This window comes from Heteronotia binoei, chromosome 17 (genome assembly GCF_032191835.1).
Source record: "Heteronotia binoei isolate CCM8104 ecotype False Entrance Well chromosome 17, APGP_CSIRO_Hbin_v1, whole genome shotgun sequence".
In the NCBI taxonomy this organism is placed as follows: Eukaryota; Metazoa; Chordata; class Lepidosauria; order Squamata; family Gekkonidae; genus Heteronotia; species Heteronotia binoei.
The window spans coordinates 52,323,814-52,394,150 of record NC_083239.1 but is presented as its reverse complement, the minus strand read 5'-3'; the positions used below and the strand labels follow the sequence as shown (position 1 = coordinate 52,394,150).

At 50.7% G+C, this 70,337-nt stretch overlaps 1 protein-coding gene across 1 annotated transcript; it reads left to right on the top strand.

The window, feature by feature from the left end:
• Positions 1 to 21,819: 21,819 nt before the first annotated feature.
• SLC1A5 (solute carrier family 1 member 5) lies at positions 21,820 to 53,327 on the top strand. The gene is made up of 7 exons (XM_060258405.1): positions 21,820 to 21,858; positions 27,645 to 27,731; positions 29,807 to 29,973; positions 30,201 to 30,434; positions 34,299 to 34,493; positions 49,922 to 50,056; positions 52,495 to 53,327. Exons 2-7 carry the CDS (start codon positions 27,672 to 27,674, stop codon positions 52,751 to 52,753), a joined length of 1,050 nt encoding a protein of 349 aa, XP_060114388.1. The 5' UTR covers positions 21,820 to 21,858; positions 27,645 to 27,671; the 3' UTR covers positions 52,754 to 53,327.
• Positions 53,328 to 70,337: the final 17,010 nt, after the last annotated feature.

The following is a 70,337-nucleotide window of genomic DNA, read 5'->3' as shown; positions in this document are numbered from 1 at the left end:
TTTGAGTCCAGTGGCACCTTGAAGACCAACAGTTTTATTCAAGGTATAAGCTTTCATGTGTATGCACACTTAAGGGGAAGGACGGTGGCTCGGTGGTAGAGCATCTGCTTGGTAAGCAGAAGGTCCCAGGTTCAGTCCCCGGCATCTCCAACTCAAAAGGGTCCAGGCAAGTAGGCGTGAAAAACCTCAGTGGGAGACCCTGGAGAGCCGCTGCCAGTCTGAGTAGACAAGACTGACTTTGATGGACCGAGGGTCTGATTCTGTAGAAGATAGCTTCATATGTTCCTTCCTTCCTTCCTGATGGTGTCTCAGTGGTAGAGCATCTACTTAGTAAGCAGAAGGTCCCAGTTTCAATCCCCGGCATCTCCAACTAAAAAGGGTCCAGGCAAGTAGGTATGAAAAACCTCAGCTTTAGACCCTGGAGAGCTGCTGCCAGTCAGGGGAGGGATGGTGGCTCAGTGGTAGAGCATCTGCTTGGGAAGCAGAAGGTCCCAGGTTCAATCTCCAGCATCTCCAACTAAAAAGGGTCCAGGCAAATAGGTGTGAAAAACCTCAGCTTGAGACCCTGGAGAGCCGCTGCCAGTCTGAGTAGACAAAACTGCCTTTGATGGTCTGAGGGTCTGATTCAGTAGAAGGCAGCTTCATATGTTCATATATGTTCAATTGAGTCCAGTGGCACCTTGAACACCAACAGAGTTTTATTCAAGGTATAAACTTTCATGTGTATGCATGCTTCTTTAGATACAGTCGGAAGAAGATATTGGATTTATATCTTGCCCTATACTCTGAATCTCAAGAGTTTCAGAGTGGCTCACAATCTCCTTTCCCTTCCTACCCCACAACAGACACCCTGTGAGGTGGGTGGGGCTGAGAGAGCTCTGACAGAAGCTACCCTTTCAAAGACAAGAGCTATGGCTGACCCAAGGCCATTCCAACAGCTGCAAGTGGAGGAGTGGGGATTCAAACCCAGTTCTCCCAGATAAGAGTCTGCGCACTTCACCATGACACCAAACTGGCTCTCGAAGAAGAAGATATTGGATTTATATCCTGCCCTGTACTCTGAATCTCAGAGCGGCTCACAATCTCCTTTCCCTTCCTCTCCCACAACAGACACCCTGTGAGGTGGATGGGACTGAGAGAGCTCTCGCAGAAGCTGCCCTTTCAAGGACAACCTCTGCCAGAGCTATGGCTGACCCGAGGCCATTCCAGCAGCTGCAAGTGGAGGAGTGGGGAATCAAACCGGTTCTCCCAGAAAAGAGTCCGCGCATGTAACCACGACACCAAACGGGCTCTCCAGTTATATACTTATACTTTGAATAAAGCTTTTTTGGTCTTAAAGGTGCCACTGGACTCAAACATTGTTCAGCTTTCATTGGGGGTTAGATAGATTCAAGGAGGATGTCTGCCAGCGGCTACTAGCCACGGTGACCGAGGGGAACCTCCACATACAGAGGCAGGAAGCCTCTGAACCCCGGAGCCAGGAGGCCACGTCAAGGGAGGTGTCACTCTCCGCCTGTCCCTCCCTCCCTTCCCCTTTGTCCGCCTTCCTGTGCTGAGTCAGAGGTGTTCAGCATCTGTCTTGGCTCTTTCCCAGCTGGATTTTTTCCAAGGGGGAAGGGAAGGTACCAAGATGCTATCGATGCATATCCCCTTCAGCTAGAGAGGGTGGGTTCTCCGGCTTCAGTTACAATGATGAACACACACATAAAGCTGCCTTATACTGAATCAGACCCTTGGTCCATCAAAGTCAGTATTGTCTTCTCAGACTGGCAGCAGCTCTCCAGGGTCTCAAGCTGAGGTTTTTCACACCTATTTGCCTGGACCCTTTTTTGGAGATGCCAGGGATTGAACCTGGGACCTTCTGCTTCCCAAGCAGATGCTCTACCACTGAGCCACCGTCCCTCCCCTTTCCCTTCCTACCTGGTCCTGATTCGAATTGTTTACTTGCCAACCAAAGATTCAAATTGTTTACTTGCTGCCTCCCTCATCTTCCCCGCGGTCCCTCTTCTCTTCCAGTAAAGAGAACAGATGTTTTCTGGGTTTTGCCAAACTTCTGTACTGGGAGTCACCTCTAGGTTGGAGCTGGGGAGGGGCCAGAGCTCAGGGGCAGCATCTCTGCTTGGGGCATGCAGAAGGTCCCGATGGCTCCCTCCAACTAAGGATCAAGTAGTAGTAGAAGAAGATATTGGATTTATATCCCGCCCTTCACTCTGAGTCTCAGAGCGGCTCAGAATCTCCTTTACTTTCCTCCCCCACAGCAAAAAACACCCTGTGAGGTAGGTGGGACTGAGAGAGCTCTCACAGCAGCTGCCTTTTCAAGGACAGCTCCTGCGAGAGCTATGGCTGACCCAAGGCCATTCCAGCAGCTGCAAGTGGAGGAGTGGGGGAATCAAACCTGGTTCTCCCAGATCAGAGTCCACGCACTTAACCACTACACCAGCCATTACATGTAGCCATTGGCCATGCTGGCTGGGGCTGATGGGAGTTGTAGGCAAAAAACATCTGGAGAGCTACCGTTGGCCACCCCACCACCCTGCCCACTTTCTAAAATAAAGGTAAAAGTAGTCCCCTGTGCAAGCACCAGTCGTTTTCGACTCTGGGGTGACGTTGCTTTCACAACGTTTTCGCAGCAGACTTTTTGCCCTTGCCTTCCCCAGTCAACTACGTTTCCCCCCCAGCAAGCTGGGGACTCATTTGACCGACCTCAGAAGGATGGAAGGCTGAGTCAACCTGGAGCTGGCTACCTGAACCAGATTCCGCTGGGATCGAACTCAGGTCGTGAGCAGAGGGCTCCGACTGCAGTACTGCAGCTTTGCCACTCTGCGCCACGGGGCTCATAGTGGGTGCCAAAAATGGAGCCAGGGGCAGCAGGGTGCCTCTGGTGGTGGCCCCAGCTGTAAGCTATACCGCTAGTGTCACTTGTGCTTTTAATGTGCTGTCACTCCAGGAGAGCTGAGCTCTGTTCTGGATGGAGCTCAAAGACCTCCAGCTAGGATGGGTCTCACTCCACACACAGAGGCAGGAAGCCTCTGAATCCTGGAGCTAGGAGGTGTCGCTCTCTGCCCGTCTCTCCCTCCCTTCCCCTTTGTCCGCCTTCCTGCTTTTCTGCAGTGGAGAAGGTACTTTTCAGGTCGACCTCAATTTGCTTGGGCTTGGTTAGCAGCTAGAGGGAAAGATACTGAGAGAGCAACCCAGGTCTTTGTCGTGAACGGCCAAAATCCTAATCCATGCTCTTTGTGTGGATGGAGTGGAAGCAAAGTCTCCTTGCCGGACGGCAGGCCTCCGGGTGTAAAGAGATCCTCAACAGATGGCCAGACCTGTTTTCTGGTCCTCCTGCTTTGCTTCTGGGAAACATTAGAACTTGGGAATGGTCATTTTTACATGTCGAATTGCCCAAACTCCTGACTTGCGTGAGGTCAGAAACGCTGGCAATCTGGTGGCTGATGTAAGTCATAATTTCCCTTGTAAGAAGGAAACGCCTCCTCCACCTTAAGACTTTTTTGTTTTTAAAATGTGTTTAAAAATAACCACAACAGTTAGATCAGGCGATAGATGGACGTGTAGCTTCTGGAGAACCTGCCGCTTAAGAAATCTAGAGCCGCGCTGCCCAAACTGTGGGTTGGGAGCCACATGTGGCTCTTTCCCACATATTGTGTGGCACCTAGGAAGGTGGCATGAAGGCCCCTGAAACCCCCCCGTAAGTCTGCTATCTGAATCTTTCCCCTGGGTCTCACCAAGCTAAAAGAGGTAAGGGGACTGTGGCTCAGTGGTAGTGAGTCTGCCCAGCATGAAGAAGTTCCCAGGTTCCACCCCCGGCATTTCCAGTGGAAATCATCTATTAGGAGCAATGCAAAAGACCCTTTCCCAAGACCCCAGAGAACCGCTACTGATCTGAGTAGGTAGTCCTGACCATGGCTTTTTTGGGGGGGGGGGGGTAGCAGGAGCTCCTTTGCATATTTAGGCCACACCACTCTGATGTAGCCAATCCTCCAAGAGGCTCTTTGTACAGGGCCTCCTGTAAGCTCCAGGATTGGCTGCATCAAGGGTGTGTGGCCTAATATGCAAAGGAGTTCCTGCTACCAAAAAAACTCCCTGGCTCCTGACTTTGATGAACAAATGGTCTGATTCATGTACGCTTTAAGGGAAGGGGTTGTGGCTCAGGGGTAGAGCATCTGCTTGGCACGCAGAAGGTTCCAGGTTCAATCCCCGGCATCTCCAGTTAAAAGGACCGGGCAGGAGGTGATGGGAAAGACCTTAGCTTGAGACCCTGGAGAGCCATGAAGTGGGGCTGTAGCTCAGTGGCAGAGCCTCTGTTTGACATGCAGAAGGTCCCAGGTTCATTCCCCAGCATCTCCAGTTAAAAAGGACCAGGCAGTAGGTGATGGGAAAGACCTCCATCTGAGACCCTGGAGAGCAATGAAGTGGGGCTGTAGCTCAGTGGTAGAGCCTCTGCTGGGCGTGCAGAAGGTCCCAGGTTCAATCCCCGGCATATCCTATTAAAAGGAGCAGGTGGGAGGTGATGGGAAAGGCCTTGGTGTGAGACCCTGGAAAGCCATAAAGTGGGGCTATAGCTCAGTGGTAGAGCATCTGCTTGGCACGCAGAAGGTCCCAGGTTCAATCCCCGGCATCTGCAGCTAAAAGGACTAGGTAGGAAGTGATGAGAAAATCCTCTGTCTGTCCAAGACCCTAGAGAGCGGCGGCCAGTGAGTAGACAGTACTGCCCTCGACGGACTAAAAAGTCTGATTCAGTACCAGCCGGCTTCATGCGTTCGTCTCATGTTTGTGGAAGGGTTGTAACTCAGTGGCAGAGCCTCTGCTTTGCACCCAGAAAGTCCCAGGTTCAATCCCCGACATCTCCAGTTAAAGGACTAGGCGGGAGGTGATGGGAAAGACCTCAACCTGAGACCCTGGAAAGCCATGAAGTGGGGCTCTGGCTCAGTGGCAGAACCTCTGCTTGGCAGGCAGAAGGTCCCCGGTTCAATCCCTGGCATCTCCAGTTCAAAGGACCAGGCAGGAGATGATGGGAAAGACCTCCGCCTGAGGCCCTGGAGAGACATGAAGTGGGGCTGTAGCTCAGTGGTAGAGCATTTGCCTGGCATGCAGAAGGTCCCTGGTTCAATCCCCAGCATCTTCAGTTCAAAGGACCAGGAAGGAGGGGATGGGAAAGACCTCAGCCTGAGACCCTGGAAAACCATGAAGTGGGGCTGTAGCTCAGTGGTAGAGCATTTGCCTGGCATGCAGAAGGTCCCAGGTTCAATCCCCGGCATCTCCAGTTGGAAGGACCAGGCAGGAGGTGATGGGAAAGACCTCAGCCTGAGACCCTGAAGAGCCAGGAAGTGGGGCTGTGGCTCAGAGCCTCTGCTGGGCATGCAGAAGGTCCTAGGTTCAATCCCCAGCAACTCCAGTTGAAGGACTAGGCAGGAGGTAATGGGAAAGACCTCAGCCTGAGACCCTGGAGAGTGTCTGCCAGTCTGAGTAGACAAGACTGACCTTGAGGGACCAAAGGTCTGATTTAATATAAGGCAGCTTCATGTGTCTCTGTCCAAAGGCGATTATAGTTTGAATCCTGACCAAGGGGGAGTCAGCTAGGGTTGCCAATCCCCAGGTGGGGGCAGGGGATCCTCGGTTTGGAGCCCCCCCCCCCCCGCTTCAGGGTCATCAGAAAACAGGGGGAGAGGAGGGAAATGTCTGCTGGGCATTCCATTATTCCCTAGAGAGATTTATTCCCATAGAAAATAATGGAGAATTGATCTGCGGGTATCTGTTTTTTGAGGTAGAGGCACCCTATTTCCAGTTTAGCATCCATGACCTTTCCCCAAAATACCCCCCAAGTTTCAAAAAGATTGGACCAGGGGGTCCAATTCTATAAACCCCCCAAAGAAGGTGCCCTGTCCTCCATTATTTCCTATGGAAGGAAGGCATTGAAAAGGTGTGCGGTCCCTTTCAATGTGATGGCCAGCACTCCCTGTGGAGTTCAGTGATGCTTGTCACATCCTTGTTCGTGGCCCCGCCCCCAATGTCTCCAGGCTCCACCCTCAAAGTCTCCTGGCTCCACCCCCAAAGTCCCCAGATATTTCTTGAATTGGACATGGCAACCCTAGAGTCAGGGGGAAGGAGGGGAGTAGGATGTGACGGAGCTGTGGGGCTCTTTGGAGTGAATTCCATCTTTGCAGACCAGTCGGCTGTAACGTCCTTCCGAATTTCTTTCCCCTGTACCCAGAGAGTCAGATTTTCCTCTTCTATGACTCATATGGCAAATACTGGGTGGAGGGGTGGACTCTGACTTTTAAATGTTCCTTTAAAACACCCCCAGCATATGAAAACTGTTTGACTGCTTGCCGACTGATCAAAGCGTGGGGGGCAACAGTGGGACCTGTGTTTTGTCTTGCTGTAAGGGGAGTTCCCGGACTGCGGTAGAAAGGGAACCGGCACTGACGCTTTTTGAGTTGGCACTGCTATTTCTATACCGTCTGGCTGTTTCCGCCTGGCTCTGTCTCGCAAGGGGGTGGAGCGGAGCTGGTGGCGTTTGTGGAGTCTGATGCAACGTCCTCGAAGTATTGAGTTTCCTTAGCCCGTGTGGCAAGGATCTCTTTTCTTGGAAGGTTTTTTGAGAACAGTATTGGCCGTCTGGAGTCTACAGAAGAGTTTCATCGGCGTTTATCTGCTGGTTAAGAAATAATAATGATTTGGCTGCCTAGACTTCAGCAATCAATTATTTAATTCCTTGTCTAAGAATTCATAGAATCATAAAAGTTGGAAGGGACCTCTAGGGTCATCTAGTCCTACCCCCCCCCCCGCACAATGCAGGAAACTCACAAACTCCTCCCCCTAAATTCACAGGATCCTCATTGCTGTCAGATGGCCATCTAGCCTCTGTTTAGAAACCTCCAAGGAAGGAGAGCCCACCACCTCCCAAGGAGGAAGCCTGTTAGAATCACAGAAGAGTTGGAAGGGACCTCCAGGGTCATCTAGTCCTACCCCCCCGGCACAATGCAGGAAACTCACAAATGCCTCCCCCTAAATTCACAGCATCCGTATTGCTGTCAGATGGCCATCTAGCCTCTGCTTAAAAACCTCCAAGGAAGGAGAGCCCACCACCTCCTGAAGAATCATAGAATCCTAGAGTTGGAAGGGACCTCCAGGGTCATCTAGTCCAACCCCCTGCACAATGCAGGAAACTCACAAACACCTCCCCCTAAATTCACAGGATCCTCATTGCTGTCAGATGGCCATCTAGCCTCTGTTGAAAAACCTCCAAGGAAGGAGAGCCCACCATCTCCCGAGGAGGAAGCCTGTTCCACTGAGGAATCGCTCTAACGGTCAGAAAGTTCATAGTTCAAACCACCCCGTAAAAGGCTGCTGTGAAAACATTGTGAAAGCAACGTCACCCCAGAGACGGAAGCAACTGGTGCTTGCACAGGGGACTTACCTTTACCTTTTAAATCTGGCTCATGGGGTTGGTTTGGCCTATATGTTTTTTGGGGGTTTTTTTTGGCAGACTATCAGATCTGCAGAATTCCGAAGGTTCCCAAAAATTTGGGTGTTGAAGCTCTGCCCCAAATGGGTGCAGCTGAAACCAACAGCTCGGAGAGAAAGGGACATGAGGTTGCTTTGGGGGCTTCCTTAGCGGTCACCTTTATTTATTTATTTAGGGAATTTGGAAGGCAACTCCCAAGTATGAAAAGCATACCATAAAACCATTTTAAAATATAGACCCTCAGCATTTTGCATGGGGCATAAAGACGAACTGCAGGAGTCAGGCTGCTTTTCCATGTAGGATTTTGAATACTGAGTGAGAGCCAGTGTTCGGGATGCCAACCTCCAGCCGGGTGACAAGAGTAAACCATAAGGTTTCTGTGATAACCAGCCTCTATATCACTTTACGCAGTTTTTTTCATTCTTATAAACCTCTTGATATTCTTTGAAACCTTTTACAAAATATAATTTCAGACTGTACACCGATGAACACAACACTCTAGTGCAGGGGTGGCCAACGGTAGCTCTCCAGATGTTTTTTGCCTACAACTCCCATCAGCCCCAGCCATTGGCCATGCTGGCTGGGGCTGATGGGAGTTGTAGGCAGAAAAAACATCTGGAGAGCTACCGTTGACCACCCCTGCCCTAGTGAACAAAAAGGAAGAACACAGTCTTTGAAAGTTCAGAATTAAAGTTCAGAATAAACTGTCTTGTAAATATCAGGTCCCATCCTTCCAAGTAATAGAGGGAATCCACGGTCCACTCGCTCCTGAGGAGACCCCACGATGTGTTTTTTTGAAGATTCAGCTTGAGATGTACACGGCCCAACACAGCTACAAGGCTGTACTTTATTTTCCCCGTTTCACCAAAAGCTTTGACCAGCTTTTTACAATTTCATCAGAGCACGTGCAAGATTCCAGCTCTTCTTCTTCAGAACATTCGCAGTTTTCAAAATGGGTCTTAAAAGAATTAAAAAACTGTGTAAAGTGATATAGAGGCTGGCTGTCCCAGAAACCTTATGGTTTGCTCTTGTCACCTTTTGCTGTGATTCTCTGTATGTTGCTCAGCCTCCAGGTGAGACCTGGGGATCCCCCAGAATTACAGCTCATCTCCAGGCTAAAGAGATCAGTTCAGTGGAGAAAATGGATGCGTTGTCAAAGTTTGTGTGTGTGTGTGTGCACCTGGAAGTCTCGGAGACTTCTGTTGATTGACCCCTACTGGAGGTTATTCAGGGAGATGACTGAATAAAGCCTGCCCCTGCCTTCCGGCTCTGGTATTCCAAGGAGATCTCCCATCCAAATGCTTGCCTGAGTCGACCCTGCTTAGCTTCTGAGCTCTAACAAGATCAGGCTTGCCTGGGCTACCCGGGTTAGGGCAAGAAAATGGATGCCCATTGAGGTCCCTGTGCTCCTCAAGTTCCATCCCCAAATCTCCAGGAATTTCTCAGTCTGGAGCTGGCAACCCTGTACTATCTAGCCTGTGGCCAGGGGTTCTTGGCAAACCTTGCTAGGGTGGTGCAGTGGTTAAAGTGTTGGACTGCGGTTTTGGAGGCCTAGGTTTGAATCCTTGCTCTGCCACGAAAGCTTGCTTGGGTGACCCTGGGCCAGTCACATGTGCTCAGTCTAGCCTACCTCACAGGGTTGTTGTGAAGACAGAATGGTCTCTGGGCCACACCTCAAGAGCAGCTCATGGTTGTGGCCCAGATGCCAGTTGGCTTCTCCTCCGCCATCTCCTTGTTCTCCTGCTTCTCCTTCTCCTCCTCCATCTCTTCCTCCTCCTCCATCTTGTTCTCCTGCTTCTCCTCCTCCTCCTTCTCCTCCTGCTTCTCTTCCTCCTCCTCCATCTCCTTGTTCTCCTGCTTCTCCTCCTCCTCCATCTCCTCCTTCTCCTCCTCCTCCTTCTCCTTCTCCTACTTCTCCTTCTTCTCCTGAGCCTGCTTCGGCAGGGAGGGCGGGGTGTAAATAAAAATATATTACTATTTATTATTATTATTCTTGCAAAAACCAATTTTCAGGCTCCTGTGAGCAGAGACAGCAGGTGTTTCAGCCACCTGGCAAAAGTGATCTTCAAACTGATGATTAATTCAAACGCTGACTATAGTTCTTGGCGCGTATCTGTGTTATCGTGCAACATCCACTGTGTGTTTCTTGCTGCAACAGGTATGTTGTTGGACTCTTCAGGGAGGGAGAGAACAGAAGCAGGGATTAACCGAGCACCTTCCCTAGGAGGAAAGACCGAAGAGTCTGGGACTTTTCAGTTTAGAAATGAGATGATTTAAGAGGGGACAATAAAGTTATGCACGGGGTGGAGAGAGTTGACAAAGAGAAATTTTCTTGCCTTAATCCTGGCGAAGATCCCATGCCACACCATCAGACTGTGATTTGGGTTGCTAAATTAAGTCTTGCTCCAGAAAGCGTGCACAGACCAGAGGTCCCCAACCTTTTTCAAGCGTGTGAGCTTCTTTGGAATTCTGACACAGGGCTGCCCCTGGAGGTGGAGCCAACCACAAAAAGGCTGCCCCTGGAGGTGGAGCCAACCACAAAATGGCTGCCCCTGGAGGTGGAGCCAACCATAAAATGTCCAGGAGCAAGGTTACGCTAGAGTTCAGAAGGTCAAATCCCTTCAGGAAGATTTTGTTGTCGTTCAGTTGCACAGTCGAGTCCGACTCTTTGCGAGCCCATGGACCAAGTCACGCCAGGCCCTCCTGACTTCCACAATCCTCCGAAGTCTACTCAAATTCGTGTTAGTTGCATCAGTAACGCTGTCCAGCCATCTCGTCTTTTGCCGTCCCCTTCTTCTTTTGCCTTCTGTCTTTCCCAGCATCAGGGTCTTCTCCAGGGAGTGCTCTCTTCTCATTTGGTGGCCAAAGTATTGGAGCTTCAGCTTCAGCATCTGACCTTCCAGGGAACAGTCTGGGTTGATTTCCCTTAGGACTCTGATTGGATCTTCTTGCAGTCCAAGGGACTCTCAAGAGTCTTCTCCAGCACCACAGCTCAAAAGCATCTATTCTTCTGCACTCGGCCTTCCTTATGGTCCAACTCTCATAGCCATACATTACTACTGGGAATACCATCGCTTTGACTATATGGACTTTTGTTGGCAGGGTGATGTCTCTACTTTTTATTATATTGCCCAGGTTTCCCATAGCTGTCCTCCCAAGGAGCAAACGTCTTTTAATTTCATGGCTACAGTCACCATCTGCAGTGATCTTGGATCCCAGAAATGTGAAGTCTGTCACTTCTTCCACGTCTCCCCCTTCTATTTGCCAAGGAGTGATGGGGCCGGATGCCATGATCTTAGTTTTTTTGATGTTGGGTTTCAAGCCTACTTTTGAGCTCTCCTCTTTCACCCTCAACAAGAGGTTCTTTAGGTCCTCCTAACTTTCTGCCATTAGAGTGGTGTCATCTGCATATCTGAGGTATGGAAGTCTGTCTACTTCCATGTCTTCCCCTTCTATTTGTCAAGGTGTGATGGGGCTGGATGCCATGATCTTAGGTTTTTTTAAATGATAATGGCTTATTTTTAAAACACCTAACTTACGGGTGTCGAACGTGCAGCCCAAGGGCCGGATCAGGCCTCCAGGGGGCTCCTGTACAGCCTGCAAGCAACTCACTGTTGCCTGCTTCCTTCTCCCACTCTCTTGCTTCCTTCTGCATCACAGTTTGCTTTGCCAGGCTTGCTCAATCGCACAGGAGCTGCAGAGCAAAACCTCTATTTTCTCCTTTGGCTGATCAGCACATGAAGCTCACAATGCCTAGCCATTTCATGGTTTTCCCTGAGTCTGAAGCTGAAAGCATTTATCAGGAGATTTCTGCAATGAATGTCAGTAAAGCCATTTTGGTGCAGTGGTTGAGCCAGTTTGGTGTAGTGGTTAAGTGTGCGGATTCTTATCTGGAAGAACCGGGTTTGATTCCCCACTTCTCCACTTGCAGCTGCTGGAATGGCCTTGGGTCAGCCATAGCTCTGGCAGAGGTTGTCCTTGAAAGGGCAGCTGTTGTGAGAGCCCTCTCAGCCCCACCCACCTCACAGGGTGTCTGTTGTGGGGGGAGAAGATAAAGGAGATTGGAAGCTGTTCTGAGTCTCTGATTCAGAGAGAAGGGCGGGGTATAAATATGCAGTTTTCTTCTTAAATCAAAAGTAGGTTGCAACTTACACACACCTGAACAGCATACTCAAGATTGCTACATCGCAGACATTGTCTCCATTTTTGATGCAATCATTCAGAGCAAGAGGAGTCAGTTATTTAAAAAGGTAAAGGTAGTCCCCTGGGCAAGCACCAGTTGTTTTTGACTCTGGGGTGACGTTGCTTTCACAGCGTTTTTACAGCAGACTTTTTATGGGGTGGTTTGCCCTTGCCTTCTCCAGACATGTACACTTTCTCCCCAGCAAGCTGGGGACTCGTTTTACCCACCTCGGAAGGATGGAAGGCTGGTCAACCTAGAGCCGGCTACCTGAACCCAGCTTCCACCAGGATCAAACTCAGGTCATGAGCAGAGCTGAGGACTGCAGTACTGCAGCTTTACCACTCTGCGCCACGCGGCTCCTAGATGTCAGTTATTAGAGACTGTTAAATAAACAAAATATTGTGAGAGTGCTAATCTTTTAAGCATCTTTTAAGTTTTTTTTTTTTAAAAAATCCTTAATTGTGTTTATCTGTGTCCTTTATAAAGTTTGTATCTCCATTATCTGGTATTATATTATACCAGATCCTATTACATCAGATCCAGCCCCCATAATAAATAGAATTAGACAAGATATTGGGTTTATATCCCGCCCTCCACTCCAAAGAGTCTCAGAGTGGCTCACAATCTCCTTTATCTTCCTCCCCCACAACAGACACCCTGTGAGGTGGGTGGGGCTGAGAGGGCTCTCACAGCAGCTGCCCTTTCAAGGACAACCTCTGCCAGAGCTCTGGCTGACCCAAGGCCATTCCAGCAGGTACAAGTGGAGGAGTGGGGAATCAAACCCGGTTCTCCCCGATAAGAGTCTGCCCTTTCAAGGACAACCTCTGCCAGAGCTATGGCTGACCCAAGGCCATTCCAGCAGCTGCAAGTGGAGGAGTGGGGAATCAAACCTGGTTCTCCCAGATAAGAGCCCGCACACTTAACCACTACACCAAACTGGCTACACCAAACCAAGGGGAAGACATAGGTTCAACACCTCTGTTAACTTATATATCTCAGGCATTAGAGCCACTTCGGTGGGAAGGGCGGGATATAAATCGAAATATAAATAAATAAATAAATTAGAAAGGTTCCAGATAAGCCAAGGGGGATGCCAGCGTGGTTAAACTGCAAGGTCGTTTTCCTTCAAAGGTAGGCCTGTGGCCCAAAGCGGAGCCAGTGAGGGTTTTTTTTTGGTTTGTTTTAACAAATTCTAGCAAAACTAAATGCGGGTCAACGATAAGGGAACAAAAGGAGGCATACAAAGAACAGGCTTTGTGTGCTTTCAATGCCAAAGAGGGTTAACTTTCCGCAGCCAAACCAGTTTGTGGAACATATGTGGCTGAAGGAGCTGCGTCACTGGGGGTTTTGCCAGCTGTTCCTTGCTTTGGTCCATGCCAAACAGCTGGTGTGGCTGAAATCTTGTTTATAGTTTCCAGTGGGGCGGGGTGCATCTTTCCATGCCCTCCCCCAGGGTCTTGTGCTCTTAAAATGTAAGAACCTTCCATGACTTTTCCCTCCCTTCTCGCTCGTCGTGTGCTTATTCTGAGCTTTGCAAGCGGATGATTCGTTGTTTCTGTGACTCCCTGTGAATTTACGCAGATCGCGAGAGGGCAGGCAACAAGGGCGGTGGCCCCTTCTTTTCCTCCAGGCCAAGTTTGGCCCACGGATCCTGGAGGTTTTTTGCCATCCTCCGGGCATACAGCAGGGGTCACTGGGGGAGTGGGGGGAGGTAACCGGATTTCCTGCATTGTGCAAGGGGTTGGAGTAGGTCGGGGTGGCCAAATTTGCTTTCATGTATGAGCCACACAGAATGAATGTCAAATGTTTGTGAGCCGCAAGTCATGAACATCCGATGAAAGAAGGAAGGAAGGAAGGTGGGGAGGGGGAGGTGGCAAGCAGGCAACTTTAAATGCATTCTCCAAGCATTCTCCCGAGCTGCGGTTTGGCCACTTCAGGACTAGGTGGTCCTTGGGGGTGGGTCCCTTCCGACTCTTATGTTTCTGTGAAAAGTGAGAGCTATGGTGAAGCAGGACCCACTGAGAAAGAGGGAGAGAAAACAGAGTTTCCTCTCTATGGCACCGCAGCACGCTCTGTGTCCCAAGAAAAGGCCTTGGGGGCATGTTGTTCACCTCTGAATCCAACTCAGACTAGGCGTGACTCAAGGATTGGAGCGGGGCTTCTTTTACAAGCCTGGAAAACTCTTACTTCCACCGTTGTTGTTGCTGTTGTTCAGTCGCACCGTCAAGTCTGACTCTTTGCGACCCCATGGACAAAGTCAAGCCAGGCCCTCCTGTCTTCCACCATCCTCCAAAGTCTGCTGAAATTCATGTTTGTTGCATCAGTAACATTGTCCAGCAATCTCATCTTTTGCCGCCCCCTTCTTCTTTTGCCTTCTTTCTTTCCCAGCATCAGGATCTTCTCCAGGGAGTGCTCCCTTCTCATTGGGTGGCCAAAGGATTTGAGCTTCAGCTTCAGCATCTAACCTTCCAGGGAACAGTCAAGGTTGATTTCCCTTAGGACTGACTGGTTGGATCTTCTTGCAGTCCAAGGGACTCTCAGGAGTCTTCTCCAGCAACACAGCTCAAAAGCATCTATTCTTCTGCGCTTGGCCTTTCCATATGGTCCAGCTCTCACAGCCATACATTACTACTGGGAATACCGTCGCTTTGACTATACAGACTTTTGTTGGCAGGGTGATGTCTCTACTTATTATTATACCGCCCAGGGTCGCCATAGCTGTCCTCCCAAGGAGCAAACGTCTTTTAATTTCATGGCTGCAGTCACCATTGGCAGTGATCTTGGATCCCAGAAATGTGAAGTCGTTCATTACTGCCACGTCTTCCCCTTCTATTTGCCAAAGTGTGATGGGGCCGGATGCCATGATCTTAGTTTTTCTGATGTTGGGTTTCAAGCCTACTTTTGCGCTCTCCTCTTTCACCCTCAACAAGAGGTTCTTTAGCTCCTCCTCACTTTCTGCCATTAGAGTAGAACTTCCACCTTAGAACTGAGCTTTTCTTAGCCTCTCCCTCCCACAGCAAGTTATGGGGAAATAGCATCTCTAGATTAGGGGTCCCCAACCCTCGGGCCGTGGACCAGTACTGGTCTGTGGCCTGTTAGCAACCGGGGAGTGAGTTGTATAATTATTTCATTATATATTACAATGTAGTAATGAAAAAGAAGACGATAACATTGGATTGATATCCTTCCCTCCACCCCGAATTTCAGAGTCTCAGAGTGGCTCACGATCTCCTTTCCCTTCCACCCCCACGACAGTCACCCTGTGAGGTGGTTGGGGCTGAAAGAGCTCTCCCAGAAGCTGCCCTTTCAAGGACAGAGTCTGAGTGGCTCACAATCTCCTTTATCTTCCTCCCCCACGACAGATACCCTGTGAGGTGGGTGGGGCTGAGAGAGCTCTCCCCAGAAGCTGCCCTTTCAAGGACAGAGTCTGAGTGGCTCACAATCTCCTTTCCCTTCCTCCCCCACGACAGATACCCTGTGAGGTGGGTGGGGCTGAGAGAGCTCTCCCCAGAAGCTGCCCTTTCAAGGCCAACTGCCAGAGCTATGGCTGACCCAAGGCCATGCTAGCAGGTGCAAGTGGAGGAGCGGGGAATCACACCCGGTTCTCCCAGATAAGAGACCGCACGCTTTACCATCACACCAAACACTTTAGAAATAAAGCGCACAATTGTATCATTCCCTCCTCCAATCTGTGGAAAACCAGTCCCTGGTGCCAAAAAAGGTTGGGAACTGCTGCTCTAGATAACTTGGCGCTTGCAATTGGGTTCACCCGGGTCACTTTTCTGCCTCTTGAACTCAGCTTCTTCCTGAGGAATGTCCAGCTTCAGGACACAGCTTTGCTGATGGTTTCTTGGGCACCGGTTCCCAAGAACTACTATCGGGCCCACCCTGGTTGAGTGTGTGCCTTGAGAAATAAAAGTATTCAGAGTTCCTGAACATGCAGAGTCACAAAAGAGAATACTGTTGGCTGCAGATAGATCAGGCGGGGGGGGGGGGGGGGGGAAATAGACGCTCAGGATTTTTGCATTAATCAAGTTGGTTGGATCTTGGGGGGAGGAATTAGCCCAGCAAGAAGAGACAGAGGCCTCCGTTTCGCTGCTAGGCTGGTTCTTTCCCAATGTGGAAGCAGTTCTTTCCTGTTCAATGCAGGAGAGCAATTTTTAAAACAGTAACCTGCAGTCTGAAGCATCGTCGGTCATCTAGTTGACCTCTTCCTGATCCTGCTGCTTGGTTTGTCCTTGAGTGACGCCTCTGGAGCTGTGCTTTTCTCCCTGTGCCAATGAGTGGACTGCGGATATGCCCCGAAAGAGGGCTTTCCCCATGTATTTTGGGGCTTGTGACATTGCAGTATGGGAGGGTAGGCACAAGATGCTTCTCTTAAGATGTAGGGCTGCCCCAAGGCACTCTGGAATCTCCACAGAAGGTGAGAAATTCTGATAGAAATCCAGTCATTTATTGGGGGGGAGTTTGTTGTTGTTCAGTCACACAGTCGAGCCCGACTCTTTGCAACCCCCTGGACCAAGTCATGCCAGGCCCTCCTGTCTTCCACCATCCTCCGAAGTCTGCTCAAATTTGTGTTTGTTACATCAGTAGCGCTGTCCAGCCATCTCCTCTTTTGCCGCCCCCTTCTTCTTTTGCCTTCTGTCTTTCCCAGCATCAGGGTCTTCTCCAGGGAGTGCTCCCTTCTCATTGGGTGGCCAAAGTATTTGAGCTTCAGCTTCAGCATCTGACCTTCCAGGGAACAGTCTGGGTTGATTTCCCTTAGGACTGATGGATTGGATCTTCTTGCAGTCCAAGGGACTCTCAAGAGTCTTCTCCAGTGAGTGCTCCCTTTTCATTGGGTGGCCAAAGTATTTGAGCTCCAGCTTCAGCATCTGACCTTCCAGGGAACAGTCTGGGTTGATTTCCCTTAGGACTGACTGACTGGATCTTCTTGCAGTCCAAGGGACTCTCAAGAGTCTTCTTCAGTGAGTGGTCCCTTCTCATTGGGTGGCCAAAGTATTGGAGCTTCAGCTTCAGCATCTGACTTTCCAGGGAACAGTCTGGGTTGATTTCCCTTAGGACTGACTGATTGGATCTTCTTGCAGTCCAAGCGACTCTCAAAAGCATCTATTGTGTGCTCGGCCTGTCTTATGGTCCAGCTCTCACAGCCATACATGACTACTGGGAATATCATCGTTTTGACTATACGGACTTTTTTTGGCAGGGTGATGTCTCTACTTTTTATTATACTGCCCAGGTTTTCCATAGCTGTCCTCCCAAGGAGCAAACGTCTTTTAATTTCCTGGCTAGAGTCACCATCTGCAGTGATCTTGGATCCCAGAAATGTGACGTCTGTCACTACTTCCATGTCTTCCCCTTCTATTTGCCAAGGAGTGATGGGGCCGGATGCCATGATCTTCGTTTTTTTGATGTCGAGTTTCAAGCCTTCTTTTGCGCTCTCCTCTTTCACCCTCAACAAGAGATTCTTTAGGTCCTCCTCACTTTCTGGGGAGAGAGTTGCACCTGTGGAATTGCCACCTGTTAGGCCCCTTCTTTTAAACCCCCCCCCCCCCAGCACACTTGCTGGTGCAGCCAGACGCTGATACTTGGTGTGGCATTTCCTCTCTGCTTTGTGGGAGGTGGGAGTTTGTCCTGAATTGGCAGCCTGAGCACGTGTCTGTAGCGCGACCAGGATCACACATAGAAAGAGGGTGGGTCCCTTCACACACAGCCCGCAAAGCTAGATTATGTGCAACGGATAGTGCTAAATGTTGAAGTTCAGTTTATGTAAGAGTCGCCAAAGCACTGAAGGACTGTGAATGTCTTCTTCCTCAGCCCCGCAGCCACCCATGGGAAACGGATTCAGGCTGGCTGCCAAGTTCCAATCTGCCAAGTCACTGTTTTGCTCTTATATAATAGATTACCGCAGGTGCTCCTGTTGCCGTCTGGCCCCTCCCTGCCCTGTGTGGCTAATTAACTCATGTTTTTCCACGGAGGCTGAAGGGGAGGAAGGCACTAAAGTCACAGTGGGGAGGAACAGTGGCTCAGTGGTAGAGCATCTGCTTGGTAAGCAGAAGGTCCTGGGTTCAATCCCTGGCATCTCCCACTACAAAGGGTCCAGGCAAGTAGGCGTGAAAGTAGGCTGGAGGCCCTGGAGAGTCACTGCCAATCTGAGTAGGCAAGACTGACTTTGATGGACCGAGGTCTGATTCCGTAGAAGACAGCTTCATATGTTCCTTCCTTTTTTCCTTCCTTCCTTCCTGATGGTGGCACAGTGGTAGAGCATCTGCTTGGTAAGCAGAAGGTTCCAGGTTCAATCCTCGGCATCTCCAACTAAAAGAGGGTCCAGGCAAATAGGTGTGAAAAACCTCGGCTGGAGACCCTGGAGAGCCATTGGCAGTCTGAGTAGACAAGACTGACTTTGATGGACCGAGGGTCTGATTCAGTAGAAGGCAGCTTCATATGTATGTTCCTTCCTTCCTTCCTGATGGTGGCTCAGTGGTAGAGTATCTGCTTGGTAAGCAGAAGGTCCCAGGTTCAATCCCCAGCATCTCCAGCTTAAAACCTCAACTTGTGACCTTGGAGAGCCCCTGGCAGGCTGAGTAGACAGTCCTGACTTTGATGGACCGAGGGTCTGATTCAGTAGAAGGCAGCTTCATATGTTCAAATGCTTCCAGGTCTTTCTTGCCCATCCAATGTGCTTGCCACTTGTAGAAATTTTGCTGTGAGCATTTGCCCTATAGCATAACAGGGTGCTTGAGGCTGGGCTTGTCAGCAGAGAAAACCATATTTGGGGGGCAAGGAGAAAGAGCAGAGAATTGAGGAATGGCTGAGGTTTGTGAGACACCTGTTAGAGGGCGATGAAGATGGTGAGGGGTCTGAAGACCAAGTCCTATGAGGAAAGGTTGAAGGAGCTGGGCCTGTTTAGCCTGGAGAGGAGGACCATACGCTGAACACGAGTCAACAGTATGATGCAGTGGCTAAAAAGGCAAAAGCAAAAGTTTTGGGCTGTATCAACAGAAGTATAGTGTCCAGATCACATGAAGTGATGGTATCGCTTTACTCTGCTCTGGTAAGACCTCACCTGGAGTCTTGTGTTCAGTTTTGGGCACCACATTTTAAGAAGGATATAGACAAGCTGGAATGGGTCCAAAGGAGGGCAATGAAGATGGTGAGGGGTCTGGAGACCAAGTCATGTGAAGAAAGGTTGAAAGAGCTGGGCCTGTTTATCCTGGAGAGGAGGCGGCTGAGAGGTGATAGGATCACCATCTTCAAGTACTTGAAAGGCTGTCATATAGAGGATGGCGTGGAATTGTTTTCTGTGGGCCCGGAAGGTAGGACCAGAACCAGGGGGTTGAAATTAAATCAAAAGATCTTCCGGCTCAACATTAGGAAGAACTTCCTGACCGTTAGAGCGGTTCCTCAGTGGAACAGGCTTCCTCAGAAGGTGGTGGGCTCTCCTTCCTGGGAGGTTTTTTAACAGAGGCTAGATGGCCATCTGACAGCAATGAAGATCCTGTGAATTTAGGGGGAGGTGTTTGTGAGTTTCCTGCATTGTGCAGGGGGTCGGGCCAGATTACCCTAGAGGTCCCTTCCAACTCTATGATTCTATGATTAGGAAGAACTTCCTGACCGTTAGAGTGATTCCTCAGTGGAACAGGCTTCCTCGGGAGGTGGTGGGCTCTCCTTCCTTGGAGGTTTTGAAACAGAGGCTAGATGGCCATCTGACAGCCATGCTGATCCTGTGAACCTAGGGGGGGGAGGTATTTGTGAATTTCCTGCACTGTGCAGGGGGTTGAACTAGATGACCCTGGAGGTCCCTTCCAACTCTATGATTCTATGAAAGCAAATGGGTTATTCTTTTTGCCTTATCCTTTTATTTTTTAGCAAACCAATGCTGCGAGAGCCACTATTTTGGTGCCTTATTTATTTCTGGTACAGAATCGTGCCAAGAGAGAACGAGCCCCACCAACATCCTTATAGTAACTATGGTTCATTGGAGTCCAACCCAGTGCCAAGGGTGTGCCATCCCTGGGCCCTCTCCCCCCTGCTGTTCACCTGACAGGCCTCTTAAGTGAAGACAGAACCTTTAATGCCGGCCACAAACCAGTCTGGCTGACTACAGGGCGGGGGCGGCTCCCTCCTTGACGTGGGATCATCCTGGGATTGGCAGGGATCTGGTTTGGCTGCCAGTGGCTCCTTTGGCAAGTGCCCTGTCCTGAACTGAGTGCAGGGGTGGGGGTGGGGTGGGGGTTCACGGCATGACCAAAGGGGATTAGGCCAGAGAGAACACCGAGCACCAGCAAGTGAGGCTTAAGACCAAGGGTGGCCAAACTGCAGCTCGGGAGCCACATGGGGCTCTTTCGCACATCTTGTGTGGCTCTTGAAGCCCCCACGGCCCCGTCAGCTGCCTTAGAGGAGGCGTTTCTCTCTTTAAATCACTTCTCTGAGCCAAGACAGCTGGTGGCTTGGAGAATGCATTTCAAGTTGCCTTTTTCCACCTCTCCCTCTTTCCCTCCCCTCAGCCATTTTCCTTCCTTCCCTTCCAATTCTCCCTCTAAGCTGTGGAGTCCTGTGAGCAAAAATTCTACTTTGTGAGCTCCTGGCATTGGAGCTGCTGCATCAATTAGTGTGCTCTGGGGCCCTCTTTCCTGAGCTAAGACAAAAATGTGCGAGCTGGAGGCTAAAAAACTGAGACAGCTCATACTAACTCAGTTTAGAGGGAACACTCCTTCCTCCCTCATTTCCTTCCTCCTTTCCTTCCTTCCTTCCTTCCTTCCTTCCTTCCTTCCTTCCTTCCTTCCTTCCTTCCTTCCTTCCTTCCTTCCTTCCTTCCTTCCTTCCTTCCTTCCTTCCTCCCTCCCTCCCTCCCTCCCTTCCTCCCTTCCTTCCTCCCTCTCTCCCTTCCTTCCTCCCTCTCTCCCTTCCTTCCTCCATTCCTCCCTCCCTTCCTCCCTCCTTTCCTCCCTCCCTCCCTCCCTCACTTCCTTCCTCCCTCTCTCCCTTCCTTCCTCCATTCCTCCCTCCCTTCCTCCCTCCCTTCCTCCCTCCCTTCCTCCCTCCCTCCCTTCCTCCCTCCTTTCCTCCCTCCCTCCCTCCCTCCCTCCCTCCCTCCCTCCCTCCCTCCCTCCCTTCCTTCCTTCCTTCCTTCCTTCCTTCCTTCCTTCCTTCCTTCCTTCCTTCCTTCCTTCCTCCCTCCCTCCCTCCCTCCCTCTTGCAGCTCTCAAACATCTGATGTTCATGTCATGCAGCTCTCAAATATCTGACGCTTATTCTAGGGGTCCCCAACCCCCGGTCTGTGGACCAGTACCGGCCCATTGCCTGTTAGCAACCGGGCTGTGAGCTGTATAATTATTTCATTATATAGTACAGTGTAGTAATAATAGTAAGACGACCACATTGGATTTATATCCTGCCCTCCACTCCGAATCTCAGAGTCTCAGAGTGGCTCACAATCTCCTTTACCTTCCTCCCCCTGTGAGGTGGGTGGGGCTGAGAGAGCTCTCACAGAAGCTGCCCTTTCAAGGACAACCTCTGCCAGAGCCATGGCTGACCCAAGGCCATTCCAGCAGCTGTTGTTGGCCCTCGAGAGGAACTGGTTGGGCCCTGTGTGAGACAGGAGGCTGGACCAGATGGACCGTTATTGATCTAATCCAGCAGGGCTTCTCTTATGTTGTTATAAATGCCTTGGCCTCTCTGCCCTGCTGTTGGCCATCCAGAGGAACTGGTTGACCACTGTGTGAGGCAGGAGGCTGAACTAGATGGAAGAACTCAGCTTCTCTGCCCTGTTGTTGGCCATCCAGAGGAACTGGTTGGTCACTGTGTGAGAAAGGAGGCTGGACTATATGGACCCTCACTCCTCTTATGTTGTTAAAAAGGCCTTAGCCTTTCTGCCCTGTTGTTTGCTTTCCAGAGGAATTGGTTGGCTACTGTGTGAGACAGGATGCTGAACCAGATGGACCACTGGTTTGATCCAGCAGGGCTCTTCTGATGTTCTCATGAAGGCCTCATCCTCAGCCTCTCTGCCCTGTTGTTGGGCCTCCAGAGGAACTGGCTGGCCACTGTGTAAAACAGAAGGCTGAACCAGATGGACTCTCACTAGTCTGATCCAGCAGGGCTCTTCTGATGTTCTTATGATATCTCTCCTGACTCATTTTCTTGTTCTCCCTACAGGAACATCTTCCCTTCCAACCTGGTATCTGCTGCTTTCCGATCGGTGAGTGACTTCAACTTGTCTCCTCCCCCCCTTTCAGAAACCATCCATTGTTTGAAGAGGGCGAAGGAATCACTCCCAGCTGAATCCCAAGAGCTGAATTGGCTTCCATCACATCTTTACGTGTGCCCGTCCCACACCCTCGGCCTTCCAAAACTATTAACAAATCATAACCTTATTAAGTTAATCTTCCCCTTCTAGCTGTTTATTAGCTGCCGTTTGTCCTCTTTTGAGGCACAGCCAGGTTCGGGTAAAGAACCAGTTTGACTTAATTTTTAAAACCCTCATTAATTTAAACAAAGCTGGACCTGCCCGAAGAGAAGAGGGAGGAGACAAAGGGAGGAAGCCGGCAGATTTTCAGGGGATGCGGCTTCTGTCTTTGTGTTCGAGGCAGGAAAGTTCCCCTCCATTTCAGTATGTACCTCCCATGTGTACCAGGATCAGACGCCTGCAGAATCTCGTTTCATTCCTTGTTAGAGAAAATAACCTAATCCCAACTAGCCTCAAAGTATAGACCTGTCCCAGCTGGGAGGTTGGCCAGCACCCCTTATCAGGAATGATTCTGCCCATGTAATGGAAGGCACCTCAAAACGGTCTCCCATGTTTTACTTCCGTGCGATTTTTACAGAGAAGTGCAGGACTGTATAACCAAGAAGAAGACTGCAGATTTATACCCCGCCCTTCTCTCTGAATCAGAGACTCAGAGCGGCTTACAATCTCCTATATCTTCTCCCCCCACAACAGACACTCTGTGAGGTGGGTGGGGCTGTGAGGGCGGGGTATAAATCAAGGGTCTTCTTCTTCTGGGCACTCAATGAAATTGCTGAGCAGTTCGGTTAGAACAGATAAAAGGAAGTCCTTCTTCACCCAAAGGGTGATTCACACATGGAATTCACTGCCACAGGAGGTGGTGGTGGCTACAAGCATAGCCAGCTTCAAGAGGGGATAGGATAAGCATATGGAGCAGAGGTCCATCAGTGGCTATTAGCCACAGCTTATCGTTGGAACTCTGGAGAGCCAGTTTGGTGTAGTGGTTAAGTGTGCGGACTCTTATCTGGGAGAACCGGGTTTGATTCCCCGCTCCTCCACTTGCAGCTGCTGAAATGGCCTTGGGGCAGCCATAGCCCTGGCAGGGGTTGTCCTTGAAAGAGCAGCTGCTATGAGAGCCCTCTCCAGCCCTACCCACCTCACAGGGTGTCTGTTGTGGAGAAGGAAGGGAAAGGAGATTGTGAGCCACTCTGAGACTCTTCGGAGTGGAGGGCGGGATATAAATCCAATATCATCTTCATTTTCTTCTGTCTGGGGCAAGTGATGCTGTGTATTCCGGATGCTTGTGGGGGCACAGTGAAAGGGCTTCTAGCCCCACTGGTGAACCTCTTGATGTAACTTGGTTTTTTTGGCCACTGTGTGACACAGAGTGTTGGACTGGATGGGCCATTGGCCTGATCCAACATGGCTTCTCTTATGTTTTTCTGTCTGGGGCAGTGATGCTCTGTATTCTTGGTGCTTGGGGAGGCACAGTGGGAGGACTTCTAACCCCACTGATGGACCTCCTGATGGCACTTGGGTTTTTTTTGGCCACTGTGTGACACAGAGTGTTGGACTGGAGGGGCCACTGGCCTGATCCAGCAGGGCTTCTCTTATGTTCTTATGTGACACAGAGTGTTGGACTGGATGGGCTATTGGCCTGATCCAACATGGCTTCTCTTATGTTCTTATGTGACACAGAGTGTTGGACTGGAGGGGCCATTGGCCTGATCCAACATGGCTTCTCTTATGTTCTTGTGTGACACAGAGTGTTGGACTGGAGGGGCCACTGGCCTGATCCAACAGGGCTTCTCTTATGTTCTTATGTGACACAGATTGTTGGACTGGAGGGGCCACTGGCCTGATCCAACATGGCTTCTCTTATGTGACACAGAGTGTTGGACTGGAGGGGCCATTGGCCTGATCCAACATGGCTTCTCTTATGTTCTTCTGTGACACAGAGTGTTGGACTGGAGGGGTCATTGGCCTGATCCAGCAGGGCTTCTCTTATGTTCTTATGTGACACAGAGTGTTGGACTGGAGGGGCCACTGGCCTGATCCAACATGGCTTCTCTTATGTGACACAGAGTGTTGGACTGGAGGGGCCATTGGCCTGATCCAGCAGGGCTTCTCTTATGTTCTTATGTGACACAGAGTGTTGGACTGGATGGGCTATTGGCCTGATCCAACATGGCTTCTCTTATGTTTTTATGTGACACAGAGTGTTGGACTGGAGGGGCCATTGGCCTGATCCAACATGGCTTCTCTTATGTTCTTCTGTGACACAGAGTGTTGGACTGGAGGGGCCATTGGCCTGATCCAACAGGGCTTCTCTTATGTTCTTATGTGACACAGAGTGTTGGACTGGAGGGGTCATTGGCCTGATCCAACATGGCTTCTCTTATGTGACACAGAGTGTTGGACTGGAGGGGCCATTGGCCTGATCCAACATGGCTTCTCTTATGTTCTTCTGTGACCCAGAGTGTTGGAGTGGATGGGCCATTGGCCTGATCCAACATGGCTTCTCTTATGTTCCTCTGTGATACAGAGTGTTGGACTGGAGGGGCCATTGGCCTGATCCAACATGGCTTCTCTTATGTTCTTCTGTGACACAGAGTGTTGGACTGGAGGGGCCTTTGGCCTGATCCAACATGGCTTCTCTTATGTTCTTCTGTGACACAGAGTGTTGGACTGGATGGGCCACTGGCCTGATCCAACATGGCTTCTGTTATGTTCTTCTGTGACCCAGAGTGTTGGACTGGATGGGCCACTGGCCTGATCCAACATGGCTTCTCTTATGTTCTTCTGTGACACAGAGTGTTGGACTGGATGGGCCATTGGCCTGATCCAACAGAGCTTCTCTTATGTTCTTCTGTGACACAGAGTGTTGGACTGGAGGAGCCATTGGCCTGATCCAACAGGGCTTCTCTTATGTTCTTCTGTGACACAGAGTGTTGGACTGGATGGGCCATTGGCCTGATCCAGCATGGCTTCTCTTATGTTCTTCTGTGACACAGAATGTTGGACTGGATGGGCCATTGGCCTGATCCAACATGGCTTCTCTTATGTTCTTCTGTGACACAGAGTGTTGGACTGGAGGGGCCACTGGCCTGATCCAACATGGCTTCTCTTATGTTCTTCTGTGACACAGAGTGTTGGACTGGAGGGGCCATTGGCCTGATCCAACATGGCTTCTCTTACGTTCTTCTGTGACCCAGAGTGTTGGACTGGAGGGGCCACTGGCCTGATCCAACATGGCTTCTCTTATGTTCTTCTGTGGCACAGAGTGTTGGACTGGAGGGGCCATTGGCCTGATCCAACATGGCTTCTCTTACGTTCTTCTGTGACCCAGAGTGTTGGACTGGAGGGGCCACTGGCCTGATCCAACATGGCTTCTCTTATGTTCTTCTGTGACCCAGAGTGTTGGACTGGAGGGGCCACTGGCCTGATCCAACATGGCTTTTCTTACGTTCTTATGTGACACAGAGTGTTGGACTGGAGGGGGGGGCCACTGGCCTGATCCAACATGGCTTCTCTTATGTTCTTCTGTGACACAGAGTGTTGGACTGGAGGGGCCACTGGCCTGATCCAACATGGCTTCTCTTATGTTCTTCTGTGACACAGAGTGTTGGACTGGAGGGGCCACTGGCCTGATCCAACATGGCTTCTCTTATGTTCTTCTGTGACACAGAGTGTTGGACTGGAGGGGCCACTGGCCTGATCCAACATGGCTTCTCTTATGTTCTTCTGTGACACAGAGTGTTGGACTGGAGGGGCCACTGGCCTGATCCAACATGGCTTCTCTTATGTTCTTCTGTGACACAGAAGTGTTGGACTGGAGGGGCCACTGGCCTGATCCAACATGGCTTCTCTTATGTTCTTCTGTGACACAGAGTGTTGGACTGGAGGGGCCACTGGCCTGATCCAACATGGCTTCTCTTATGTTCTTCTGTGACACAGAGTGTTGGACTGGAGGGGCCACTGGCCTGATCCAACATGGCTTCTCTTATGTTCTTCTGTGACACAGAGTGTTGGACTGGAGGGGCCACTGGCCTGATCCAACATGGCTTCTCTTATGTTCTTCTGTGACACAGAGTGTTGGACTGGAGGGGCCACTGGCCTGATCCAACATGGCTTCTCTTATGTTCTTCTGTGACACAGAGTGTTGGACTGGAGGGGCCACTGGCCTGATCCAACATGGCTTCTCTTATGTTCTTCTGTGACACAGAGTGTTGGACTGGAGGGGCCACTGGCCTGATCCAACATGGCTTCTCTTATGTTTTTCTGTGACACAGAGTGTTGGACTGGAGGGGCCACTGGCCTGATCCAACATGGCTTCTCTTGTGTTCTTATGTGACACAGAGTGTTGGACTGGAGGGGCCACTGGCCTGATCCAACATGGTTTCTCTTATGTTCTTCTGTGACACAGAGTGTTGGACTGGAGGGGCTACTGGCCTGATCCAACAGGGCTTCTCTTATGTTCTTCTGTGACACAGAGTTTTGGACTGGAGGGGCCACTGGCCTGATCCAACAGGGCTCCTCTTATGTTCTTATGTAGCCTGAGACATCCAGGTAAAGGGAAGAGACGACCAGAGGTGGTTTGCCATTGCCTCCCTCTGCGTGACGACCCTGGACTTCCTTGTTGGTTTCCCCTGCAAGAACTAACCAGAGCCAGTTTTGCTTAGCTTCCAAGCTACAGCGAGCTCAGGGTAGTCTGGCTTATTCAGGCCGCTGCCCTACTAATGAATAAATCCACTTGTCAACTTTGGCCTCCTCTGCGTGGGGGGGAGGGGAGCCAGCCGAATTGCAGGTGGAGGGATGAGATTTTCCTGAGCTGTCCTTCCAGTTCAAGTTTCCAAACAGCAAGAAGGCTGAGAAGCTAATCAGGTTGATTAGGGTGCCTGGTTGCTTCTGGCTGCGATAGACAGGGAAGTTGTGAAGCAGGTAGTTTGAGGGAGGGACGGTGGCTCAGTGGTAGAGCACTTGCTTGGTAAGCAGAAGGTCCCAGGTTCAATCCCCGCATCTACAACTAAAAAGGGTCCAGGCAAGTAGGTGTGAAAAACCTCAGCTTGAGACCCTGGAGAGCCACTGCCGGTCAAGGGAAGGATGGTAGAGCATCTGCTTCGTAAGCGGAAGGTCCCAGGTTCAATCCCTGGCATCTTCAACTAAAAAGGGTCCAGGCAAGTAGGCATGAAAAACCTCAGCTTGAGACCCTGGAGAACCTCTGCTGGTCAAGGGAGGGACAGTGGCTCAGTGGTAGAGCATGTGCTTGGTAAGCAGAAGGTCCCAGGTTGAATCCCCGGCATCTCCAACGAAAAGGGTCCAGGCAAATAGGCGTGAAAAACCTCAGCTGGAGACCCTGGAGAGCAGGGGAGGACGGTGGCTCAGTGGTAGAGCATCTGCTTGGCAAGCAGAAGGTCCCAGGTTCAATCGCTGGCATCTCCAACTAAAAGGGTCCAGGCAAATAGGCATGAAAAACCTCTGCTGGAGACCCTGGAGAGCAGGGGAGGGAAGGTGGCTCAGTGGTAGAGCATCTGCTTGGTAAGCAGAAGGTCCAGGTTCAATCGCTGGCATCTCCAACTAAAAAGGGTCCAGGCAAGTAGGCGTGAAAAACCTCAGCTGTAGACCCTGGAGAGCCGCTGCCAGTCTGAGTAGACAGTACTGACTTTGATGGACCCAGGATCTGGTTCAGGATAAGGCAGCTTCATAGGTTCATATATGTAACTGACACCCAGTTCCCATGTTCTGCTTTCTTCCCCCAGTATACGTCTTCTTATGCACTGGTGCCAATGAAAAGGAACATAACGGATGCGCAGGGAGACTTCATAGAAAATGTCACCATGATCAGGGTAAGACTGAAGAGGGACCATGTTTCCATGAAGAAAAAGTATATCGGGGTGTGCCTTAGTTGCCCATCAGTGTTCCGTCTTAGCTGAAGAACAAAGCAGGAGTCAAGTCACCTTTAAGACCAAGAAAGTTTTGTTCAGAACGTAAGCTTTTGTATGCTCCAAACTCACTTCATCAGACGACGAATCGGGTACAGTGAGCAGGGCTATATATAGCTGGTAGGCAGTGGTTTGGAATGCAAAATGGTACAGCTTTAAGATCCAAGGACAGAATAGTCAAATTCACAAATTGAGCAAACCTTTGATCTGGGTAGCATGAGCTTGAGAAAGCAATAAAACAGTAATATGTCAAAATGTGAGAATGTCTCTCAGTCACTCTATTATATAAGCCTGGGGGTCAAAAAGAAGGCATTGCTTTCTCAGAACTTTTTCCCATTTACCTTTTAACAGGTTACATACATATAGTTTTTCATTAGAAGAAAAATACATTGAAATATAGTGGAAGATGGGCTTAGGATACGTAATGAGATAAACAGCCAGTATCCCTTATTTGAGTATGTCAATATAACTAAAAGAGAATACATTGGATAGTGATGCCTTGTCCACCTGATTTTCTATTTAACGTGTAAACATCATTCTAGTTTGCCATTAGAAAAAAAGACAAAAAGAATACAATAAGGTATAGTGAAAATGGGTTCAGTATATTTCATGAGATAAACAGCCAATATCCCTATTTCTGAGTATGTCAGTTCCAAAAATGGTTCTGATACACTATTCTAAAAGAGAAATACACTGGAAATACACTCACTATACTTAGTGAGAGTGGATTTAGCATCTGTAATGAGAGAAAAAAACCAATATCCCTATTCAGTCCTTCTAAGCTGAGTTAGCCTGAGCTAGCTCACAGTTTTTTAGCCTCCGGCTCACACATTTTTGTCTTAGGTCAGGGAAAAAATGGCTCCAGAGCAAACTAATTCATGCAGTAGCTCACAAAGTAGAATTTTTGCTCACAAGACACTGGAATACTTGAAGAATTGACTTAAGGAAGAGGTAGCATAGCATAGTATATTGATGAGTTTTATGTATTTTTATGTATTTTATTGTATAATCATTAATGTATTTTAAACTGATTTACTGTTAGCATTCTGTATTGTAAGCCGCCCTGAGCCCGCTTTGGTGGGGTAGGACGGGATATAAATCAAACAAATAAATAAATAAGACTCCACAGCTGAGGGAGCATTGGTTGCAAAGAGAAGAATACTGGCTTTTCAGTTATTTTAGACAGTTTGGAGGTGTGGGCTGAATATTAGATGCAGGACAGATCAAAGCAAAGTTTTAGGGGAGTGGCAAAAGTAAAACTTTCCAGGATCGTCTCTTTCTGGCCTCTAAGAACCATCTTGTGGTCCCTGTTGATTTAGAGCGCCAGCGTGATTTTTTTGGTTAAGGTTACTGGGTTTGGATCTTGGAAACCCGAGTTCAAATCCTCTGCTGTGCCCGGGAAGCTCACTGGGAGACCTTGGCCAGTCACACACTCTCAGCCTAACGTATAGGTAGAGAGAGGGGAGTTAATTGTCAAGAAGGGCTAGATAGTGTCAAGATGCATAAGTAACTGGGTGATGAGTATAACTGAGACTGGGTTAAAGCAGTTGGGAAGACCTGCGAATAGCAGCAAATTAGCATACAGATAATAAAAGTCAACAACAGATGTGAAAACTTAAGTTTGAATCCAGTGGCACCTTTAAGGACCAGCAAAGTTCAGTTCTGGGTATAAGAGAACTGAGTGACTTATCATGTGTAGTGAGATAAGAACCCGATATCTCTGTTAAGCCTGGGGGTTCCATTGTCTTGAGCGTTGCAGTTACTTGTAATGCAGCACTCTCTTTCAGTGTATCTGAAGAAATGTGCCTCTATGCAAGCTGAGTCTCCCAGTTCTTGCTTATACCCAAAATTAAACTTTGTTGGTCTTGGAGGTTCCCCTGGACTCGAACTTTGTCCCTGTCCTTCTGGTGAGGTTCCCCACTGCCTGCCCCGAGTTGGAAGCTCACACAGTGCTGACCTCTCCCTCTCTGCTTCCTCAGGTGATCAGAGGTGGCGAGGTCGAAGGGATGAACATCCTGGGGCTGGTGGTCTTTGCCATCGTCTTTGGCATCGCCTTGCGGAAGCTCGGGGCCGAGGGGGAAATCCTGGTCAAGTTCTTCAATTCCTTCAATGAAGCCACCATGGTGTTGGTCTCCTGGATCATGTGGTAAGAGGGCGCTGCCATCTGGGGGGGGGGGGGTCACGGAGATTCAAAGGAGAGGCAGCTGTGGCGAAGAGGGAAGGAGGCTCAGAAGAACCCGATATCTCTGTTAAGCCCTGGGGGTTCCATTTGTCCTGAGGGTTGTAATAACTTGTAATTCAGTGTATCAGCTCACCTCTTAATGAGACAGTATGAGAGGCTTGCACTCCACCTGTCTGGTTCTCCCCTTCTAGGTACGCCCCTCTGGGTATCATGTTCTTGGTTGCTGGCAAGATCGTGGAAATGGAGGATGTGGTGGCCCTTTTCACCAGCCTGGGCAAGTACATCTTCTGCTGCTTCCTGGGCCACGCCATCCACGGGCTCCTCGTCCTGCCGGCCATCTACTTCCTCTTCACCCGCAAGAACCCCTACCGGTTCCTCTGGGGCATCTTCACCGCCCTGGCCACTGCCTTTGGCACTTCTTCCAGGTATCGAAAGATGGGGACTGCTTGTGGGTGTTGGGGGGGCCGGCTTCCAGGTGGGGTTGCCAGGACCCCCGTGGTGGGAAATGGGGGGCAGAGTTGCCAGATCCAAGGTGGGAAACTCCTGGAGATTTGGGGATGGAGCCTGGGGAGGAAAAAGACCTCAGTGGGGTACAGTGCCCTAGGGCCCACCTTCCAAAGCATCTTGGTCCCAGGTTCAATCCCCGGCATCTCCAGTTGGTTAAGTGTGTGGACTGTTGTCTGAGAGAACGGGGTTTGATTCCCCGCTCCTCCACTTGCAGCTGCTGGAATGGCCTTGGGTCAGCCAGAGCTCTCTTATGTGGGAGAACCGGGTTTGATTCCCCGCTCCTCCACTTGCAGCTGCTGGAATGGCCTTGGGTCAGCCAGAGCTCTCTTATCTGGGAGAACCGGGTTTGATTCCCCACTCCTCCACTTGCAGTTGCTGGAATGGCCTTGGGTCAGCCACAGCTCTCTTATCTGGGAGAACCGGGTTTGATTCCCCACTCCTCCACTTGCAGCTGCTGGAATGGCCTTAGGTCAGCCATAGCTCTGGCAGTGGTTGTCCTTGAAATGGCAGACTCTTATCTGGGAGAACCGGGTTTGATTCCCCACTCCTCCACTTGCAGCTGCTGGAATGGCCTTGGGTCAGCATAGCTATTGCAGGAGTTGTCCTTGAAAAGGCAGCTTCTGTCAGCTCTCTCAGCCCTACCCAGTTTATTGTAGTGGTTAAGTATGCGGACTCTTATCTGGGAGAACTGGGGTTGATTCCCCACTCCTCCGCTTGCAGCTGCTGAATAGCCCTTGGGTCAGCCATAGCTCTCGCAGGAGTTCTCCTTGAAAAGGCAGCTGCTGTAAGAGCTCTCTTGGCCCCACCCACCTCACAGGGTGTCTGTTGTGGGGGAGGAAGATAAAGGAGATTGTAAGCCACTCTGATTCTCTGATTCAGGGAGAAGGGAGGGGTATAAATCAGCAATTCTTCTTCATCTTCTCTTTTCTTGGGTGGGGGGGACTGATATCTGTAGTTATGAACTGTAATTCCTGGGGATCCCCAAGTCCCATTTGGAGGTTGCCATCCCTGGAGGAGGGGCTGTAGCTCAGTAGCAGAGCCTCTGCTTGGCGGGCAGAAGGTCCCAGGTTCAATCCCCAGCATCTCCAGTTAAAAGGAGAGGGCAGGAGGTGATGGGAAAGACCTTGGGTGAGACACTGGAAAGCCATGAAGTGGAGCTGTAGCTCAGTGGCAGAGCCTCTGCTTGGCATGTAGAAGGTCCCAGGTTCAATCCCCAGCATCTTCTGTTCAAAGGATCAGGAAGGAGGGGATGGAAAGACCTCAGCCTGAGACCCTAGAGAGCCATGAATTGGGGCTGTAGCTCAGTGGCAGAGCCTCTGCTTGGCATGCAGAAGGTCCCTGGTTCAATCCCCGGCATCTTCACTTGAAAGGACCAGGCAGGAGGTGATGGGAAAGACCTCAACCTGAGACCCTGGAATGCCATGAAGTGGGGCTGTGGCTCAGTGGCAGAACCTCTGCTTGGCATGCAGAAGGTCCCCGGTTCAATCCCCGGCATCTCCAGTTCAAAGGACCAGGCAGGAGGTGATGGGAAAGACCTCAGCCTAAGACCCTGGAGAGCCATGAAGTGGGGCTGTAGCTCAGTGGCAGAGCCTCTGCTTGGCAGGCAGAAGGTCCCTCGTTCAATCCCCGGCATCTCCAGTTGAAAGGACCAGGCAGGAGGGGATGGGAAAGACTTCAGACTGAGACCCTGGAGAGCCACTGCCAGTCTAAGTGGGTGGGTGGGGCTGAGAGAACTCTGACAGAAGCTGCCAGTCTGAGTGGGCAGTCCTGACCTTGATGGGCCACGGGTCTGATTCAGTAGAAGGCAGCTTCATGTATATTCATGTCCAGGAGGAGGGCTGGGTAGGGAAGAGAGCCAGCTTGGTGTAGTGGTTTAAGCGTGCAGACTCTTATCTGGGAGATCCAGGTTTGATTTCCCACTTCTCCATTTGCACCTGCTGATGTGACCTTGAGTCAGTCTCAAGTTCTCACAGAGCTGTTCCTTTCAAGAGCAGTTTCTGTCAGAGTTCTCTCAGCCCCACCTGCCTCACAGGGTGTCTGTTGTGGGGGAGGAAGGTAAAGGAGATTGTGAGCCACTCTGAGATTTGGAGTGGGGTATAAATCCAATATCTTCTCCTTCTCCTTCTCTGTGGGGACCTCAAAGAGGAAGATGTGCTCAAAATGGGCTCTTTCACAGTGATAAATTTGATTTTGCTTTGTCAAATCCCTTCGTCCTTCTCACTCCCTCTCCTCTACAGCCCCTGTGACAGTTCTCCCAAGTGCTAGAAATGCAACCCAGTGTTATATAACAATTAGCACATCGCACTCTGGTGTGATCATGTTCAGATTCCCCACCCCCACCCCCCAAAAAGCTTACAGGACAGTTTGGAGCTGGCCGTTACCTTTTTGGCTTAAACTCTTCGCAGTTTAATACAGTAACAGTTCGAAAACAGAATGCGAACATCCGGAGGCAGCGAAGCAAAACGAAATTTGCGTTTTGGCAAATTAGCCTTCGTTAATGGCTTGTGCTATAGACATAACCAGCCCAGCTGCAGCCGGCTCACACAGTAGAAAAAAATCGTAATGAAGCCACAAAGACCAGTCAAACTTGGAAGACGTTACGAGCTCCTCTTAACAAAATGTATTTATTTATTTAGTTATTTTATAATAATAATAATAATTTTTATTTATATCCTGCCCTCCCCACCTCGGCAGGCTCAGGGCGGCTAACAACATTTTATAAAAACATACAGTAGTTAAAAGCCATTAAATTTAACAATATAAAACAGTAAACACTAAACTTAACAACATTAAAACCAGTCCAATGAGTACAGTTATTCAGCGGTATAGGTCTTCAAGCCGCATTGGCGGATCCTTAATTACCGATCTTCTTAGCAGTCCAAGTGTGCAAGCTTAAAAAGGGCGGTCTTGCAGGCCCTGCGGAACTGATCAAGGTTCCGCAGGGCCTGCACCTCCTCGGGGAGTCGGTTCCATAGGGTAGGGGCCGCGATTGAGAATGCCCGCGCCCTAGTATTCTGGTATTTAATCTCCTTCGGCCCAGGGATGGTCATTAGATTTTTCCCAACTGACCTCAGTGCTCTCTGGGGTTCATATGGGGAAAGACGGTCCCTCAGGTAGGCAGGTCCTCGGCCATATAAGGCTTTAAAGGTAATGACCAACACTTTGTACTGGACCCGGTATATGATCGGCAGCCAGTGCAGTTCACGTAGCCCTGGCCGTATATGTTCCCGTTTTATTCCATTTATATCCCTCCCGATACCTGTTTGGATAACTCTGGTCATGACAGCACTAGCAATGCACATGCATGAACAGAGAAGAAAAAGAAGATATTGGTAACATCATTAGGGTTTGTAGAATCTTTCGGGCTCAAGTGCCGTGTTCTACTGGAGGAAGTTTTCCTTCCAGACGTTTCGTTCTCAGCTGCGGAGAACATCCTCAGTGGCGTTGCAGCCGGAGCAGGCGCTCTGACCTTCTTGCCTGTTGTGCATTAAGTGATGCACAGTCATTGGTGATGTTCCCTTTACGTGTCTGTCAGCTTGGATCACGTTTCGCATAAAACGCTTCCTCGAAGAGGTGATCTGCTCAGTTTTTCTTTCTGACGTCAACTAGGACCACTCGATCAGATTTCCAGTAGGCGCTGTTGCTGCTGTGTTCCGCTGTCGGCTTTGTTGCCACTTTTCTAAGGTGCAACCCAGATGCGTCAGAGCAGACAGCGCTGGGGTCCTAGAGCCCTTGACCCTTCCACCTTTGACCTTTACCCCCTTCTCCCCCCTCCCCCTCAGCTCCGCCACGCTGCCGCTGATGATGAAGTGCGTCGAAGAGAACAACGGCGTCTCCAAGCACATCAGCCGCTTCATCCTGCCCATCGGGGCCACGGTCAACATGGATGGGGCTGCTCTCTTCCAGTGCGTGGCTGCCGTCTTCATCGCCCAGCTGAACACCATCCCCCTCAACTTCATCCAAGTCATCACCATTCTGTGAGTCTTCACTGGAAGGCCCCGGCCTCTTTCCAGTTCACTCCCCCAAAGCCCCTCTACCCTTCCTTTGCCTAGGGGTGGAATTCTAGCAGGAGCTGCTTTGCATATTAGGCCACACACCCCTGATGTAGCCAATCCTCCAAGAGCTTACAAAAAAAGAGCCTTGGGATTCTAGCAGGAGCTCCTTTGCATATTAGACCACACACCCCTGATGTAGCCAATCCTCCAAGAGCTTACAAAAAAAGAGCCTTGGGATTCTAGCAGGAGCTCCTTTGCATATTAGGCCACACACCCCTGATGTAGCCAATCCTCCAAGAGCTTACAAAAAAAGAGCCTTGGGATTCTAGCAGGAGCTCCTTTGCATATTAGGCCACACACCCCTGATGTAGCCAATCCTCCAAGAGCTTACAAAAAAAGAGCCTTGGGATTCTAGCAGGAGCTGCTTTGCATATTAGGCCACACACCCCTGATGTAGCCAATCCTCCAAGAGCTTACAAAAAAAGAGCCTTGGGATTCTAGCAGGAGCTCCTTTGCATATTAGGCCACACACCCCTGATGTAGCCAATCCTCCAAGAGCTTACAAAAAAGGAGCCTTGGAAGTTCTTGGAGGATTGGCTACATTAGGGAGGTGTGGCCTAAAATGCAAAGGCGCTCCTGCTAGAATTCCATCCTGGCCTTTGCCTCCTGTGCTGATAGTGTGAGCTCAAGAGGACATGCACTTGTGTGTGTGTGTGTGTGTGTGGGGGGGGGCCTTTGAGCAGGATGTAATTCTGTTAGATGACCCTGGAGGTCCTTCCAACTCTATGATTCCACAGTTGAACTACTCTTACTGTAAAAAAAATATTCCCTGATATCCAACCACTACCTTCCCATCTGTAATTTAAACCCATTCTTGTGAATCCTATCCAATCTGCTGCCAACAGAAACAGCTCCTCTAGGTGACAGCCTTTCAGGTACTTCGGGAGAGCAATCCTGTCCCACTTCAACCTCCTCTTCTCCAGACTGAACCTTCTCAAGTCCTTCAGCCTTTCCTCCGAGGGCTTCTTGGTCTCCAAGGCTCCTGATCATCCTCGTTGCTCTCCTCTCCACCTGCTCCATTCTGTCCACGTCCTTTTGGAAGTGAGGCCCCCAGAACTGCAAACAAGACTCCAGGTGCACTCTGACCAATGCGGTGTATAGCTGTAACATCTTGTGATCTGGATCAGGGGCGTCGAACTCATTTATTACGAGGGCCAGATCTGACATAAACGTGACCTTGTTGGGGAAGACCATGAACAGAGGAGTCCAGAGAACAGAACGGGTCCAGAGGAGGGCGGCGAAGATGGTGAGGGTTCTGGAGACCAAGTCCTTTGAGGAAAGGTTGAAGGAGCTGGGGATGTTTAGCCTGGAGAGGAGGTGGCTGAGAGGTGATACGATCATCTTCAAGGACTTGAAGGGCTGTCATGTAGAGGATGGAGTGGAATTGTTTTCTGTGGCCCCAGAAGGTCAGACCAGAACCAACGGGTTGAAATTAAATCAAAGGAGTTTCCGGCTCAACATTAGGAAGAACTTCCTGACGGTTAGAGCGATTCCTCAGTGGAACAGGCCTCCTCGGGAGGTGGTGGGCTCTCCTTCCTTGGAGGTTTTTCAACAGAGGCTAGATGGCCATCTGACAGCAATGAAGATACTGTGAATTTAGGGGGAGGTGTTTGTGAGTTTCCTGCATTTTGCAGGGAGTTGGACTAGATGACCCTGGAGGTATCTTCGAATTCTATGATTCTATGACTGTTAAGAGCAGTTCCTCAGTGGAACAGGCTTCCTCCTTAGGAGGTGGTGGGCTCTCCTTCCTTGGAGGTTTTTAAGCAGAGGCTAGATGGCCATCTGACAGCAATGAAGATCCTGTGAATTTGGGGTAGGTATTTGCGGGTTTCCTGCATTGTGCAGGGGGTTGGACTAGATGACCCTGGAGGTCCCTTACAACTCTGTGATTCTAGGATTCTATCCTGTGAATTTAGGGGGAGGGATTTGTGTGGAGGGAGAGCAAAGCAAGCTCTCCCTCCTTCCCAAGGGAAGAGCCTCAACCAATGGAGAAAATAGAGGCTTTGCTCTGTAGCTCTGCTGTGTGATTGAACAAGCCTGGCAAAGCAAGCTGTGATGCAGAAGGAAGCAAGAGAGAGGGAGAAGGAAGCAGATGACAGCCAGTTGCTTGGGGGCCTGATTTGGCCCCTGGGCTGCAGTTTTGACACCCCTGATATGGATGTTATTCCTCTGTTGATACCCTTCAAGCAGAATGAGAGCCAGTGTGGGTTACACAATGTCTTGAGAGCTAGGAACTTGTCTCTTCTTTTAAACCCCCCCCCCCCCCGCAAGAGATTTATTCAAGATGGTGGATCCAGTAAATTCTTTAGAGAATCCACCCAGCCCCATGTAAGAAACATCCAAGATGGATCTTACCCCCAAGATAACTTTGTTAAGGACCCCAAGGAAAGGAAAGGTCCCCTGTGCAAGCGCCAGTCGTTTCCGACTCTGGGGTGACATTGCTTTCATGACATTTTCACGGCAGACTTTTTAACGGGGTGGTTTGCCGTTGCCTTCCCTAGTCCTCTACACTTTCCCCCCAGCAAGCTGGGGACTCATTTGACCGACCTCGGAAGGATGGAAGGCTGAGTCAACCTTGGGCTGGCTACCTGAAAACCCAGCTTCCGTCGGGGATTGAACTCAGGTCGTGAGCAGAGAGTTCAGACTGCAGTACTGCAGCTTTACCACTCTGCGCCATGAGAGCTGCTAGGACCCGACAGCTGCTAGTAAATACCTGAAATGCTTTGCTTGAGCGTGCTTCTAGTTTTCAAGACTGCGGCAGTGCCGTCTTAAGGGAGAAACAATTGAGGGCCAGTGCCCAGTGGTCAGTAGAGTCTGTTCTGTGTCCTGTGATCAGATTGTTCCTGCCGGCACTTTCCTCCTGGCTCAGCTTTTTCTCCCCTCCTTCCCCTGTCAAATTGCCAAATCTTGCAAAAACTCCAAAATATTTGGTTTGGAATAAAGCTGCCGTTAGCCGCTGTGCTGGCCAGCAGGCCTATGCAAACAAGACAAAAAAAATCAAACCATTTGTTGCCGTTGACTCATCAAGGTCTGTATTGCCCACTCAGACTGGCAGCTACTCTGCAGGGTCTCAGGCCGAGGTCTTTCCCATCACCTCCTGCCCTGTTCTCTGTAACTGGAGATGCCGGGGATCGAACCTGGGACCTGAATGCAAAGCAGAGGCTCGACCACTGAGGCACAGCCCCTTCCCAAAAGGAAACCAAGTCAGACCTTTGGTCCATCGAGATCAGTATTGTCTACTCAGACTGGCAGCCGCTCTCCAGGGTCTCAGGCAGAGAGAGGTCTTTCACATCTCCTGCTGCCAGATCTGACAAAGGGAGTTTGGACTGTCAAAAGCTTGTACCCTGAAAATTGTGTTGGTCTTTAAGGTCTCTACTGGACTCAAATCTAGCTGCCAGGTTTTTCAAACTGGAGATGCCACGGATTGAACCTGAGACATAAGAACATAAGAGAAGCCATGTTGGATCAGGCCAGTGGCCCCTCCAGTCCAACACTCTGGGTCACACAGTGGCCAATACCCAGGTGTCATCAGGAGGTCCATCAGTGGGACCAGGACACCAGAAACCCTCACCCTTTTGCCTCTCCCAAGCACCAAGAACACAGAGCATCACTTCCCCTGACAGAGAATTCCAACAATACGCTGTGGCTAGTGATGGACCTCTGCTCCACATGTTGATCCAATCCCCTCTTGAAGCTGGCTATGCTTGTAGCTGCCACCACCTCCTGCGGCAGTGAATTCCATGTGTTAATCACCCTTTGGAAGGACTTCCTTTTATCCGTTCTAACCTGACTGCTCAGCCATTTCATTGAATGCCCACGAGTTCTTGTATTGTGAGAAAGGGAGAAGAGGACTTCTTTCTCCATCTTCTCTATCCCATGCATAATCTTGTCAACCTCTATCATGTCACCCCACAGCCGACGTTTCTCCAAGCTAAAGAGCCCCAAGCATTTTAACCTTTCTTCATAGGGAAAGTGTTCCCACCCTTGAATTATTCTAGTTGCCTTTTTCTGCACTTTTCCCAATGCCGTAATATCTTTTTGGAGGCGCGGTAGCCAGAATTGCACACAGTACTCCAAATGAGGCCGCACCATCGATTTATACAGGGGCATTAGGATATTGGCTGATTTGTTTTCAATTCCCTTCCTAAGAATTCCCAGCATGGCGATGCCCTTTTTTTTATTGCAGTCACACACCGTCTCGACATTTTCGGACCTGAGTGTTCCAAGCAGAAGCTCTTCTCTTGAGCCACAAGCCCTCAAGTTTGCATACTTTAAATGTGCCAAGTCGGGGTCTTGTTCTGTTTGAGCGACTGTGAGCAAGAACTGCAGGCTTTTCTGAGTTCCAAGAAGTCTGTTTCTCCTGGCCGTGAGGTGCTGAGTCATCTACCAGGAAGAGAGACACAGGGCAGCCTCAGAACTGCATGGCCGGTCAGACAAGACCAGAGGGCAGCGGGGGGAAGGCGCTCCCAGTGACCCCTTCTGTACCAGAGAGGGACTTGGGAGGAATGCCAAACAACAACTGAGAGTTGACCGGCTCCAGCTGTCCGTCTTGTCTGTGTTTGCTCATCAGTCTTGGGCTTAAAGGGCAGCCTCCTCTTCCAGCATTCCTCCACAACCAAAGTCCAGTGCAGCCGGTCTCTGACAGCAACAGCATTGCAGGACGGAGGGACTTTGGTCTCAAATTGTTCTCTCATCCGAAGAACATCAGACGAGCCCTGCTGGATCAGACCGGTGGTCTATCTGTGCCCTGTTGCTGGCCTTTTAGAGGAGCCGGTTGGCCAGTGTGCAATAGAGGAGGGCAGATTAAATGGACTTGGGTTTGAATATCACCAGCAAGGAAGAATTGATTGAAGAAGTGGAAATAGTGGGCACCTTGGGCAGTAGTGACCGTGTGGTTTTGGAATTTACAGTCTTAGGGAAGGGAAAAGCTATACGTAGTCAGACTTATAGGTTGGATTTCAGAAAGGCAAACTTCGATAAACTTAGAACTACGCTGGGTAAAATCCCATGGTCAGAGCTACTTAGGAGGAAGGGGGCTCAGGAGGGGTGGGAGTTTCTTAAAAGCGAAATACTGAAAGCACAATCACAGACCATTCCTATGAGAAGAAAAAATGGAAGAAGCCGAAGCGGCTCCATAAACAACTCTCTAAAGACTTGAGAAATAAAAAAGACTCCTTTAGGAATTGGAAGGAGGGCCTTATAACCAAGGATGAATTTAAACAAATCACCAGTGCTTGTAGAGAAAAAGTTAGGAAAGCTAAAGCTCAGTATGAGCTTAGACTGGCTAAAGATGCTACAAACAACAAAAAGGGGTTCTTTTCTTATGTTCAGAGTAAGAAAAAGAGCAAGGACATGGTAGGCCCATTGCGAGGGCAAGAAAGTGAAATTGTAACAGGTAATGAAGAGGAGGCGGAACTGCTCAATTCCTACTTTTCCTCAGTCTTCTCTTCTGAGGGAAACGGTGCTCAACATGGCAAAAACAGAACATATAAGGAGGGTATGAAGTTCCAACCTAGGATCAGTGTAGGGGTAGTACATAAACACCTAGATCTTCTTCGTGGTCTCTGTGCATCACACTGATGGGATATAGGCGCCCGCGCCGATCTCGATCGGTATTCTTGAAAGCTGCGGATTTCCGCGCCCCAGGCCCAGTGCGCATGCGCAGAAGCCCCACCGCGCATGCTCACAGGGACCGGAGCGGACATCCCGCCAGTTCTCTTCTGACCGCCGCTTGGATCAGTCGATCTCTCGCTACGGTCGGTAGGAATCCTTTCTTGGAAGTTGCTATCGTTGGATTTATCAGATATTTTATTTGGCTTAGTCCACACAACAGTCTTTTTAAAGACTAAGAGGCGGAAAGAAACATTTTGTTTCGGGACTTTTCTCCTCAGTTCTCTCTTCCCGCCCTTTCCCCCCCCCCTCCCCCCCGCATGGAAAAGCGGTGGGGATTTTTCAAGAGGTGCAGGAACTGCGGTAGCAAAATCGCTCCCCCAGACGGGCACGCTCTTTGTCTTTTTTGCCTGGGAGAGACACACATCCCTGACGCGTGTGTTCACTGCGCGAAGTTTTCCCGCCAAACGAAGAAAAACCGCGCGGGACGTTTAGCGGCGGCACTGATGGAAAAAGCTCTGTCGCCTAAGAAGATGTCGACGGCGCAGCACAAGCCGTCAACGTCGGAGTCGCTCGGCACCGACAAGAGCGCCCCCGACGCCGATCGCCCCACGAAGTCGGGCTCGGCATCAAGGTCCGCCTCCTCCACTCCTGCAAAACGGCCAAGGGAGGAGAAGGGACCTCAGCCGGAAGCGAAGAAGAAAAAGTCGGATAAGCATCGGTCGTCCGCGACTTCGCTCCCGACATTGCCATCGCCATCGGAATCGGCAGCGAGAGTTCCACCGTTGAAGCTATTCGCCTCCCCTCGCCGCCGTTCAAGCCCCCCGGTATTGGCATCGATGTCGACGCAAATCGCCATATCCTCCGACTCGGACCGCGACTTTGATCTATCGCAACGATCGGGGGCAGAAGGTAGTCCACCAGATACACATATGGTGGAGGACACTGTTCAATCCCGAACACCGACCCGAGACCCATCGGTCAGCCCCGATCATCGGCGGAACCGAAGCCCCAAAAAGGATCGACCCACTACACCTAGAGAAGACGGCGGGCGCGACTACTCAACCAGCCCTCGGCGTAGTCCCCGGGGTCGACATCGATCCCGAGATTCAGAGGAGAGATCCCGCGTCAGAGATCGATCTCCTCGGAAACCACCGCCCCCAATGTCATGGGATCAGCGGCAGTGGCAATACCTATACGGGTCGTGCCCTATGCCCTCCATGTTCCCCTGGTTCACACCCAGACCTCTGGATTGGGACCAGCAGTCTGAAGCATCAGTACGATCCCGGACGTCGTACAAGCCGAGGCACACTCCGTCGGCGTCGGTGTCAAAACCACCTGACACGACACCGCCAAGGACACAAAAGACTTCCCCACGACGGCGAAGTTCGGAGAGTCGAAAGACCCCTGAGTCACCAAAGGCTCCAGAGACGCCCAAACATTCCTCGGAGCACTCGGGCTCGGTAGAAGGCTCCCCCAGATCTGAGGAAGGTTCTCCCCGGGAAGACCAAGACATCTCCTCCCCAGAGGAACCGGCTCCATCAAGTAAAGTGGGCGAGGAGCTCCCCATATCCCCATCCGAGGACTTGAAATCGTATGGGGATCTAATTAGAAGGATGGCACACACCCTGTCGCTACCGACGGTCCAACCAGAGCCGGTAGTCACCGACAACGTGTTCGATGTCGTCCAGCTAGACACCTCGACGGCCATCGCCTTACCGCTTACAACGGTCATGCTCCACACCACAAAATCGTCCTGGGACAAACCAGCTTCAACACCAATAAGCTCCCGCAGGCTGGACCATATGTATCGAGTCCAGGAATCCACAGCAGAGTTTTTATTTACCCACCCGAAACCAAACTCTGTAGTAGTGGCATCGTCCTCAAAGGCCAGAAAGACAAATGCTTCTCCCCCAGACAAAGAAGGGAAGAAACTAGACAACCTAGGCAGAAAGTTCTACACAGCAGGTTCGTTAGGAGTAAAAGTTGCAAACTATGGAGCGTGTATGGGCCGTTATCAATATGCCCTGTGGGACCAATTGTCGGCTCTACCAGACCTGTCAGAACAAACCAAACAGGCAATGAAGAAAATCCAAAGGGAAGGCATTGCATTAGCAAAACAGCAAATCAATTCTGCCAAACACGCAGGTGACATTGCAGCAAAGACACTTACCTCAGCGATCACCCTAAGACGTCACTCTTGGTTGCGGTCCACGGCGCTCCAGCAGGATACACAATCCTGCATCGAAGATCTCCCATTCGATGGAAGCGGATTATTCAGCTCCAATACCGATACCATACTGCAGGAGATGGATAAAAGTATTAAAACGTCACGCAATTTAGGGGTCCCCATCTCATCTAGGCCCCAAGGGAGACGCTCCTGGAACAAGCCGTGGAACAAGAAGCAGTTCCCCAAGCAGCCTACAGAACAACAATGGAGACCCAAGGGCTCCACACCTTACTCCAAACCTCCGTACACCCCCAAAACGAAGTACTCACCTACTTCATCACAGTCATCCAGACAAAAGGGGAGTAGACCGTCCAAACAGGGTCTTTGACTGCCCTTCCCCCTGTTTTATCCCTTCCCCTTCGGACCCGGACCATACCAGACTTTTCCCTTATTTCCAGGCATGGTCCATAATCACTACGGACAAATGGGTCTTGTCGATAATCCGGATGGGTTATCAAATAGAATTCAGAGAAAACCCTACAGTTCCCACCGTCATCCACACCAGGGTGTCCCTCACACTACAGACAGAGGTTCAATCCTTGCTCGAGAAAGATGCAATAGAACGGGTACCAGTCAACCAGATTGGACAAGGTTTTTACTCCCGATATTTCACCATCCCCAAAAAAGATGGAGGCCTTCGGCCCATTATGGACCTACGAGGCCTGAACCATTTCATACCAAACCAGAAATTCAGAATGGTCTCCCTACAAAACATCCTACCCCTACTGAACCAAGGGGATTGGATGGCCACACTGGACCTGCAAGATGCCTACTTTCATGTAACTATACACCACGACTACAGGAAGTTCCTCAGGTTTGCAGTTGGAGACTCCCACTACCAATACAAAGCCTTGCCTTTTGGCCTCTCCACGGCACCGAGAGTTTTTACAAAGACCATGGTGGTGGTGGCAGCTCATCTACGTCTACAAGGGATCACTATCTTTCCTTACATAGACGATTGGCTGCTGGTGGCGAGTTCGAAACCCCTACTACTACAGCACATAGAAGTCACCTTAACCCTTCTGCAAACCTTAGGCCTACAGGTCAACCTAAAGAAATCGGCACTGCAACCCGCTCAGAGGGTGCAATTCATAGGGGCCATTCTGGACTCACAAGTTTGCAGGGCATTCCTCCCAGCACAAAGAGCGGAGGATATCCAATCCCTAATACATGTGTTCTTAGTCAACCATACAGTCACAGCGTTCCAAGTCCAACGCCTCCTGGGCTTAATGGCAGCGACCACGGCAGTACTGAAATTCGCCAGATTCCACATGCGAATGCTACAGTTATGGTTTCTGCGCGTGTTCAACTGTCAGACAGACCTCCCCTCACGCCAACTGACGGTCCCAACGTCAGTAATCTGGACTCTATACTGGTGGCAGGAAAAGCAGAACCTCCTCCAGGGAGCCCCATTTCACAGGCAGACTCCCACATTCACCATAACGACGGATGCATCCTTATGGGGCTGGGGAGCACATGCGAACGATATGTGTGTGGGGGGCAGATGGCCTCAGGGCCTTCTGCGCTGCCACATCAATTTCCTAGAGCTGCTGGCCATACATCATGCCATTCTCTCATTCAGACACCAGATTGTGGGGAGAACGGTAGCGATCTTGACAGACAACACCACAGCCCTATCTTATGTAAACAGACAAGGCGGCACAGTCTCAAGGAAGTTATGCCTTCTAGCGCTACAGATTGGGAAATTTGCAGAGAGTCGAACGTTACCCTAGTAGCCACTCACCTACCGGGCAATCTGAATGCCTGTGCGGATTACCTCAGTCGGGGAGGGGCCTCACTCCACGAGTGGGAACTCAACTGGGAGTTCCTCCTACCGGTGTTCCAGAAGTGGGGCACACCGGAAGTGGATGTCTTTGCCACACGCAACACCGCAAAATGCGACAAATTTTGCTGCAGAGGGGGTGCAGACCCTCTGTCGTTGGGAGATGGGTTACTGATCCCATGGACTCGCTTGCATGTGTACCTCTTTCCACCAATCCCGCTAATTACGAGGGTGATTCACAAGATTCAACTCGAACACCCCAAGGGGATTCTCATCACACCGTGGTGGCCCAGACAGCAGTGGTTCTCTCCGATACTGAGGCTGTCTCGCGGAATGTTCCACCAATTTCCGATGAGCCCAGACCTTCTACTGTCACACGAGGGACGAGTGATTCACCACGACGTGCCTCACTTGAAACTCACGGCATGGAGGCTGGTGTGACGACATTGTCCGATAGAGCCCGGGACGTTATGTTGAATAGTAGAAAATCATCCACGAGAAAATCATATGATTATAAATGGACAAGGTTTATCCAATTTGTTTGTGAACAAAACTAACAGGGAACCCAAGACAGCAGGCCTCCCACTAATCCTGGACTTTCTGCTCTCACTCCTTGACAGGGGACTAACGGTGTCATCTGTGAGAGTGTACTTAGCAGCCATATCGGCTAACCATGAACAACTTGAAGGCCACTCTGTGTTCTCACACCCTGATACTAAACGGTTCTTAAAGGGCTTGGCCAAGTTGTACCCTGCGGTGCGAATCCCAGCCCCTGCTTGGGACCTCCCAGCGGTACTACGGGCATTAACGGGAAAACCCTTCGAACCCATGGCGACATGTTCCTTGCAATTACTGTCCTGGAAAACAGCCTTCTTGGTGGCCGTTACCTCTGCTCGCAGGGTTGGTGAACTGGCAGCGCTGCGCTGCGACGACCCATATTTAAAATTCAGTACGGAAGGAGTGTGCTTACGTCCTGATGTAACATTTCTTCCGAAAGTAACGTCTGCTTTTCACCTGAATGCAGAAATATGCCTACCCACATACTTTCCTAATCCAAGTACAGACTCCGAAAGGAGACTCCATACACTGGATGTGAAAAGGGCTCTCTCATTCTACTTGCATAGAGTGGGACCTGGACGAAGGGACCCTAGACTCTTTGTCTCGTACTCCACAACATCGCAAGGTGTAAGAGTTTCGTCGCAGCGAATCTCTAAGTGGTTAACCGAGACTATAAAACTGTGCTACCTGTTGAACAAGCAACCTCTGCCAAGACAGATTAGAGCTCATTCCACGAGAGCCCTAGCTACTTCGGCAGCCTTTATGAGAGGAATACCACTGAAAGACATTTGTGATGCTGCCACTTGGTCCTCCTCGCATACGTTTATCAACCATTATGCGCTGGACCTGAACTGGCGTAGACGCTCATCAGTGGGCCGTGCGGTGCTTCAAGAGGTTTCTCGCTGATGGACCGTTGCACCCTCCTCCAGGTAGGACTTTGGCTTGCTAATCTCCCATCAGTGTGATGCACAGAGACCACGAAGAAGATAAACAGGTTTCCTACCTGTAACTGATGATCTTCGAGTGGTCATCTGTGCAGTCACACTACCCGCCCTCCTTCCCCTCCGCTGCCGGTCCATCTATACGGGCTTACGCAGCGGTCAGAAGGAACTGGCGGGATGTCCGCTCCGGTCCCTGTGAGCATGCGCGGTGGGGCTTCTGCGCATGCGCACTGGGCCTGGGGCGCGGAAATCCGCAGCTTTCAAGAATACCGATCGAGATCGGCGCGGGCGCCTATATCCCATCAGTGTGACTGCACAGATGACCACTCGAAGATCATCAGTTACAGGTAGGAAACCTGTTTTTTCTTTAAATGAAACTACGTCCTCAGGGCCAGATGAATTGCATCCAAGAGTTCTAAAAGAGCTTGCGGATGTAATTTCTGAGCCTCTGGCTATTATTTTTGAGAATTCTTGGAGAACAGGAGTGGTGCCGGAAGATTGGAGGCGGGGGAATGTTGTCTCCATCTTCAAGAAGGGGAAAAAGACGATCCGGGTAACTACCAACTTGTCAGCTTGAAGTCTATACCTGGAAAAGTTTTAGAACAAATCATCAAATAGTCGGTCCTGGAACGTTTAGAAAGAATGGATGTGATTACTAAGAGCCAGCATGGTTTTCTCAAGAACAAGTCATGTCAGACTAACCTGATCTCTTTTTCTGAGAAAGTGATTACCTTGCTGGATCAGGGGAATGCTGTAGACATTGTTTATCTTGATTTCAGTAAGGCTTTTGATAAAGTTCCACATACTTTCCTTGTTGACAAGTTGGTAAAATGTGGTTTGGATCCTGTTACCATTAGGTGGATCTGTAACTGGTTGACAGATCGCACCCAAAGAGTGCTTGTGAATGGTTCCTCATCCTCTTGGAGAGGAGTGACAAGTGGAGTGCCTCAGGGATCTGTCCTGGGACCTGTTTCGTTCAACATCTTTATCAATGATTTGGATGAAGGAATAGAGGGAATGCATATTAAATTTCCAGATGAAACTGAATTGGGAGGGGTTGCAAACACAGAAGACGACAGAAACAGGATAACCTTGACAGGCTGGAAAATTGGGCTAAAATCAATAAAATGAATTTAAACGGGGATAAATGTAAAGTTCTGCATTTTAGGTAGGAAAAATCCAATGCATGGTTATAGGATGGGTGAGACTTGTCTTAGCAGTAGTGTGTGCAAAAAGCATCTAGGGGTCTTAGTGGATCATACGCTGAACATGAGTCAACAGTGTGATGCGGTGGCTAAAAAGGCAAATGCAATTTTGGGCTGTATCAACAGTAGTATAGAGTCCAGATCACATGATTTGATGGTATCGCTTTACTCTGCTCTGGTAAGACCTCACCTGGGAGTATTGTGTTCAGTTTTGGGCATCACATTTTAAGAAGGATCTAGGCAAGCTGGAATAGGTCCAGAGGAGGGCGATGAAGATGGTGAGGGGTCTGGAGACCAAGTCCTATGAGGAAAGGTTGAAGAAGCTGGGGATGTTTAGCCTGGAGAGGAGATGGCTGAGCGGTGATATGATCACCATCTTCAAGTACTTGAAGGGCTGTCATATAAAGGATGATGTGAATTATTTTCTGTGGGCCGGAAGGTGGGACCAGAACCAATGGGTTGAAATTAAATCAAAAGAGTTTCCGGCTCAACATTAGGAAGGACTTCCTGACCGTTAGAGCGGTTCCTCAGTAGAACAGGCTTCATTGGGAGGTGGTGGGCTCTCCTTCCTTGGAGGTTTTTAACAGAGGCTAGATGGCCATCTGACAGCAATGAAGATCCTGTGAATTTAGGGGGGAGGTGTTTTTGAGTTTCCTGTATTGTGCAGGGGGTTGGACTAGATGACCCTAGAGGTCCCTCCCAACTCTTATGATTCTGTGACTCTTGCTAGTCTGGCAAGACTCTTCTTATGTTCTTCTCAGGAGAAGACCTCGGCCTTTCTGCCCTGCTGTTGACCCTCCAGAGGAACTGGCTGGCCACTGTGTGAGGCAGGAGGCTGGACTAGATGGACCCTCCCTGGTCTGATCCAGCAGGGCTCTTCTGATGTTCTTCTCAGGGAAGGCCTCAGCCTCTCTGCCCTGTTGTTGGCCCTCCAGAGGAACTGGCTGGCCACTGTGTGAGACAGGAGGCTGGACTAGATGGACCCTCTCTGGTCTGATCCAGCAGGGCTCTTCTGATGTTCTTCTCAGGGGAAGGCCTCAGCCTCTCTGCCCTGTTGTTGGCCCTCCAGAGGAACTGGCTGGCCACTGTGTGAGACAGGAGGCTGGACTAGATGGACCCTCTCTGGTCTGATCCAGCAGGGCTCTTCTGATGTTCTCCTCAGGGGAAGGCCTCAGCCTCTTTGCCCTGCTGTTGACCCTCCAGAGGAACTGGCTGGCCCCTGTGTGAGACAGGAGGCTGGACTAGATGGACCCTCTCTGGTCTGATCCAGCAGGGCTCTTCTGATGTTCTCCTCAGGGGAAGGCCTCAGCCTCTCTGCCCTGCTGTTGACCCTCCAGAGGAACTGGCTGGCCACTGTGTGAGACAGGAGGCTGGACTAGATGGACCCTCTCTGGTCTGATCCAGCAGGGCTCTTCTGATGTTCTCCTCAGGGGAAGGCCTCAGTCTCTCTGCCCTGTTGTTGGCCCTCCAGAGGAACTGGTTGGCCGCTGTGTGAGACAGGAGGACTGTGTGAGACAGATGGACCACTGGACTGATCCAGCTGGGCTCTCGTGATGTTCTTATGACCCGTGGTGATTCTCTGTTGCTTTGGGCGATGGGCCCGGCTCCCCTGTGACTCGGCCCCATGAGTTGGCTGACGGCCTGGCTTTCCTCCGGGGATGTAGTTTCTGGGTCGGAGGAGAGGACAGGAAGCAGGTTTTTCTGTGGGCAGTCGGGCTGTCTTCTGCCTTGGCCTTTAATCGCCATCGAACTAGATGGAAACGGCTTCCTGGCTGGGCTCTGCTTTGGTCGGCTTATTTGTTTGGCCCTTGAAACAAAGGCCTGCCTGGAGGGAAAGAAAGGGGAGGCACCAGCGGGTGTTGACTAGGACAGGTCCCCCAACCGATATTCTTGAGCCACCCTCTCCTTTCATGATGGTTCCGAAACTTTACCTAGCTCCCAGTGGTTTGTTTCACTTTGCGTTGAAATTGGTGCCAGAGATTATGGGAATCTGAATTCCTTCCTTCCTTCCTGAGCCAGTTTGGTGTAGTGGTGAAGTGCGTGGACTCTTATCTGGGCGAACCGGGTCGGAGTCTCCCCCTCCTCCACTTGCAGCTGCTGGAATGGCCTTGGGTCAGCTGCAGCTCTCACAGGGGTTGTCCTTGAAAGGGCAGCTTCTGTCAGAGCTTTCTCAGCCCCACCCACCTCACAGGGTGTCTGTTGTGGGGGAAGAAGATAAAGGAGATTGTAAGCCGCTCTGAGACTCTGATTCAGAGAGAAGGGCGGGGTATAAATCTATGGTCTTCTCCTTTCCTTTCCTTTCTTTCCTTTCCTTTCCTTTCCTTTCCTTTCCTTTCCTTTCCTTTCCTTTCCTTTCCTTTCCTTCCTTTCCTTTCCTTTCCTTTCCTTTTCCTTTCCTTTCCTTTCCTTTCCTTTCCTTTCCTTTCCTTTCTTTCCTTTCCTTTCCTTTCCTTTCCTTTCCTTTCCTTTCCTTCCCTTCCCTTCCCTTCCCTTCCCTTCCCTTCCCTTCCCTTCCCTTCCCTTCCCTTCCCTTCCCTTCCTCATTTGGGACCCATCTTTCTTCATTGCGAAGGTCGCAGCGGCTTATAGTCCAGATAAAATTCTGCCAAAAACTGAATAATGTAAAAACCAGACTTTACGATTACGTGCTTTTAAAGCAACGATGCAGGACTGCTAGTAAAAGCCAATCAGAGGCAGTCTTCAGTAAAACCACCTGTTTCCTCAAGACCGAAAAACAAGTGGGCCAGGATCACCTGCCTGGGGAGGTTGTTCCAGAGTCATGGGGCCACCACTGAAAAGGTCCTCTTTTGTGTGGATGGGAGTGTCTTTGGTGGATGGGTCGTTCAAGCGAGCCTCTCCCAGTGATGTTATTTCCCAGGGAGATGACGGTCCTGCAGACGCCCCAGCCCCAAGCCCCGTAGGGCTTTTTCCTTCTGCGATCTGGCTGCGGCCACCTTCACACCAAAAGCAAGGGGGACAACCGGGCAGCCGTCTCCCTCACTCGTCTCTTTCTAACTCTGCAGGGTCACGGCAACGGCATCCAGCGTCGGGGCAGCTGGGATTCCCGCAGGCGGCATCCTGACCCTTGCCATCATCTTGGAGGCCGTTGGGCTGCCCACTCAGGACATCTCCCTCATCCTGGCGGTGGACTGGCTTGTGTGAGTACTGGGGGTGGGGGGGGGGTTAGGGTTAGGGGAAGGCCTCGGCCTCTGTGCCCTGTTGAACCCTTCAGAGGAACTGGTTGGCCTCTGTGTGAGACAGGAGGCTGGACTGGATGGACCCTCCCTGGTCTGATCCAGCAGGGCTCTCCTGATGTTCTTCTCAGGGAAGGCCTCAGCCTCTTTGCCCTGTTGTTGGCCCTCCAGAGGAACTGGTTGGCCACTGTGTGAGACAGGAGGCTGGACTAGATGGACCCTCCCTGGTCTGATCCAGCAGGGCTCTTCTGATGTTCTTCACAGGGGAAGGCCTCGGCCTCTCTGCCCTGTTGCTGGCCCTCAAGAGGAACTGGCTGGCCACTGTGTGAGACAGGAGGCTGGACTAGATGGACCCTCCCTGGTCTGATCCAGCAGGGCTCTTCTGATGTTCTTCTCAGGGGAAGGCCTCGGCCTCTCTGCCCTGTTGCTGGCCCTCAAGAGGAACTGGCTGGCCCCTGTGTTGGACAGGATGTTGGACTAGATGTACTAGAAGAGGTGTCGTTGGAGAGAAGAACTCACCGTAGGCATCAGCTGTTGATCACTCCCCTTCCTCCAAGTTTGGCGCGTTTGTGCTAAGCAAGCCCACCGCAACAAAGGGGGAGATTTCCCACACGCACCCACCCCACTGCTGCCTGTCTTCAAGGGCTTCCCTCTCTTAACTCACAAGTTGCAGAAAAGTATGCTTTCGAATAGCTCGAGCAAGTGAGCCAAGCCTGGCGCTTTCTGGGATCGCTGCTTTGAAAAGCAGGCAGCAGAGGCGGGGAAGCGGATCTTTCTCTCGTTCGCTTTTTTTCCTCTTGTCCCGGCCCCCAAATACAGTAGTCAGTCATGGGCTCCTCAGAGTCCAACTGCGGAAGAGAAGTATGAGTCCCAATCTGTCTCCTGAGGCCTCAGCCTTACTGTAGTTCTAGAATTGGCGGAAGAACACCAGTTGGCTGTGTTAGCTGGAAAAGTGTGTACAGATCTCTCCAGTCTCAAACTCAAAATAGGTAATAAGGAAGCTTTTCAGTTTAGAGAAGAGACGGCTGAGGGGGAACATAATTGGGGCTAATAAAACCATGAAGTGGAGAGACTTGACCCAAAGATCTTTTTCTTCCTCTTCCAAAATACCAGGGCATCCAAGGAAGCTGACGGGCAGTAGGTTCAGGACAGACAACAGGAAATAGTTTGCCAATGTCTGGGGCTGATGGGAGTTGTAGGTAAAAAACATCTGGAGAGCCACTATTCCCTACCCCTGAGTCCAACAAAATCCTGTTTTCCAGTCATGGACTGTGGGTTGTGGATTCTCTGGATTCTCCCAGTGTGTCTCATTCTATGTAGACCTCCCACTTTTTTAATGGGTAGTTTTGTATTTGCATGTGTGTGTGTGTGTACATAAGAACATAAGAGAAGCCATGTTGGATCAGGCCAATGGCCCATCCAGTCCAGCACTCTGTGTCACACAGTGGCCAAAAAAACCAGGTGCCATCAGGAGGTCCATCAGTGAAGCCAAGACACTAGAAGCGCTCCCACTGTGCCCCCCCAGCATCAAGAACACAGAGCATCACTGCCCCAGACAGAGAGTTCCGACAAAACGCTGTGGCTAATAGCCACTGATGGACCTCTGCTCCATATGTTGATCCAGTCCCCACTTGAAGCTGTCTATGCTTGTAGCTGCCATAAGAACATAAGAGAAGCCATGTTGGATCAGGCCAGTGGCCCATCCAGTCCAACACTCTGTGTCACCCAGTAACCAACCCCCCCCCAGGTGTTTCCGAGTGGGCGATGCCCCTGGGGCTGTCCTCGCTATCCCCGACTGAACATAAGAACATAAGAGAAGCCATGTTGGATCAGGCCAATGGCCCATCTAGTCCAACACTCTGTGTCATACAGTGGCCAATATGTGTGTGTGCATATACACACACATATACATACAAACATACACACACATATATACACGCACACACACACACATATATATATATATATACACTGTGGCTAATAGCCACTGATGGACCTCTGCTGCATATTTTTATCCAATCTCCTCTTGAAGCTGGCTATGCTTGTAGCCACCACCACCTCCTGTGGCAGTGAATTCCACGTGTTAATCACCCTTTGGGTGAAGAAGGACTTCCTTTTATTCATTCTAACCTGAGTGCTCAGCAATTTCATTGAGTGCCCACGAGTTCTCATATCGTGAGAAAGGGAGAAAAGTACTTTTCCATCTACCTTCTCCATCCCAGGCAGAATCTTGTCAGCCTCTATCATGTCACCTCACAGTCGACGTTTCTCCAAGCTAAAGAGCCCCAAGCGTTTTCACCTTTCTTCATAGGGAAAGTGTTCCAAACCTTTAATCATTCTAGTTGCCCTTTTCTGCACTTTTTCTGCGCTGCGTCCTCATGGCCCCTGCCTCTCGCTTCCAGGGATCGCACGTGCACCGTCCTGAACGTGGAAGGCGACGCGTTTGGCGCCGGCCTCCTGCAGGCGTACTCGGAGAGGACGGTGGGCCGGGTGGAGGCGGAAGAGCTGGTGGAGATCAAGACGGACGCGGCGGACGGCGGCAGGGGGGCGCACCACGAGGAGGGGTCTCCGCTGCTCAAACGGGGCGGGGCCCCCCCGTGTGGTGCGCATCAACTCTTGCGAAAAGGAATCTGTGATGTAGCGGGGCGGGCAGAGCCTTGACGACGTGGAGACTTTTTTTAGAAAAAAAGAAAAGAAAAAGAAACTTTTTTGGGTTCAACTATCGAGGACGGCGTTCGGCTCCGCCCTATCCTTTTACGACTTGAACTTCCCGCCGGAAGGCACGGCCGGTGATGGGAACTCTTTGGCTGCTGCCGCCTTGATGTTTGCTCAGGCTTCACGCGGCGCGTAACGGGTGTCGGGGCTCAATCCTGCCTCGGTTACAGGGTCCTGGGAACCTCCCCCTCCCCACCAAGTAGATGGTCAGGCTGGAGGCATTGGGGGCAGAGGCTTCTGCAGCGGCTTACGGGTGAGAGAAGCGCTCTCTGCACATCCTCAGGGGCTCTCTGCTTCGCACGTTCCAGACTGATTCCACTTCTCCTCCCCCCCCATCCCATAAGCAATTTTGACTCTTGGATCCACAAGATGAAAATGGGCAGCTGTGTCCAAAGAGGTTCCTTCCCTCCCCCCCCCTCTCCCCGCCCTGAATCACTCCTGTCTCCTCTTGGCGACCTCCAGCCGTCTTGCTGCTTTCAAATTTTATCTTAAATATATTTTTTGGACCAAACAAGCAAAAGAGAAGAGTATCTCCAAGTCTTTTCCTGTGTTTTGTATTTGTGTCTTGCCTCGTTTCTCACCCCCTTCCCTCCTGTTCAAAGCAGCCCCTCGATCCTCCTCGGAAGCGTCACAGTTTAACTCAGGGGTGTCAAACATGCAGCCCAGGGGCCGAATCAGGCCCCCAGAAGGCTCCTGTCAGCCCCCCAAGCAACTGGCTGTCATCTGCTTCCTTCTCCCTCGCTCTTGCTCCCTTCTGCATCACAGCTTGTTTTGCCAGGCTTGCTCAATCACACAGCAGAGCTACAGAGCAAAGCCTCTTATTTTCTCCATTGGCTGAGGCTTCTCCCTTGGGGAGGAAGGGGGGAGGCAGAGCTTGCTTTGCCAGGCTCTCTCAATCGCACAGCAGAGCTACTGAGCCAAGCCTCTCTTCCCTCTATTGGCTAAGGCTCCTCCCCCTCCTAGTCCCGTGGGGAAGGAAGGAAAGACCCAGAGCTTCCTTTGCCCAATTCCCTGGATCCCGTTGGAGAAATACAAAAGAAAGCACCTTTAAGTGCTAATGTTTTAAGCATGTTTTAAGATTTTTTTAAAAACCTTGTGTCCTTCATAAAGTTTATATCTCTGCTACCTAATCTTAAATAGGTCCACACATGGCCTGGCCCAACCCAGCATAGCCTGGCCCAACAATTGGCTGTCCTCTGCTTCCTTCTGCCTCTCTCTTGCTTCTTTCTGCATCACAGATTGCTTTGCCAGGCTTGCTCAATTGCACAGGAGCTGCAGAGCAAAAAGGCTCCTCGCTTGGGGTGGAAGGGGAGGATGGAGAGCTTGCTTTGCCAGGGTCTCGCAATTGCACAGCAGAGCTACAGAGCAAAACCTCTCTTCCTTCTATTGGCTGAAGCTCCTCCCTTTCCTGGTCCCCTGGGGAAGGAAGGAAAGAGCTGGAGCTTCCTTTGCCCAGTTCCCTGGATCCCATGGGAGAGATACAGAGACCCTTTAAGACCAACAAGTGCTAATGCTTTAAGCATGGTTTAAGTTTTAAGAAAACCTTTCAATTGTATTTGTCTGTGTCCTTTATAAAGCTTGATTCTCTGCTATTTACGTCAGATCCTGCCCTTGTAACCAATGAGTTTGACATCCCTGGGTTAACTCTTTTGGAGGGAGTTGCCACTTGATAGGAGCCTGCTCCAGCCGAACCAGTAAGCCGTTTGAGGGGCCGGACGAAGCACTTCTATTGGCCGCGGGTGCCCCTTGCGGCTTGCCTGTCTCAGGGTTAGCTCGTATTACACAGTTAGGTACAGTCTCAGCAGCACATAAGTAGAGCCGTGCTGGATCCAACCAAAGGCCCATAAAGTCCAGCGCTCCGTTCACACCATGGTTGTCCAGCAGCTTCTAGAAAGCGTGCCATCCTGCAACAGCATCCGCTTGCCTGTGCTCCCCAGAAACTGCTTTTATTTTTTTAAATACAGGCATTTTTATATTTGTGTGTGCGTGTGCAAGCTAGAAGCCACAGTGACTTCTGGCGACTGACCTCTACTGGGGGCCTGGAGGATACATGGGAGCGGGGAGGGAGGGAAGTATTGGTGAGTTTCCTGCATTGCGCAGGGGGTTGAATTAGATTACCCTGGGGGTGGGGGTCCTTTCCAACTACGGATTCTATGATATTCAAAGACGTGGCTGAATGAAGCCTGCCGTCATCCCGACTGCTGGTATTTCAAGGAGGTCTCCCATCCAAGCACCAGAGTTTTAGACGATCCTGATAGGCAGGGCTTTTTTTGTAGCAGGAACTCCTTTGCCTATGAGGCCACACCTCCCTGATGCAGCCAATCCTCTTGGAGCTTACAGTAGGCCCAGTAAGAAGAGCCCTGTAAGCTCTTGGAGGATTGACTACATCGGAGGCGGGGGTGGTGGGGGTGGAGCCTAATATGCAAAGGAGTTCCTGCTCCAAAAAAAGCCCCGCTTATAGGGCAGCATACACTCGTGCCCCCGATCCGTTTGGGCTACTTTTTTTCTACGCTTACGAGCTCTGCTGTCTCCTGGTTCGCTTGGTTGGCTGTGAGCCAGTGCTGTCTCGTGGGTGCTGGAGAGGAGATTGGATTTCCATGATCCTGAAGACATGACTCGTCAAACCTGGAACCTGGACAAGCTGGAACGGGTCCAGAGGAGGGCGATGAAGATGGTGAGGGGTCTGGAGACCAAGCCCTTTGAGGAAAGTTTGAAGGAGCTGGGGATGTTTAGCCTGGAGAGGAGGCGGCTGAGAGGAGATACGATCACCATCTTCAAGTCCTTGAAGGGCTGTCATTATAGAGGATGGGGTGGAATTGTTTTCTGTGGCCCCAGGACCAGAACCAATGGGTTGAAATTAAATCAAAAGAGTTTCCGGCTCAACATTAGGAAGAACTTCTTGACAGTTAGAGCGATTCCTCAGTGCAACAGGCTTCTTCGGGAGGTGGTGGGCTCTCCTTCCTTGGGAGGTTTTTAAAGAGGCTAGAATGCCATCTGACAGCACGATCTTGTGGATTTAGGGAGAAGTGTTTGTGAGTTTCCTGCATTGTGCAGGGGGTTGGACTAGATGACCTTGGAGGTCCCTTCCAACTCTGTGATTCTATGAACTGCCTGACCGTTAGAGGGGGTTCCTCAGTGGAAGAGGACTAACCCCCTGGAGATCAATGCAGGAAACTCACAAACGCCTCCCCCTAAATGACCCTGGAGGTCCCTTTCATCTCTTAGGATTCTATGATTCTATATCTAAATTCACATATGAACATCATTTTTTAAAAATTGAAATCTATCGGGTGGAATTCTAGCAGGAGCTCCTTTGAGTATTAGGCCACACGCCCCTGATGCAGCCAATCTTGCAAGAGCTTACAGGGCTCTTCTTGCAGGGCCTACTGTAAGCTCTTGGAGTACTGGCCACGTCAGAGGTGTGTGGCTTAATATGCAAAGGAGCTCCTGCCAGAATCCCACCGCTGAAATCTATAGTTCCCTAAACCCGGCATCTGGGGCAAGATGCATAATTTAGTACATCTGTCTTCCAAGCACAGGGTATGTGTTGCTTGGTTTGTCACGCATGTGCAGAGGAATGGTATCAGGTTTACCTGCTCGGTGCCAGTAACCAGATTGCCCCACCCTCCTGCCAGAGAACAGCTCACATATTCTCTCAGAGCGCTGAGGCTGTTGGCATGTAACAGGATATATGAATAAATATGTATTTTAGCGCTCTGGGAAAGGGTTTGTGTCACAAGTTTCCTGGCAACGATTACCAAGGCAACCCCCACCGTGACGTCTGTCGGGACCGAATCTTCAGGTGAGGGACGAAGAGGCTGCCTCCTGGCTCCACCCCCAAAGTCCCCAGATAATTCTTAAATTGGGCTTGCCAACCCTAGTGCGGGGGAACTGCCCACCTCCGTAGGAAGCTCATTCCGCTGTTGAACCGCCCTTACTGTCAAAACGTTTTCCCTAATATCCAGCTGGTACCTCCCCCCCCCCCCCAGGGCTCCCTCTCAGCTGAGTGAGCGTGAGCTAGCGCGCAGTTTTTTTTAGCCTCCAGCTCACACATTTCCGTCGTAGCTCAGGAAGGGATGACCCCAGAGCACGCTCATTGATGCAGGAGCTCACCACGTTCAGGCCAGGAGCTCACAAACGTAGACGTTTTGCTCACGAGGCTTTGCAGCTTAGAGGGAACGTGGCTCCCCGCCCTTTAGACCGGATGGTACCAACACACTTTTGTTATGAGGGCCGGATCTGACATAAATGAGACCTTGTTGGGCTGGACCGTGTGGGGTTGGGCCTCGCGAGCCATGTCAGGCCGGGCCATGTCTGTACCTATTCAAGGTTAGTTAGCAGAGAGATAAACTTTATAAAGGACACAAATACAATTAAATATATATTTTAAAAAAACTTAAAATGTGCTTAAAACGTTAGCCCTTTTTGGTCTTGAAGGTGCTTTCGTTGTATTTCTCCCATGGGATCCAGGGAACTGGGCAAAGGAAGCTCTGGCTCTTTCCTTCCTTTCCCAGGGGACCAGGAGGGAGAGGAGCCTCAGCCAACAGAAGGAAAAGAGGCTTGGCTCAGTAGCTCTGCTGTGCAATTGAGAGAGCCTAGCAAAGCAAGCTCTCCATCCCCCCCTTCCACCCAAGCGAGGAGCCTCAGCCAAAGGACAAAAGAGAGGTTTTGCTCTGTAGCTCCTGTGCGATTGAGCAAGCCTGGCGCAAAGCAAGCTGTGATGCAGAAGGGAGCAAAAGATCCTGGGATCGAGGGAACTGGGCAAAGGAAGCTCTGGCTCTTTCCCTCCTTTCCCAGGGGACCAGGAGGGAGAGGAGCCTCAGCCAACAGAAGGAAAAGAGGCTTGGCTCAGTAGCTCTGCTGTGCAATTGAGAGAGCCTAGCAAAGCAAGCTCTCCAACCCCCCTTCCACCCCAAGCGAGGAGCCTCAGCCAAAGGAGAAAAGAGAGGTTTTGCTCTGTAGCTCCTGTGCGATTGAGCAAGCCTGGCGCAAAGCAAGCTGTGATGCAGAAGGGAGCAAAAGTTCCTGGGATCGAGGGAACTGGGCAAAGGAAGCTCTGGCTCTTTCCTTCCTTCCCCAGGGGACCAGGAGGGGGAGGAGACTCTAGAAGGAAGAGACGCTTGGTTCAGTAGCTCTGCTGTGCAATTGAGAGACGTCACAATGTAAACGGGACCACAGAGGAGAGACTAAGCAATAACAAAAAGAAAGAAACTCTCCATGTAAAATGCAATTTTAACTTGTTGTGAATAATAACAGTGGTGTCAAACATGCGGCCCGGGGGCTGAATCAGGCCCCTGAGAAACTGGCAGTCATCCGCTTCCTTCTCCCTCTCTTGCGCTTCCTTCTGCATCACGGCTTGCTTTGCAAGGAGCTACAGAGCAAAGCCTCTATTTTCTCCATTGGCTGAGGCTCCTCCCTTGGAGAGGAAGAGCTTGCTTTGCCAGGCTCTCTCAATTGCACCAAAAGAAAGAAGCTCTCCGTGTAAAATGCAATTTTAACTTGTTGTGAATAATAAGTATCAGAATACAAAACGAATAATACCAGTACATATCACCAAGTTAAAACCTCATGTGTTACTCAATCCTCCTACTGTCCTTATGTGGCTGAAAGCCACTCAAGAACATTCAGTCCAGTATTACTAGTAGGTGGTCCAACGGAGAACCAGTCTGCTTGGCAAGCCATTCTGGATCTCAGATCCTTCTTCTAGATCAACGCCTGCATTGCCGATAAGGATAGTACTTACGATGGTGTTCCCGCTATTATGCTTGCTAATTAGAGAAAGCCAGGGATTCTTTTGGCACTATTGGACCTGGGAAATTGTACAACACCTATAAGAATGGTCCCTGGAAGAAGGATCTGAGATCCGAAACAGCTTGCAAAGCAGACCGGTTCTCCGTTGGACCACCTACTTTTAACACTGGACTGTTATTGGCTTTCAGCCACACAAGGACAGAAGGAGCACTGAGTAACGCATGAGGTTTTAACTTGGTGAGATGTACTGATATTATCATTTTGTATTCTGATACTTATTATTCTTAACAAGTTAAAATTGCATTTTACACGGAGAGTTTCTTGTGCGACTGAGAGAGCCTGGCAAAGCAAGCGCTTCCTCTCCAAGGGAGGAGCCTCAGCCAATGGAGAAAATAGAGGCTTTGCTCTGTAGCTCCTTGCAAAGCTACAAGGGAGGGACAGTGGCTCAGTGGTAGAGCATCTGCTTGGTAAGCAGCAGGTCACAGGTTCAATCCCCGGCATCTCCAGCTAAAAAGGGTCCAGGCAAATAGGCATGAAAAACCTCAGCTTGGGACCCTGGAGAGCCGCTGCCAGTCTGAGTAGACAATACTGACTTTGATGGACTGAGGGTCTGATTCAGTACAAGGCAGCTTCATATGTTCATATATGTTCAAAGCAAGCCGTGATGCAGAAGGAAGCGTGAGAGAGGGAGAAGGAAGCAGATGACTCCCAGTCTCTTGGGGGCCTGATAGGAGCCCTCCAGGGGCCTCATTCAGCCCCCGGGCCACACGTTTGACACCCCCCGCTCTAGAGCTTCAGGCCCCACCTGGAGGATGGCAACCATACTCCCTTCCTTGGCCTGCCCCGACACCTTTCGTGACCCACAGAACAGGGTGGGTGGAGTCCCTGGGCAGTCGCCAGTGCGCTCTCCAAACAAAGAGGAGGCCAGGTACAAGAAAGGTCTCGGGGAACGGTATCTTCTGCACCCGTGACTTGCCCTTGCTTGCTTGCTTTCACCTGCGGTTTGGCCCTGTGGAGGCCTGGGAGAACAGAAGGAGGGTTGGCTTGGCTTTGTGATACGGGGCGGCCAGGTGTGCCAGGCGAACGAGGAACCCCGCCCATGATCTCGCGCAGAAGAGGCGACTGATGGCGGCAGAGAGCGGGCACCGTGCCCATAGACTGAGCTGAGCTGAAAGGACCTCTGCTCTGGCCCTTGGGGGGTTTGGTCGAGGGCAGCGGCTCACAATCTCCTTTATCTTCCTCCCCCACAATAGAAACCCTGCGAGGTGGGTGGGGCAGAGAGAGCTCTGACAGAAGCTGCCCTTTCGAGGACAACTCTTGCGAAAGCTGCGGCTGACCCAAGGCCATTCCAGCAGCTGCAAGTGGAGGAGTGGGGGAATCAAACCTGGTTCTCCCAGATAAGAGTCCGCGCACTTAACCACTGCACCAAACTGGCTCTCTAGTAGGCTGATGGCTGTGCTTTTTACTGTATTTTAACTGTTTTAATTACGAATTTATGATCTGTTTATATCTTGCTGTTGCACCCTGCCCTGAGCCCTATTTTTACAGGGAAGGGCAGTTAAAAATATAATTTAATAAATAAAAAGGTAAAGGTCATCCCCTGTGCAAGCACCAGTCATTTCTGACTCTGGGGTGACGTCACAGCACGACGTTTTCATGGCAGACTTTTTACAGGGTGGTTTGCCCTTGCCTTCCCCAGTCACACTTTCCCCCCCAGCAAGCTGGGGACTCATTTTACCAACCTCGGAAGGATGGAAGGCTGAGTCGACCTGGAGCCGACTACCTGAATCAGCTTCCGCCAGGATCGAACTCAGGTTATGAGCAGAGAGCTTGGACTGCAATACTGCAGCTTTACCACTCTGTGCCATGGAGCTCCCTAATTTAATAAATAATAATACATAAATAATTTATGCGCTCAGTCCTAAGGGAGGGGCCGTGGCACAGTGGAAGATCCTCTGCTCGGCACGCAGAGTCCCAGGTTCTATCCCCAGCATGTCCAGTTCAAAGGGCCAGACAGTTGACAGTTTGAAGGATTTTCCTCTGAGATCCTGCCTTGTGCAGGGGCTTGGACTAGATGACCCTGGAGGTCCCTTCCAACCAGTGTTCCCTCTAAGCTGAGTTGGCGTGAGCTAGCGCACAGATTTTTAGCCTCCAGCTCACACGTTTCTGTCTCGGCTCCGGCACGATGACCCCAGAGCACACTAAGAAGAAGAAGATATTGTATTTATATCCCACCCTCCACGCCGAATCTCAGAGTGGCTCACAATCTCCTTTTCTTCCTCCCCCACAACAGACACCCCGTGAGGTGGGTGGGGCTGAGAGGGCTCTCACAGCAGCTGCCTTTTCAAGGACAACCTCTGCCAGAGCTGTGGCTGACCCAAGGCCATCCCAGCAGCTGCAAGTGGAGGAGTGGGGAATCAAACCCGGTTCTCCCAGATAAGAGAGCTCTGGCTGACCCAAGGCCATTCCAGCAGGTGCAAGTGGAGGAATGGGGAATCCAACCTGGTTCTCCCAGATAAGAGAGCTCTGGCTAACCCCAAGGCCATTCCAGCAGCTGCAAGTGGAGGAGTGGGGAATCCAACCCGGTTCTCCCAGATAAGAGAGCTCTGGCTGACCCAAGGCCATTCCAGCAGGTGCAAGTGGAGGAGTGGGGATCCAACCTGGTTCTCCCAGATAAGAGAGCTCTGGCTAACCCAAGGCCATTCCAGCAGGTGCAAGTGAGGTGGTGGGGATCCAACCTGGTTCTCCAGATAAGAGAGCTCTGGCTGACCCAAGGCCATTCCAGCAGGTGCAAGTGGAGAGTGGGGAATCAAACCCGGTTCTCCCAGATAAGAGAGCTCTGCTGACCCAAGGCCATTCCAGCAGGTGCAAGTGGAGGAATGGGGAATCCAACCTGGTTCTCCCAGATAAGAGAGCTCTGGCTAACCCAAGGCCATTCCAGCAGCTGCAAGTGGAGGAGTGGGGAATCCAACCCGGTTCTCCCAGATAAGAGAGCTCTGGCTGACCCAAGGCCATTCCAGCAGGTGCAAGTGGAGGAGTGGGGAATCCAACCCGGTTCTCCAGCAAAAAAGTCCGCCCACTTAACCACTACACCAAACTGGCTCTCTCACTAATTTATGCAGTAGCTCACAACTTTGACGCCAGTACCTCATGAAGTAGAATTTTCACTACACAGGACCCTGCCGCTTAGAAAGAACATTGCTTCCAACTCTATGATTCTATGGCCCTGGAGAGACCGCTGCCAGTCTGAGTAGACAAGACTGACTTTTAACAGATTGATGGTCTGATATAGTATAGGGCTGATTCATGTATGTTTGTGTTTGGGGAGGGGCTGTAGCTCAGTGGCAGAGCCTCTGCTTGGCATGCAGCAGTTTCCAGGTTCAAGCCCTGGCATCTCCAGTTAAAAAGGATCAGGTAGGAGGTGATGGGAAAGACCTCAACCTGAGACCCTGGAGAGCCGCTGCCAGGTTGAAGGAGCTGGGCATATTTAACCTGGAGAGGAGGCAGCTGAGAGGTGATAGGATCACCATCTTCAAGGACTTGAAGGGCTGTCATCTAGAGGATGGTGTGGAATTGCTTTTTGTGGCCCCAGAAGGTAGGGCCAGAACCAACGGGTTGAAATTAAATCAAAGAGATTCCGCTTCAACATGAGGAAGAACCCTTCTGACCGTTAGAGCGGTTCCTCAGTGGAACAGGCTTCCTCCTTGGGAGGTGGTGGGCTCTCCTTCCTTGGAGGCTAGATGGCCATCTGACAGCAATACGGTATCTTGTGAATTTAGGGGGAGGCGTTTGTGAGTTTCCTGCATTGTGCAGAGGGTTGGACTAGATGACCCTGGATGGTTCCTTCCAACTCTTCTATGATTCTGACAGGCTTTCTCCTCAGGAGGTGGTGGGCTCTCCTTCCTTGGAGGTTTTTAAGCAGAGGCTAGATGGCCATCTGATAGCAATACGGATCCTGTGAATTTAGGAGGAGGCATTTGTGAGTTTCCTGCATTGTGCGAGGGGTTGGACTAGATGACCCTGGAGGTCCCTTCCAACTCTACGATTCTAAGTATAAGACAGCTTCATCTGTGTTAATGCGTGTGTTCAAACCCAGTCTCTGGCCGCTTGTGTAAGAAAAGGCCCTCCAGGGAGTCCTGGGAGAGCCACTGTCCGGAAAAGTAGATAAGATCGGATGAGGTGGAATTCCACAGAAACCTCTTTGTTTCTTCCATCGCTCCATCCGCATTTCTCAGAAGGACACGAGCCCCTTGGGGAACGGCATGCCCTGCCTTTGAAGCTGCTCTTAGCTGCCTTCAGCGAGACAGGATGGATCATAAATCGAAAAAAACCCCCCAATCAATCCAAACACAGTGCCAGAGGTCGTGTGTCTCTCTGTCAGACAGCATGACGGGGCAGAAATTGGATTCCACTTGTTGATTCCAAGGGTTTGGGACTCTGGATCACTGGCAGAGAGAAAGCTTGGATCATCCGACTGTAATGAAATGGATGCTGCAGCTGGCCACCCAAGGCCAATTAGCGAGGGCTGATTGCATTTGAACGCAAGGGCCGGATCTGGGGGGGGGCGCAGAGGGGGGGTGCTTGCCCCGTGTGCCAACAGAGGGGGGGTGTGTGCCAAATTTGGTATGGAGTCCATTGTATTTGATGGAACCAGAAGATAGAATGGCCCAGAAGGGGGCGCCATTTTTTAATTTTGATCCCCGCCCCCCCTCCCCCAAATGTCAATCCGGTGCTGTGGAATGCAGCCCCCGCCGGTTGACTTGGAGGGTTGAGAGAGCAGCGTTCCCTCTGAGCTGAGTTAGCGTGAGCTGGCTCGCAGATGTTTAGCCTCCGACTCGCACATTTTTGTCTTAGCTCAGGAAGGAGGACCCCAGAGCACATTAATTGATGCAGCAGCTCGCAGCTTTAATGCCAGTCGCTCACAAAGTAGAATTTTGGCTCACGAGACTCTGCAGCTTAGAGGGAACGTTGGTTAAGAGCTCCCATTTCCCAAGCTGGGCTTAGGCTCTGCGGACCATACTGTGACACAGGTGTGGCCACTTTGGTGTAGTGGTTAAGTGCTTGGACTCTTATCTGGAGGACCTGGGTTTGATTCCCCACTCCTCCACTTGCAGCTGCTGGAATGGCCTTGGGTCAGCCAGAGCTCTCGCAGAGTTGTCCTTGAAAGGGCAGCTGCTGAGAGACCTCTCTGAGCCCCACCCACCTCACAGGGTGTCTGTTGTTGTTGTGGGGGGGGAGGTAAAGGATATTGTGACCGCTCTGAGACACTGAGAGTATAGGATTGGATATAAATCCAATATCATCTTCTTTCTTTTTCTTCCTCTTTCTTTCTTCCATCCTTTCCTTCCTTCCTTCCTTTCTCTCTCTTTTCCTTCCTTCCTTTTTCTTCCTTTCTTTTTCTCTCTTCCTTTCTCCCTCCCTTTCTCTTTTCTTCCTCCCTCTCTCCCTCCCTTTCTTTCTTTCTTTCTCTGTCTTTCTTTCTCTTTCTTTCTTTCTTTCTTTCTTTCTTTCTTTCTTTCTTTCTTTCTTTCTTTCTTTCTTTCCCTCCCTTCCTTCCTTCCCTTCCTCTCAGCCCCTGGGAGCTGCAAGTTTCTGCCATGTCGTGCAGGGCCACCTGGGCACTCTGGAATTACAAGCACCTCTCGATATGCTGGTAGAATCAAGTATTTTGAGCAGAGCTTTATCCGTTTGCTCAAAAGCTTGCAAAGGTATTTGGAGGCAACCGATGCTGCCCTCTTCTGGCTAGAATCTGACAGTGCACAGTGAAGAAATGCCAGGCTCCAGGTAGGACCTGGGGATCCTTTGGAATTACAGCTCATCTGCAAACTAGAGATGCCGGGGGCGGGGGGGGGGGGGGGGGGATGGATGGAGGGTGGGTTCTGTGGCCTTGTGCCCCTCCCCAGGCTGCGTCCCCAAATCTCCAGGAGTTTCCCAACCTGGATCTGGCAACGTGGAAGGAACAGAGAGGTTTGCTTCTGCTACTCTAAACTCAAAGCTTCTTAGGGTGGCCAAGTCCAATTCAAGAAATATCTGGGGATTTTGGGGGTGGAGCCAGGGTGTAACAAGCATAACCAGGGTGTAACAAGCATAACTGATGGCCATAAGGGAGTTCGGGCCATCACATATAAAGGGACCGCACACCTTTTAAATGCCTTCCTTCCGCTTGAAATAATGACTAGGGGCACCTTCTTTGGGGGCTCATAGAATTGGACTCCACAATCCAACATTTTTGAAACTTGGCGGGTCTTTTGAGGAGTGACACTGGATGCTATGCTGAATATTTGGTCCATCTACCTCAAAAAACAGCCCCCCCAAGAGCCCCAGATACCATGGATCAATTATCCATTATTCCCTGTGAGGCTCGGTCTCCATAGGGTAGAATGAGTGCCCAGCAGACGTTTCCCTGCCCCTCCCCCCGCTTTCTGATGACCCTGAAGTGGGGGGTGGGCCTCCAAACCGGGGGATCCCCTGCCCCCACCTGGGGACTGGCAACCCTAATGCTTCTCTAAGGAGCGCTTCCCTGCTCCTCTGCGGAAACCTCTCGCTTGACTCTCGTAGAAGCAGAACCACCATCTGTCCCAAGCCAGATTCTGGTTTTGTGGCTACTGCAGAGGAAAGAAAGCGAAAGAAAGCCGCTTCCTTTCCAGGCCCATCTGTTTCCTGCAGGAGTGCAGCTTCTTTCAGTGCCAGCTCGGTTCCCTTCCTAGAACCGGAGACCTTTCCTTCCTTTCCTCCTCTCTACGTGCTGAACCGAGGGTGGGGCACAACGTTGCGCCTCTCTCTGGGATGACGGGCGACTGGAAGAAGGCACCTTTCCCTCTGGTCAGGACTGGCACTGCCCTAGCCCTTTCTGGCATGGGGGTGGGGGTGATAATAAGCTAACATAGAATCCTAGAATCACAGAGTTGGAAGGGACCTCCAGGGTCATCTAGTCCAACCCCCTGCACAGTGCAGGGAACTCACAAATGCCTCCCCCTAAATTCACAGGATAGAATCCTAGAATCACAGAGTTGGAAGGGACCTCCAGGGTCATCTAGTCCAACCCCCTGTACAATGCAGGGAACTCACAAACACCTCCCCCTAAATTCACAGGATAGAATCCTAGAATCACAGAGTTGGAAGGGACCTCCAGGGTCATCTAGTCCAACCCCCTGCACAATGCAGGAGACTCACAAACACCTCCCCCTAAATTCACAGGATAGAATCCTAGAATCACAGAGTTGGAAGGGAGCTCCAGGGTCATCAAGTCCAACCCCCTGCACAATGCAGGACACTCACAAATGCCCCCCCCCCTAAATTCACAGGATAGAATCCTAGAATCACAGAGTTGGAAGGGAGCTCCAGGGTCATCTAGTCCAACCCCCTGCACAATGCAGGAGACTCACAAACGCCCCCCCCCCCCCTAAATTCACAGGACAGAATCCTAGAATCACAGAGTTGGAAGGGAGCTCCAGGGTCATCAAGTCCAACCCCCTGCACAATGCAGGACACTCACAAACGCCCCCCCCCCCCCTAAATTCACAGGATAGAATCCTAGAATCACAGAGTTGGAAGGGAGCTCCAGGGTCATCAAGTCCAACCCCCTGCACAGTGCAAGGAATTCACAAACGCCTCCCCCTAAATTCACAGGACAGAATCCTAGAATCCCAGAGTTGGAAGGGAGCTCCAGGGTCATCTAGTCCAACCTCCTGCACAATGCAGGGGACTCACAAACGCCTCCCCCTAAATTCACAGGATAGAATCATAGAATCACAGAGTTGGAAGGGACCTCCAGGGTCATCCAGTCCAACCTTCTGCACAATGCAGGAAACTCACAAATCCCTCTGAAGCGCTGAAACAGAAGCCCCTCTCTTGCACTCAGATGAAATGGCAGGTGTTTCCCTGTATGCAGCTGTGCATGTATGCTCAGTATGTGCTATGAAAGAGGCGCCGTTCTCTGAAGGTTCTGTCGCCTCTCTTGACTTCTGGGAAAGCCCTGAATTCAAACTCCCGCCTTTCCGTGCGGATTCAGTTGTTCTCAGAATACTCCCGTTGCCAGCCTTTTGCTGGAATAGGATGGGCTACAAGTCTAATAAGGAAGGAAGAGTAGTAAAGCTGCAGTACTGCAATCCGAGCTCTCTGCTCATGATCTGAGTTCGAGCCCGGTGGAAGCTGACATAAATGAGACCTTGTCGGGCCGGGCCGTGTGTGTAACTATTTGAGATTAGCAGAGATACAAACTTTATAAAGGACACAGCAAACACAATTCAATATTTTTTTAAAAAACAAAACATTAGCACTCGGACTTAAAGGTGCTTTCATTGTATCTCTCCCATGGGATCCAGGGAACTGGACAAAGGAAGCTCTGGCTCTTTCCTTCCTTCATTCCCCAGGGGGCCAGAAGGGGAAGGAGCCTCAGCCAATAGAAGGACGAGAGGCTTGGTTCAGTAGCTTTGCTGTGTGATTGAGAGAGCTTGGCAAAATGAGCTCTCCCTCCCCCCTTCCTTCCCAAGGGAGGAGTCTCAGCCATTGGAGAAAATAGAGGCTTTGCTCTGTAGCTCTGCTGTGTGATTGAGAGAGCTTGGCAAAACGAGTTCTCCCCCCCCTTCCTTCCCAAGGGAGGAGTCTCAGCCAATGGAGAAAATAGAGGCTTTGCTCTGTAGCTCTGCTGTGCGATTGAGAGAGCTTGGGAAAATGGGCTCTCCCTCCCCCCTTCCTTTCCAAGGGAGGAGTCTCTCAGCCAATGGAGAAAATAGAGGATTGGCTCTGTAGCTCTGCTGTGCGATTGAGCAAGCCTGGCAAAGCAAGCTGTGATGCAGAAGGACGCGAGAGAGGGGGAGAAGGAAGCAGAGGACAGCCAGTCGCTTGAGGGCTTGATAGGAACCCTCCAAGGGCCTGACTCAGCCCCTGGGCCACATGTTTTGATACCCTTCTCCTACAGCTTGGTCTTCATCATCCACATTGCTCTCTTCTGTACCCGCTCCATTCTGTCCACATCCTTTGGGAAGGGAGGCTTCCAGAACTGCACACAAGACTCTAGGTGTGGCCTGACCAATGCAATGTACAGCAGGACTATGAATCTTGCAGATCCCCCACCCCTGGAGATCAATTTGAAGAAGACTGCAGATTTATATCGTGCCCTTCTCCCTAAATCAGAGACTCAGAGCGGTTTACAATATCCTATCTCTTCTCCCCCCCACGACAGGCACCCTGTGAGGTGGGCAGGGCTGAGAGGGCTCTCACAGCAGTTGCCGTTTCAAGGACAACTCTGAGAGAGCTATGGCTGACCCAAGGCCATTCCAGCAGATGCAAGTGGAGGAGTGGGGAATCAAACCCGGTTCTCCCAGATAAGAATCCATACATACATCCTTTCGAGGTTTGTCAAATGAGTACCCAGCTTGCTGGGGGGAAAGTGGGAAGGGAAGGCAAACCACCCCGTAAAGTCTGCCGTGAAAACGTCGTGAAAGCAACGTCACCCCGGAGTCGGAAACGACTGGTGCTTGCACAGGGGACCTTTCCATTCCTCGAGGAAAGATTGTAAATATGCTCAGTGTTCAGACAACGGCAACAGCTCTGCAACCTCTGGATTCACCTGTTAGCGGAATTCAGTCACTCTTTCCCCACAAAGGTTGACTTGAGAGATTGACTTCTCCGTGACGCCCCCCCTACTAAACCGGGGGGCAAGGAGTACAGCGGGTCCTCCCCGTGACCTGCAACGAGTTCTAAAGGCAACAAGGCCTCTGAGCTTGGACCTCATCCAGAATCTATTTCAGTTCTCGCACAGGCACTGGCCTCTGCTTGCTCACCGGTGTGACCCTAAGAGTGATTCCACTGGCTTTAGCAAATGGAATATTGCACGGTGACCAACCGTAGCTCTCCAGAAGTTTTTTGCCTACAACTCCCATCAGCCCCAGCCAGCATGGCCATGCTGGCTGGGGCTGATGGGAGTTGTACGCAAAAAAAACATCTGGAGATCTACTGTTGGCCACCCGTGCAATATTCCATTTTCATTAACTAGCGGCTTGCCCAAATTATTAAAAAAAAAAAAGCATTTTGCTTTCCTGACAGAACGACCCTTGGCACTTACCGTGAGGGGTCCTTCTCCCAAGAGGACATCTTGGGTGTTTTCCCACCGTCCAATCAGGGAGGCAGGATTTTAAAAGATCTTCCTCTTCCTGTGACTGTGGGAACCACCCTTCAGTTCTGTTCCTGCCTCAACAGGGAGAGCAAGCGTTTAGAATAGGCTCCTATTCTTTTTGAAAGTTGTCTATCCTTTCCTCAAAAAAAAAAGATTTTGGGAAGATTTTGCTTTTCTGACAGAACAACATTTCTAGTTTGGTGCAGAGCTAGTTTGGTGTAGTGGTGAAGTGTGCGGACTCTTATCTGGAAAAACCGGGTTTGATTCCCCACTCTTCCACTCGCAGCTGCTGTAATGGCCTTGGGTCAGCCAGAGCTCTGGCAGAGGTTGTCCTTGAAAGGGCAGCTTCTTGGAGAGCTCTCTCAGCCCCACCCACCTCACAGGATATCTGTTGTGGGGGGAAAAGATATAGGCGATTGTAAGCCTCTCTGATTCAGAGAGAAGGGCGGGATATAAATCTGCATTCTTCTTCCACTTCTTCTCAGCCCCACCCACCTCACAGGGTGTCTGTTGTGGGGGGGAGAAGATACAGGAGACTGTGAGCCCCTCTGAGTCTCTGATTCAGAGAGAAGGGCGGGGGTATAAATCTGCATTCTTCTTCTACTTCTTCTCAGCCCCGTGCACCTCACAGGGTGTCTGTTGTGGGGGGAGAAGATACAGGAGACTGTGAGCCCCTCTGAGTCTCAGATTCAGAGAGAAGGGCGGGGTATAAATCTGCAGTTGTCTTCTACTTCTTCTCAGCCCCACCCACCTCACAGGGTATCTGTTGTGGGGGGAAAAGATATAGGAGATTGTAAGCCGCTCTGAGTCTCTGATTCAGAGAGAAGGGCAGGGTATAAATCTGCAGTCTTCTTCTTTCCTGACTGAAGGTTTCTAGGGCCACGCGTGAAAAATTTCCAAGAGCCTTCTATCTTAGCAAAAACTGGCTTTCTACAAGGCCCTGAGAGAAGCCTAGGCATCTGCTAAGCCGTTCCCCTGAACCCAGGAAGACATGGGCACTGACGCACACAACCTGAGCCGCATCGAAGTTCCTCTTTTGTTTTAAAGGCGCTTCATTGTTGTGACCAGGAACATAAAACCTCCCTTTGTGAAAACAATACAACTAAAACTGCCGTGTCGTTAAAGAAACAGCTGGGGGACGAGGTGAACTGAGGTGAGGCCCGGGCGGAACTTCTTGCGCATTGGCAGAAAAGTGGAAGGAGGAAAAAGCTGGGCTTCCTGAAGTAATGAGGTTGCTCTGTTCCTGTGCCAAGTGCGAATCCTGCCATATATCCCATGTCGTCCTGCCTGGACCCCAAAAGCGATACGGCGGATCCAGTAAAGGGCTGTCAGTGATCCATAAGGCCCAGATGGGCAGGGGCTGTCTATATGACACCCCCCCCCTCACACACACACACACACTGCCATTGGGAAGCACCCCTGAACACTCAAGGAAGTGGTGAGGAGTGTACTAGAATCAGGGAACAGGCCAGATCTTCTGGCTCGCGTCTCAACTTGTGCCAAAGAAAGCATCGGAAGTTCGGAAACAAGGAATTCCAGCGCCTGACCAGGTTAATTTTTTACCTTTGACTTTATAGTGCCATTCACGGACTCTTTTCCTTTGGGGACAAAAAAAAAGGAACATAAAGTTTGCCGAGTGGAATGTTAGCGGCCCGCAGGTTG

Excerpts from the sequence above, each read along its gene's own strand:
- SLC1A5 (XM_060258405.1), top strand. The coding sequence starts at position 27,672 with ATGAAAAGGAACATAACGGATGCGCAGGGAGACTTCATAGAAAATGTC. Across the intron at positions 27,732-29,806 it reads AAAATGTCACCATGATCAGG|GTGATCAGAGGTGGCGAGGT; the intron begins GTAAGACTGAAG and ends CTGCTTCCTCAG. Across the intron at positions 34,494-49,921 it reads ATCCAAGTCATCACCATTCT|GGTCACGGCAACGGCATCCA; the intron begins GTGAGTCTTCAC and ends CTAACTCTGCAG.